Source organism: Stegodyphus dumicola, chromosome 1 (assembly GCF_044657685.1).
Source record: "Stegodyphus dumicola isolate Sdum_Otavi_A_Nest chromosome 1, ASM4465768v1".
In the NCBI taxonomy this organism is placed as follows: Eukaryota; Metazoa; Arthropoda; class Arachnida; order Araneae; family Eresidae; genus Stegodyphus; species Stegodyphus dumicola.
The window spans coordinates 108,907,267-108,970,809 of NC_140768.1; the positions used below are offsets into that span (position 1 = coordinate 108,907,267).

General features: G+C 32.1%; 1 protein-coding gene across 1 annotated transcript; it reads left to right on the top strand.

The window, feature by feature from the left end:
* Positions 1 to 8,668: 8,668 nt before the first annotated feature.
* Positions 8,669 to 54,545, top strand: LOC118202802 (uncharacterized). The gene is made up of 9 exons (XM_085819204.1): positions 8,669 to 8,973; positions 14,191 to 14,242; positions 14,370 to 14,479; positions 14,567 to 14,606; positions 32,993 to 34,524; positions 38,808 to 38,874; positions 44,475 to 44,580; positions 53,235 to 53,382; positions 54,308 to 54,545. The coding sequence occupies exons 1-9, from the start codon at positions 8,907 to 8,909 to the stop codon at positions 54,364 to 54,366; spliced, it is 2,181 nt and encodes a 726-aa protein (XP_085675330.1). The 5' UTR covers positions 8,669 to 8,906; the 3' UTR covers positions 54,367 to 54,545.
* Positions 54,546 to 63,543: the final 8,998 nt, after the last annotated feature.

Consider the following 63,543-nt stretch of genomic DNA (forward strand, 5'->3'; position numbering starts at 1 on the left):
AGTGATAGTAAAGTTCCAAATCATAAGAAACTAGTAGGTTAGTTAACATAAAATAGTACTCTGCAGTTGCTTTAACCAGAATTTAAACTATTCGAAAAGTGAAGGGCTTAATGACTTCTTAGAAGAAGTTTAATTCTAAAACTAAACTTTGAGCCATTAGCTTTATCTTTATAAATATCTACATGGCTCTTATTAAGCCAAATTACTGCGACAAATTACAAACGCACCGTACTATATTAGAAACAATGCAATTCATGCGGAACTAGGCATAATTCCACTGAGACGTTTTTATTACCACCTGGCCAGATAGTTTCACATTTCTTTACGTACTATTAATAATACTGAACTCAGAATTTATAATTGCGATTATAAGAACGATACTAATTAAAAAGACCAATGTCCATTCTCAGTCCAAATGTAATTATGGAAGACTGATTTTTACATTTAGTTTGTCATTATTCTTTTGTTTTTATTTATGTACATTTATATTTATATTTTGTATGTATTGTATGTATTTTTTCACCACTTGAGACCTATTGATTAAAAATTACCTTGATAACATAGATTCAGTTAGGCAGTTATGAGGCTTGAATTTATTATGCATGAATCTCTTCAAAATTTAAATTTAAAAATAAATTACTGTATCTCAAACAAGTTACTGTCTAAAATACTTCGAAACTTTCAACTACGTTCGATTTGGGGTAAGGCGTCAGGCACCTAGGTGTATCAAACACCGTTCCACAAAAAGTACTAAATACATTTTGAATTGGATATTGTTGGACACATTTGGCTTGGATATTATTCGGAGAAAGGGGGTTAGAATAGAAGGATGGAAGGTTCAACTGAAACCATGAATCTTAGCGTCCATGTTACTACTGTTGCTGTGACTTGTGCAAGGAAGACTGTCACTGCAACCTTTTTTTTTTCTTTGGGGAAGCATGCCATCTTGTATTGCATACGGATGCACAAATCGATTTTCACAAACGATTTCTGGGATTACTTTTCACTCGTAAGTACTGTTTTTTTTTTTTTTTTTTTTTTTTTTTAAATGTAACTTGATAAATATGTTGAAAAATATCACAGTATCATATTATTTTCTTTACAGATGTGAAAAAAAGGTTTTAATAATAATCAAAATATGTTTACTACATTTTAATTTTTCTCTTTATAGCGGGTATCTTCGTTCCTTAATATACAATGATATATGCTAAGATTTAAACTGAATAATTTGAACATATTAGGTAATTCGTTTTATAATTTTCATGAAAAGTAAGAAATCAATTGTTACTATTTTTATGAATTGTTATAAGGTAGTTCTCCCGCCTTCTTAGCATGCCTTCGTGGTGTAGCTGTTAGCACACTCGGCACGTATTTGAGAGGTTCGAGTCCCGGCGAGGGTATTGCTCAATTTTCATCTCTCCTGCTTTCAGAAACTACCTAATGTCTCTACAGTGGCTCCTGAACTAAAACACGTGGTGGATGAAGTATTTCTCCTGGTGGTTAGCTCACTCATTGCGTATTCGAGAGGTCCGTGGTTCGAGTCCCGGCTCATTTTTCGTCTCTCCTGCTTTCAAAAAATACCTAATATCTCTGCACTGTAAAGGTGTTGAATAAAGTGATGCTTTTCTCTATGTATTGATTATTATTCATTTTTAAGTTTTGTGAACTTTCATGAATATAATTTGTGCATTTGATCAAGATAAACTGTTCTGTTGTTAAAAATTGTTTGCACAAATTTCTGGGCAGTATAGCGATAAAAGTAAGTAAAATATGTACACATAGGAACATGTGCAAAGACGTAACCAAAAATTTATATAGGTATATTTCTGTAATTCAGCTTAATTCAAGGCGATTTCTTTGAGATTCATAAATATGAAACACTCATAAATTGAATCATTAAATTCACATAAATCTGTTTTATTTTATTAATATTTATTTTCTTGTTGTTATAAAGATGTTGGTTCTGAAAAGGATCTATTTAAAACTTTCATTAAAAAAAATGCAACCTGTGACTATTTTTTCAGATCATTATTTGCTTTTAAATATGTGAATTTCTGTTTTAGTGTATTACAACTTAAAGCTGAAGTATTTAGGCACGCTAAAATGAAATAACTTTCTTTCCTATCTCTTAAACTTTGTATATGAAATTATTCTTTAATAAATTATGATAATATTGTGTATAAATCAGAACTATCAATTCTTAAAGGAAAAATTAGAAAGTATACCCAGCAGGTTGCTAACAAAACCTAAACAAATCCTCGAAAATATACAGAAACATCATATTTTATGTTATACATCTACTTTAATGTTATACGCATGCATTTAAATTTCGAACTATTTCATACTAGTTTTCTGTACATAGTACATTATGGGTATCAATAGAGAAGCATTTCATTATATTCTTACTGGAAAATACATACACGGAATAACTTAGAAACACGTACGTTTCACTGCCGTAATGCAACGTATTGACAGAACAAACATGGACGCCGCTTGTTAAGTAGGGTTTCATTCTCGGATAGCTGAAGAAGCTGCAAACCCTCACTACTTCTCTTCCAACCTCCTTGGTTTTCCTTGGCCTTGGTGGACACATTTGCCTTCTTTAAGGATGTGAGCGACATTTTATCATCCTTGGCAGTCAATATCATACTTGGCAGTCAATATCAATTTTGTGAATATGTTCGTCGCTCAGCTACTGAGAAAATTCCTTAGAGAGGGGAAAAATATCGCAGCTGTCTTATTGGAGAAAGTACGTCATCCAATGATAAACACATAGTAGATTATTGCTCGTTTGGCGTCAAAGTCTATTTTCCAAACAATAACACTTGCTTCTTTCTAAGAACTTTTCGGAATTTATTAAATTGCAGGTGTTCGACCATTTATAACCTGTTATGATCTTTATTTTGATATTCTAGACCAGGCATGTCAAACTCAAGGATCTCAAGTGAGCTACTAAATTGTCATTATTGTGAAGTGTTGGGGAAAAAAGGGTAATACATAAAATCTGTCCTAATACTATAATTTTTTTAAAAAATAGAAGGCATATAAGAAAAATCCAATTAACAGAAATATACCTATTGTTTCTTTCCTCACTTACATCTTTCCTTACTTTCCATACTTTCCTTACTTTTTTTTTTTTTTTTAATCGGCTTTCGGGTTGAAACATGCCGCAGTAGCGGCTTTCAGAACATTAATTTTTTTCTCGGAGAAAAACGAGAGCTGTAGAAAAATGACTGAAAGCCGACACACTGTCCTAAGCCAAGGACTTCATGTTCTAGACCAGCTTAAATGCTTCATTGACTGACGTCGCCACCTCTCGGCCATTATGAAAACTGTTACATTAATGCAAGGCCAACTTATACTCAAGGCGTGCTAGACTGAACAAAATTCCGGTTCCCAGTTTTTAGTGGCTTTCGCGAAATTCATCACTAGGTGGCGCTGGCATTCTGCTACAATTTTGCTATACGTTCTCTATTTGTAATGTGGCTTGTTATTAACAAAAAGTGTATTTTATTAAAACGTGCTGCTGTAGCTAATAGTAACAATAGTAACATAGGATAGTATATTGTTGCGTGCTGTACCGCAAAGTTTTTTCCCTTTTAAAAAAATTTTTACGATTGCATTTAAATAATTATTGCCAACATATAACTGTTGGACGGATAGTCATTCCATTAGTTACATGTAATACAGATTTAATGCAAATACATAATACAAAATTTCTTAAACAAAAGACATCATCACGTAAAATTTTAAAGCTTTAAAATTCTTCTTCCCCCCCTCAGCTTTTGTACAAACAAGCCTCTGAATATGTGTGTGTACGTGTGTTCAGTTTTCGTCTTCCTGAAATAAAAATATCATAATTTTTTTATCATACTGGAGATAATCTCTTTCCTGCATAAATGATATTTCAACCTATCATGTATATATATGTCATAATAAAAGCACAAGGAAATGACGGAACACTGTAGATGCGTGCTTAGATCCATATTGAAGAATAATTTTGATTGCGTAGTATTTAAAGAAATTGGCAGTTTTAATTCCACTTTTATTTCCAATTGATATTTGTGGCCACAATCACTTGGCACTCTAGTCGTGCCTTTCCACAGAAGATTTACATTTTTGATATTGTTGAGATAGAAAGCAAGCCAGCGAAATTACATCTTAGCACAGTAGAGAGCAAAATCTGAAGTGCGTAGTTATGAAAGATGGAAGCACTCGAAGAGAAAAGTTTTGGTTTACAACGACAGTTTCAGTTCTTAATTATTACGTCATCAGAGTTGCGCGGGCCATAGAGTGATCTAGAAATGACGCAATGCAGAGAAGTTATTACGATTTTAGAATAGAGAGGAAGAATTAATGTTTATAGTTATATTATAATTCTGATTCATATATTTTTATCTTACATATATATATATATATTAGCATTTCGTATAAAATATATACATGGATGCATTTTTAAATTTTAATTGCATTAAATTCCTATATATCTATATACTTATGAATTTAAATGCCTTAAATATATATATTAAATGCATTAAATATACATATATGTATGAATATATATATATTATTACTGTTTAGCTCTCATATTTGTTATCTTTCTTCCAGAAACATTTGAATGCTGTCTGTACTAGCTTCAAAATTTTAAAGCGCATATCTCATTTTAATTAGTGTGATGTATCATTATGCTGTGCATGAATTGGTGTCTACCTGGTTGAGTGTTTTGTGGTTGCACTTGAAGTAATAGAGATTCATGTCGAATCCCTATATATATGATATATAGTTATTAGAGGAAAACTTTTTGTTTTAGGGAATATGGCTTTATTTTTTAAAATAGGCGGTCAATGATATTTAAATACTTGGTATTCAACACTAGCAGTCTCAAAATATTATATTCCCTCCTTCCCAAACTAGTTAGGTCGAAAGTTTTGTCCCAAATTATTTGCTACATTTCAAGTAGGTGGAGTCAAAATAACCTTCGATGCAGTTTAGTAGTTCAACATTGACAAGAAAATTGAAATATTTGACGAAGAAGTTCCGTTAGTTAAGAAGGCTACATATCTTGGGGTGGTTTTAAACCACAGATTCACCTGGAAAGATCATATTCACACTATTAAATGTAAGACCTCTTATACTGTCAAAAATCTCCTTCCACTAATAGGTAAATACTCCAGATTAGATCTAGGAAGAAAGAGACATATCTATACGGCAATAATCAGACCAATTTTCTACTACGCTTCTTCCGCTTGCGCTACCTACACTCAGAGCGACATGAAAAAATTACAAGTCAAGCAGAACAAGCTACTTAGAATCATTACAAATGCGCACTTCTACGTATCAAATGAGACCTTGCACAGGGACTTACATATCGACAGAGTAGAAGAATTCCTTCACAAGGCTAATAAAAGTTTTTTGAAAAGGCGAGAAAATGTTCTCATATGCAACATTTCAAAGTGTTTGACTATCAGATCTTTGCAAAGGACTCACGCATCAGACCACTCGCGGCCTCCCTCACCCGAGACTCAAACTTTCCTACGTAACTTTATCACGAGTGCAGCGTCACTGTATATATGTATATAAACCTTATTTAGTTGTATGTAATTTTATGTATTCATTTTCGATGCATAATCTCATGTATTTGTTCAAATCTAATAAATTGTAATGTAATTTGTGTAACTTTATTATGCCACACATTTATCACGAACAACTGAACACGTCAGATTTTCACCCTGCCATCGCCTCTCCTGGTCTTAGGCTGCGTCTGTATGTTTCTCTACACTTGTGACGTCTTGCAGTCACCCCCTCTTCTCACTACCAAGCCTCCTTTCACTTGTCATTGCCACCTACCGTCATGTGCCCTCCGGGCCAAGAGTCGGAAACGTTGCGTCAAAACAGCAATATCCCGGCAATATTAATGATGATGATGATGATAAAATTACACAATGTGCTACAAGGAATGTAACGCTGCATACTAGATTTTCATTCTCAATATTTACATTCCACAAATGTAGCACTTATTTTGGGACAATTTTATAGACGCAAATATAGAGGGTTCGCATGCCGTTAAGCCACGCCCCATTTTGTAAGGATTATACCCCCCTGATTTCAGAAAGATCGTGTTTATGTGATTAAGGCAAAGCCTCGAGGGCTGTCTGCCTAAGATGAAGGATGTCTTCGTGGAAAAATTACTGAGGTAAACTGGCTCATATAGACGAGGGAGATCATTGAATTTACATTTAATTAGCCCTGAAAATTTTAAGCGATTACTGATGGATGAGTCATTACAAAATGTAGTGTGGCTTAAGGATGTGCGAAAGCTGGATTTTTGAAACTAATTTGGTACATGCTTGGTAAGTAAAGTAGTTCTTGGTTGATAACGTAGCGCCCTGAAAAGTCTGGAAAATGTGCAAACAGAATCATAAAATCTTCAGCATCAATAATCAGCAAGGCATAAGCCCTATGGAAGACCATCAGCAAAAGGAACAAGAATAAATAAATAAAATGACTATTAAACTCATTAATAATTTAAAAATTAAACAGTTAATTATTATCAAATAAATTAATGTTTATAAATTGTTATTTAATCAATAACTATTATATAAATAATTAATTATAACTTAATTGATAATTATTATATAAATAATTAATTATAACTTAATTGATAATTATTAGATAATTAACTATTATTTATTGAAATAATTAAAAATTGAAGTAATTAAAAAATTTAAATTAAATAAAATGTAAAGAGATAAATTGAAATTTAATAAGCGATTTTTAATATAATTTTATTGTTAAAATAAAATTTTCGAGATAAAAATTTCTACTGAAATTGTTATTCAATTACATAAAAGAAGCGCAGCAGCCTTCTTATTCAGGACTCCGGTGCGTACCGACTAGAATTATGATTTATTACAGAAACTAAGAAGCACCGGAGCCGAAATCCTGTGGGTTCCGGCTCAATTTAAGCTCAGATCGTAGGGGGTGAAAAAGTTATTTTATCATCACAAAAATTAAATATACTTAAAATATAGCTGATGAAAATTCCAGGGCGAAGCAGAATGAGGGTATGAGTGGGTGAAAACAAAAAATGAGGGGAATCTTGGTGAGAGAGAAAGTTCTCTTTGACCGTGGCTCTCTTCTGATATAATTATTCCCATAAAGCAGATGTGTATCAGGGGTAAAATGAGTCCTGAATCTGACTCCTAATTATGAATGTAAAGCTGCTGTTTACGCTTTCCCCCACATTATTGAATACTGTGGGAAGACGATGTATCGGATGTGCTTGAGCAGTTTATCTCATTCTTTCACTCTTATTGCATTCGCTGTCACGTATAACGCACATTTAAGAACACAAATTTTCCTTTCTGCGAGGATAACTAACCATCGATAACAATACACTAGATTCGATGGCATGGCGAGAAATTTACGCTTTCCTAAACAAACTCCAGCAAATTTATTGCCCTTCTTAAAGGGAAAGGTTTCCGCATGTGAGTGAGGGGACTTTACTTGAACATCTCATGTTCTCATGAGTTCGTATTTCTAGGGAAATAGAGTATTGCAAGGTCTGCTTATTGTTAAACTAAAACGTTAGAAGTTCTAAATTTTTTATTCCCTTTAAATTGTGGTTCAGTTTTATAAAAAGAAGTACCGTAGCTCATCTTATTTAGGGCTCCGGTGCGCTCCGGCTAAAATTGTAATTTATCTTAAAAATTGAGAAGTACCGGAGCCGGGCTCCGGAGCAATTTAAGCACTGATAATCAGTACTCAAATGTAGCAACTAATTTGGGACAGAGGGAGTATATGATTCATTGTGATTAATGTGGCACATGTTATTATTATATGCTGTAGGTAATATTGAAATACTTGGTATTCATCACTAACAGGCTTAAAATTTTATATAAGATTCATCGTAATTAATGTCATGTAGGTGATATTGAAATACTTAACATTATTTTGAATATCTGTAGTGCTGTGTTTACTCTTCAGAGCTCTAAATCTGCATTATTTAAAATTTTACTTTTTTAATATTTCCTAAAAAAGTATTTTATATTAATTAATAAAGAGAAAAAAATCTTCAGTACCTAAAACCACATCTTTTTTAGAAATACTTTTTCTCTTATGTATTAACAAATGTTAGATCATCATTTATTAATTTCTTAATTACATATTTAATAGTGGCTCCAAATTATTTTGTTGCACAGGACAACTGATATAAATACGATGAAAATTTTGCGCTGAAATAGTTTATGTTCTGAAGCTACCTGTTAACTTCGTACTATATAAATAATTTAAAAGTAAAACATGTGCTCTAACTTACCCTTAAATTAGAATAGGTAACTCAAATAAGTACAATTAAAAATAGCGTATATCTAGATGAAAGCAGGAATTAAAATCAGAATCAAGTAGCTGAGGTTATAAACGAAAAAAAAAAAAAAAGGTAACTTGAAAATTCATGCTTTCTTTCTAAATAAAAATATTTTTATTAAAAAGAAATATATAATTTCTGACTACTACAGATTAATCGTTTCTAAATTTTGCATATAACAAGACAATTATTTCTCTCATTGTTAACTTCGCAAAGTGTAGCGGAATAGTAGCGCCCTCTTGCGGTCAGTAGAAGCTTCACGGAGGCCACCGAAAACACAAAAGAATATTTTCACATTGGCCACTTTGAGTATAAGTTGGCCTTGATTACGTAGCCTTTACGTAGCTAAGTATTAACTATAACCGATACGTATGGCGCAATGTTTTAAAACTCGATAGCAATGTTTTTCTCGATAAATTGAGAAAATAGAATAAATGTTTGTCCAGTTCTTTCGTGTATCATTTAGTTTGTTTTTGAATTTTTAGCTTCGATTTTTGTAATTTCTGTCTTTATTGGCTGTACATAAATATTGATAAAGCAGATGGAATGCACGTCCGTTAAAGCTTTATTAAAACAAGTTTATATTGCTCATATATCAAAAGTCAAAGGTTAGCAATCTTTAAGTTGTAATTTATTTTTTAAATAGTAATGCTAGCTTTAGTGTAGAATTGGATGCCCCTTCGATTGGCGACATTTTAAAAAAAATTTTGGCGATGAAACCTCACTTCTGAAGTTAAACGATAATTTTTAACTTAGTTTCAGCTTCTCGATTTTATTTAAATGAAAATAGATTGATGTGTACATGGACATATTTAAGGCAGTGCGCAATGCCTAGTTTGTGCAATTCTAGGATTTTTTTTAAGTAAAAACAGTTCGATGTGTATGGACACAGATCTTATGCAATTCTTCGACTTCTTATTTTGGTTTTGTGTAGCGGCCATCTTGAAATTGTGACTTCCTGGCCCCGATCTTGGCGTCAAAAAAGAATCGCCAATAAACAAGGGGCACCCAATTGTAAACTTTTACCAGTAATGATTAATCTAACAATGCAGTGTAACTGAAATCTTAACAGTGTATTTGCTACACTTAAAACTTTCAAATACAGTGTAACATAGTGTATTTGAAAAATCTTATTATTTTCTTATTGCATTTTAATCTAGCTACATATAGGTAGATTAATTATTATTATCGTATTGCATTTTAATCTAGCTACATGTAGGTAGATTAAAATGCAATTTAAGATAATAATAAAATATTTTCAACTACAAACATTTTCTTATTGTTATCTTGGTAAAATCCTGGTACACGGTGCAGCCTTGACGTGACTTTGAAAATCAACACCAAAAAGGAACATCTATATATGTATACTATACACTATATAATATGTGTGTATATACATAGTATATATACTATATACATAGAATATACTATGTTTAACTATATATTTTCTATGAATGACCCGTTAACTACTCATTGTATATGTCCCGTTTTTACTGCTCGTCATAAAATTGCCAAAAGTAGCCAAATCCTGTATGCACCGGACACTAGGATTAAACCCAATTTAAATGTAAAATGTCAAAATACACTTTTGACAATGCAGGAGAAACTTTCAAATACACTACGTAGCTAGATTTTGGTGTCGGCGATAATTTTCAAAGTCTCGTCAAGGCTGCACCGTGTACTAGGATTTTACCTTAAATTGTATCTTCGAATGCAAAAAAAAATGCTGAATTTTGTGCATAATTTCAAATAACTTGTTTTTATAATTAAAGAATATATAACTGTGATGCTCACCAATGATTTTTACATTAGTTGATATCCACTAAGAATTGCTTTTACACGCTCCAGTGGCGTAGCTTGGGTGGGGCAAGGGGGAAAATCTGTCTCCAGGCACAGTGTGTGAAATTGATGCTACAAATTTTAGAATGAAATGTTTTCCATTCTTGGAACACAGAAAGGGGCACAAAATCTTTAGTTGTCCCCGGGCATGGAAAACCTTAGCTACGCTTGTGACACGCTTACAGGTGATTTGAATTTTTTTTTATTATGACAAATACAATCTCGCTGTGTGCAACACAAATACAGAGTATGGCTAACAAAGATAGTTATATGTAAAAATAAATAATAAATTTAAATTACAGATATTTACAACATTAACAAAAGATAAAAAATACAAGCAATTCATAGGCAAATATTTAAAAAACTCCTCAAGTTGGTTGGAAGGTGTAACTTAAGTGAATCAAAAATGGCAGCAAAAAACCAAATGTTTCACATCTTGTGGCTGCTACTAACAGTCGCATAAATCATTTGGTTGAAATTTAAACCTGTGTAAATATTTAACAACATTTTCAGTGCTTAATAAAATAACTTTAATAAATTTTAGATATAAACTTGATGCAGTATTTTAAATAAGCTGTTGTACTATGTTATACTATTGAGAGTTTTACTATGTTCTGTTATGAAGTGGATGTACTAAAAGTGTATAAATCTAGCAACATTCTGGCAAAGTTCGTTCAAATTAAACTGTATTTTTTAAAACAGTGCTGCTTGTTTTATTCAAGTATATAGTAAATTATCTTTAAGGTAACCATGATTGCAATAATGATTCTTCTGTGGAAATGGTTGTCTTATAGTTGACATTATTATACTGACTACAACGTGATAACCATTATAGGTTTTTTTTCCCATTAAAGCCATACCATGCATTTTTAGCATGATATTGGCATATTTCGGCTTGTTTCTATGCTATGCTACACTTTAATCTCAAAAACTTGCTTTTTTTTTTTTTCAAGTTTTCTTTTTTTTTAGAGGTATTTTTATTTATTTATTTTTTATTTCATCTCTGAAGCTATTTTCCAGAATGGAGAAGCACTAAGAATTCTTTCATCAAAATGAATTTAGGAAAAAGTAGTTATATTTATGGCTTCTTAAATGACTTACTAAAATTTAAAAATAAGGAGTTAATAAACATAGATTAAGCAAAAAATTATCCTAAGCAGAAGTTACAAAATTAAACATGGCATTTAACATCATAGTTAAAAGATGCATACTTCTTTAGTGCACACAGTCTGAGTTTTGATGGTAGTGCCTCTTTGGCATTTATCAGCAGACTGAATATGACATTTAGAATCCTGATCAATGAAATAATAAGAATGATATACAGTACAAAGTCCGAGATTTGGAATTGTCGCAACTTTGATGATTTCAAATTTTGGATTTTACTGGATATTGAATCATCAGTTCAAACCTAGTACCGTCAAAAGTCTTTAATCCGGACTCGTCGGTGATTCCGGATTATAGATCATCAATTTAAATCTGGTAAGATGTCATGCAGAAATTATAAAATTAAAAATATGAAACCGTAATTTATGAAATAGAGCAATTGTGGTCTAAAGGGTATCAAAATTTACAAAAAAAAGCTTAATATTTATTTGTTTACTTATTATTTGTTTAAACATTTCTTTCAACGCACGCATGCTTAAAGCATACATTACGCATAGTCGAAATTAGAAAATTGCAACCAGAAAACTATTTGATGTATATTCGTGACATTTATAATGACGAGGAATTTGATTTAAATCATATGAAAGATGGAGTACATCGAGATGAAATACTACATTTGGTAAGGAATTATAAGCCAAATAAAATAAAAACATCTGCCCTGAAGATGAGGATGGTGCTGACCCCCCCCCCCCCCCCCCGCAGAGCAGCATGAAATTGATAAACAGATTTCGGAATGGTTAGAGAAACAAAGGATATACCTTTATCCATTTTTTTGCAGCAATTCCACTTTTTGTTTGAGGGACATCGAAACATGCTTTCGTTTTGTAGATCCTTTGACAGCTCCAGAATCGGAATTTCTTTTTGACATAATCGAAAGTTCAAGCTTACTTTTATAAAATTTCTCTAACAGTCTGCAAAAAAAATAATAAGCCGGATCCAATTAGAAGATTAAGGAACAACGCAATCTGCAACATTAACTGAAATAGATAATTTTAGCTTAGCTTATACCGTTCGTTATACATTAAATGCGCATGCGTAAACGTATTATGCGCATGCATACACGCATATGTGCATGTGTAAAGGTATTACGCGCATGCATAAACGCATAAGCGCATGTGTGAACACATTATGCTTTGACGCATGCGCAGAAAGTTTGTAGCTTTGAGGTCCGGATTATAGATCATTCCGGATTATGGACGTCTAGATTAAAGACTTGACTGTAACATGACATATAGAAATTAAAAATATGAAATAGTGGTTTATGAAATAATGAAGCATTTATGACCAAATTTGCAAAAAATTTAAATTTGCAAAAATCAAAATTTGCAAAAAAAGCCAAGTATTTGTTTGTTTATTTTATTAAACATTTCTGGTAAAAATATATTTACGGGTACCACTCGGTGAAAATTGGTGATTTTTGCCAGTAAATGGATACCAAGTTTGTGCAATTCTTTGACTTGTTAATTTGGCTTGTATAGCGCCGATTTTTGCGCCAAAGTTCACTTTCTAAACTGATTTTTGTAAAGTTATCCTTTGTTTGGACAACTACACCACAGACTATAAAGAGGTTATGACACATGGCTACAGTCCCTGCTAGACAGGACTTTTCTGAGAAACGCAATTCTGGTAGCACTGGTTTAAATGGGAGGATTCCTAGAAAAAGCCCCGTCTGAAGTGAAGTCCCGCCTAGCTATGGAAGTAATGTTGCGGCTACGCGAGATTCTTTCAAACCTCGCCGAAAATGTCCCGGATAAAGACAACGAATCAGACGAAAGTTCTGCTTCTGAAGGATTACGTGATCCCAATTTGACCGATAATCGATTACTGTTTGCCGTTCAAATCTTTGTAGTAAAGTGAGTATGGTAACCTAGCTACATGTGTTTCCTGGAATTGTGCGGGTGCTGAGAATTGTCCCTTTCGACGTCAAGTCCCACGTAGCCGAAACATAATGTGATTGGGACCTAAGTGTGGGTTGTTTTCTTAGTAAGCAGCCATGTGTGTTGGCAATGTACTACAGTACAAAGTCTGTAATCCGGATGTCCATTATCCAGAATGATCTATAATCTGGACGTCCATTATCCGGAATGGTCTATAATCCGGACCTCAAAGCCACAAACTTTTTTTGTATGCTTTACACTTGCGCGTTTAATGCTACACATGCACGTTTAATGTTTACGCATGTGCATTCAGCACAAAAAACAACTTACATTGAAAGAAATGTTTAATAAAGTAAACAAATAAATATTAAGCCCCCCTTTTTTTTTTTGTAAATTTTGATATCCTTTAGATCATAATTGCTCTTTATTTCATAAATAACGGTTTCATATTTTTAATTGTATAATTTCTGCATGACCAGACTTAAATTGATGATCTGTAACCCGGAAAAACCCTTAATCCGGAATTGCTGAAGTCCGTCGAGCCCAGATTATGGACTTCGTACTGTATAAGCATACCATTCATAGAGGAAGCTGTGCTATGGGAAACTGAGAAGAATCTGGGAGTTAGTATCACAGCAATCGAATTGAGAGTACTTGGGTTCCTGTCAAATTGCTGTAGCGTCTGCAGTTTATGGTAAATAAACATGGATACAGAGCACGACTGCGTACTTTTTAAACTTAACTCATCTGTTTTTAATAATGTATATATATATATATATATCAAATTCTCAATAAATAAAAGGAATTTCTTCTAATGTTTTTAAACTTATATTTTAACAGTTTGAGGTTAGTGTATATTTTTTTTAAATTTCAAGTTAGTGCATATTTTTTGTTTTAAAATAATTTTTAATGATAAATATGCATAAAGGTTTTTATTTATTTTAGCTCTTGAAGAAGAAAATAAAGAGTTGAAATTGAAATTACAGGAAACTAAAGAGTAATATACATTTGTTAATTATATTTGTTTAATTAAAAAAACTAAAATATTTTGTTATATTTTATTATTTATATTTTGTTATTTTTCTCATTTTACTGAGTTTGACAAGTATCTTATGTGATGGTAGGAAATTGCATGAAAATGTATCAAACTGCAAACGCTGTGTGGAGTTGGAAGAAGCATTTAAAAGCTGTAAAACAGCTCTGCATGAACAGACCAAGAGACTGGAAAATATTGGTAAAATATTTGCTTTTATTTAATATTAAAAATTCTATACATTAATGAGGTATTTTAAACATTCTTCCTACCCTTTTTTAATTTCAGGTCAAAAATTTTGTGTATTTAGTGGCCTAGAAAGCACAGGGTATGGTTTTTTCTCCTACTATTTTACATATAATAATGAATAATAATGTTTTCTGTATAATAATGAATAAAATATTAAAAGTACTATGTAAATTATCTAAATATTTGCATTATCTGTTACAAAAAAAAAAAAAAAAGACTTAAATTTCTGCTAGAAAAGCATAAAAACTATGTTAGGAATCTAGAATTAGGCTAATCTTACATTTCTAAATATTCAAAATAAATAAATAAATAAAAATAAAATAAAATGCATTTTTGTTTTTTTACAATTTGGAATTTTTTAAAAAGATTTCTTACATAGCATGCCAAAATGGATAATAGATTTTTGATTAGTTTAATTTTTCACATTTATTTCCTGGCAGGAAAACAAGCTTATAATCAAGCTTTAAATCTTAAGTGCTTTTGCAAATTACACCACATGAAATAAGATGTCTTCATAATAGTGCCTCATCATAAAGGTGCCCTTGTACTTATATTATAGATTGTTACTTTAACCTTCCAGCATGCGTGCTATGCACAAAATTTAAGACAAATTCGGTTTTTAATGCACACTTTTCACATATCACAGCTGAGACATCTGAATGTCATTTCTATTCCTCCTTTCAACCATTCCCCACATTATGGAATGTGCCAAAAGGAAGTCATATGACATTTTTTTGTTTTTTTACTGAGCTTTTGCGCTACCTGGCAGCTTCTTCACAAAAGTTACGACACGAGTGTGGTCGTCGGGGAAAATTCGGAAAATACGTTTTCTCAAATATTTTGGCATTTTGCGTTATTAATTGATGTGTATTATTTTAATTTGTTTAAATTCAAGTCTATAATTTTTATATTGGTTTTCATGGTAAAAAAATATGTACAATCAGCTGAGTTTGCTCGCATTCTTCAAGAATTATCTGATGAAAAAGAAGGCAAGGAAACACTTTTGGATGTGAGAATAATAGCACTGTTACCTGAGTAGCCTAATTGTGGAAATAATGTGAGTGGCACAAGTGATGGCACCGGAATTGAAATAACAAGAGCTGTGATGATCTACAAGAGATTTTTATTTCTGACAAGTTGTCTTCGATTCGATGACAAATCAACAGCACAGGACAGATGAATATTAAAACTAGCTTGGATTTTAAGATATAGTTATTAAATAATAATTTTTTAAAATTTTTATAATGAAATATATCATTGCTTTTCCACCTGACTGGTTTAAAAGTTTAAAAATAATTTACTATCATTTAAATGTGACATCATTTGTATTTTGCAGTAATAAGGTTAATATTTTATGTTTAAACAAATTTATTATCAGTATTCACTCATTTCTGTCATTTTTCGTGCCAAAAACGGTAAAATAACAGATGTCGTAAAAAATACGACGCGCGCATGCTCATGTAAAATTCCCAAACGCGCATACTGGAAGGTTAAAATAGGCACTTCAAGGCAATTGCTATGCCTTTCCCATTAGCGGTTATAACTCATGTCATCATATTGGCATAGCATTTATTTTCTTCATGTCGCTTGATACTGTAATTCAAATCAGCTCTCATTTGCATTCTATCTGGGAAGCAAAACACGTTAAATGGAAATGAAGTGGAAAAAAAAATAATTGTCGCACTTTTTTCTGCAGCTTGCTGTTCTTATGGTTGTGAGTCAAATCGAGCTGTGAAATAATCTTAGTTCCTATTTTAAACTAACAGTCAGCCACTGTTCAAAAAGAGAGAAACCTTCATAAAGATACATCAATGTAAAGGAGCCCACAGCCTTATGGAGATAATTTTTAACTTGAAAAAAAAAAAAAAAAAAAAGCTATTTTGGTAAGGGTGCTGGCACTTTTATACCAGGGCATCCTTAAGAAAGCCAGGTTTTCATTCGCATTACTAATTAATTACAGAATGGATGCATTAAATCTCTACTTCCACAACACTTTTATGAATAATGGGGACTTTTTATAAAGTGTCAAAAATTTATTTTATCCCCTGCTTAACTAATTAATCAATAATACACAGAAAATCAGACTTGCATAGTGGTTCCCCAGCATGAAGGTGCCTGCAGCCTTATGAAGGTTGCTTATTCAAGTTAGGAACTCATCCTCATAAGGATGTAGACCTGCATAAGGATAGGGGAACCCTTATGAAGCAGTTCATATGAAACATTAGTACAGTCAAAAGTCTTAAATCCGGACTCATCGGGACTTTGGCGATTACGGATTATCGATTTTTCCGGATTCTAGATCATCAGTTTAAATCTGGTAAGATGGCATGCAGAAATTATACAATTAAAAATATGAAATTGTAATTTATGAAATAAAGAGCAATTGTGATCTAAAGGATATCAAAATTTACAAAAAAAAAAAGCTTAATATTTATTTGTTTACTTTATTAAACATTTCTTTCAACACGCGCATGCGTAAAGCATAAATTACGCATAGTCAAAATTTGAAATTTGCAACCAGAAAACTATTTTATGCGTATTCGTGATATTTATAATGACGCGGAAATTGATTTAAATCATATCGGAGTACATCGAGATGAAACACTACATTTAGTAAGGAATTATAAGCCGAATAAAATAAAAACATCTGCCCTGAAGAGGAGGATAGTGTTGACAGATCAACTTCCAGTTCATTGCGCGCTGTGATGTCCCCCCCCCCTCCCCCGCAGAGCAGTGTGAAATTGATAAACAGATTTCGGAATGGTTAGAGAAACAAATCACCTCTCTGTCACTTTCTTCATGCCTTTACCCATTTTTTGCAGCAATTCCACTTTTTGTTTAATGGACATCGAAACATGCTTTCACCTTGTAGATCCTTTGGCAGCTTCAGAATCAGAAACTCTTTTTGACATAATTGAAAGTTCAAGCTTACTTTTCATGAAATTGCTCTAACAGTCTGCAAAATATAATAAGCCAGATCCAATTAGAAAATTAAGGAACAACGCTATCTGCAACATTAACTGAAATAGATAATTAGATAATTTTAGCTTAGCTTATAATGTTCATTATACATTAAACGCGCATGCGTAAACGAATTATGCGCAAGCGTACACGCATATGCGCATTCGTAAAGTTATTACGCACATGCATAAACGCATATGCACATGCATGAACGCATTATGCTTTGACGCATGCACAGAAAGTTTGTAGCTTTGAGGTCTGGATTATAGATCATTTCGGACTATGGGCGTCCAGATTAACGACTTTTGACTGTATATCATTTGCATGGCTTCCAACTCTCCTAGTTTTTTCTGTGAAATTACCAATTTTCCATAATATTTTCTGGTAGATGACCATACCTCTGTTTTTAAATTTTAGCCTTCACTAAGGAAAATGTTTTCAAGCAGTAAATAAAATTTATTGAATTTATGAAACCTTTGTTGAATTCTTCCATACTTAGTGATTTTCAGCATAATTTTGTCTTACTAATTTCATTTGACCTAGCAAGTTTATTCACACAATAGGATGTGCATTGATTGTTAATTTCAGTTTCGTTGTATCTAAAAGTACTCTAATAGATAGATATTGACCTTCCTTATTGAGGATTTTCGTAGGATAAATGTGCAAGAAAATTGCAAAAGGAATTTAGCGGAAGGATGTAAAATTTAAGATATCTAATTAAACATTAATATATTTTACATAAGAGTTATATTATAAATGCAGTAAAAGTCCAATTATTCAGCATTCAAATAACCAGAAAGCTCAAGTAACCAGAATATTTTAGAAAATTCCCCTCCCCCAAAAAAACTTAAATAAAGTAGAGAATGATAACACTATTATAGAGGTCCTTATATTATTAGCACATTGTCACCAAATAACGTAATTGAACACCCAAAATGGATAAGCATGATCATAAGAAGCACATTCATAAGACTTTTGCCTTGTTTATAAAGCCAATTATTTCTCGATAAGCCTGTTTCATTTTTGTAAAGAAGGGTACAAGTTCTGTTTTTTCATCACATTTTGGGAAAAAAAAAAGTGATTAATATTTGGGACCTGCCTTTTGTGGGATATTTGAGTAGTTTCTAAGTTACAGGATCTTAGCATCAAGAAAGACACAATGTGCAACTTCATTTCAAAATGGATAAATATTGGTGTTACAACATGAAAGACTGCAATAAATGGTTTAAGTTTTTATATGCTATGTAAAATTTGTATCTATATATGTAAAGAATGATCTATTCCATTAAACATCTGCAAGAATGATTGGTACAAGTTTGGCAACATCTCTGCCAACTTTCATGTTTGGCAGGATTTCATAATAGAATAAGATATTTTACTTTCACATTTAAGGCTTATGACATACATTGGCTTTTACGTCTGAAATACATCTTCTCTCCCCCAAATCTCATGTAATTTTAAATGTAGGATTTTGATATTCAAGTTGGTAATAATAAAAATAAGACTTTTTATAATTTTAGACCAGAAATTTCTTTCATTCATTTGTCTTTTCTACTGTGAATTTCAATTTTTATATACACAGCTACTCTGAATTCAGCATTTTACAAATTTTTCTTGTTTATTTATGGGAATCATGCAATCCCGAGTAGTTCAATTATGTGAATCATGCATTATGCATTATTAAAGTGAATTTAATTCAGTTTTGGAGTTCTTTTGAAATGACATTGTTATGCAGTCCAAAAACCTCCCAGGAACTCCTGGTGTTTTTTATTTCATTGTTGGCAGCTGTGGATATGCAAATGCATGTAAAAATATAAAAAAAGACATTATATTATAAAATAAGCAAATTTTGCCTTCAAATATATGGAGTATGAAGAAATTAGTAAAAGGAGAAAGTTGTCATTCTAATACAAAGGAGTGTTAAATTATGCAAATATTTATGCTTTGGCTTTTTACTTTCTTGTAAGAAGTAAAGGAAGTATTGTAATCACGAAAAATTCCGGGTATCATATTTCGACGAAAATATCCATTTTGACCACTATTGTATGCAATTTAATGGTGTTTTTGCGTGACATCTGTACGTAAGGACAGAATAAAGGACTCTTTCCCCCAAAAAAAATTATAAAACTGATTTAAATGTGAATTCTGAAGAGATTTATTTTGTGGCATCTGTACATACGTATGTATCTGGCATAACTCAGAACGTTGAAATATTGTATATAGAACTGCAATAATATGTAGTTGCGCACCTCCCTTTTTGGTTGCAATCGGACGCACAAAAAAGTGTGTATATAATTTGTTTGAAAGAATTTGTTTGAAAACAAAACACGAACATGCCTAGTTATTTTCCCGCATTAAGCTGCAGAAAAATTACCATTAAAGACATAAAGTAAGAAATTTAAAACTAATATTTCACAAAGACCAGAAATTGAAATTCATAATTAATAAATTTCAAACAATCATAGAAATGCAACAATAAATTAAAAAATTTTAAAACCGAAACATTTCAAACAAGCGAAAAACCCCTCTTCAAAAATTATGAAATTTAAAGAAAAATAAATAAAAACAGAAGAGGAATTCAATCATTCTCAATGTCACTTCATCAGGGGGAAGGAACTGTGAAGTTAATTGAAATCTCTCTTATACAAAAATCCTTGCTTTTCTGTATCCAGAATTAGCCGATGAACCAATGTATTTAAATTATAATTATAATAGTTCATCCGAAAATTCTGGCCCTTGCCCATAGCAAGTGGGAAAAAAAAAAAAAAAAAAAAAAAAAGAGTTATAAACATTAGAATAATCTTAAATAAAGAGAATTCTATCCCTTTAAAAGAATTGAAAACAAAAGTGAAAAAACAAAATACTTCAGTGAAAAAGTTTTTTAAAGTTAAATGTGAATCTTTAAACAGAAAATCCAATGAACTAAGATGTAGTTAAAAAAATCTATTTAGGCCATACAAAACAAAATTAAGAACTCCCTTCACTTTTAATACATTCTAGTTTAAATTTGCAAGGCGATACGGAATGATACGTACATTTTTGCCATCTTGGTTTCATTGGCGAAACTAAAAAACTTTGGCAAGAAACAAGTCACTCAGAAGGCTAAAATCTTGTACATAAATGTAATTTTGAAACTAAAAGGAAAACGTTAAAATATTTCAAAGAAAATTTAAAAAAAAAATTTTTAAGTCAAAGAAACAGAAGCCATACTAATTGAATGAAATTAAAGTAAAATTTTTACTCTTGCAAAACACAAAGAGAAATAAATAAAATTATTTAGTGTAAAACCTAATAAAATTTAGAAAATCTTAGAAAAGAATTCTATTTTCTTAAAAGTATAGAAAGTGAAAAAACACAAGTGAAAAACAAAATACTTCAGGGAATAATTTCTTAATCAAAATGTTTACCTTTAAACAAATAATCCAATGAATTAAGATGTAGTTGAAAAAACTAAATTCATTGTTGCATTTCTATGATTATTTGAAATTTATTAATTATGAATTTCAATTTCTGGTCTTTGTGAAATATTAGTTCTGAATATTTACTTTATATATATATAAAAATATTTACTTTATATATATATATATATATATAGATATATAGATATAGATATAGATATATATTTATATATATATAGACATATACCCACTATGTTACTTGGTTCCCTGATCTCAGTTTTTTAATTCTTATATGTTGGTAAATTGCACATTTTTTCCTTTAAAAAAGTTTGAATTATGTTCTTATTTTCTGGTTAAGGTTTTTATGCTTTTAATTGATCTGCATGCAAATAGTGTGGCGTTTTTGTATGGGTTCATGGATTTGGAGTGATTAACTACAATACTTGATGAAGAATGAAAACACGATTTATTAGCAGGTATTACTCAGGACAACTCCAAAAACACATTTACAGTCGTTGAAAAACTACGACAAGCACGCTGAAACAATCAACAACACAGCCATTAGTCTATAACGTTGAACACAGCTTCACGGCAAAGCACTGGATTACAGCTCCTGACTCGGTTCGGTCATTCTCAGAACTCTACATACTCTTGAGTCTCTCTACACTGCAACTCACAATGCACTCGATGATACACTCGTGATACTCCAACGGCCAACTTGACACTAGACTGATGATCAACTCGATGGACTAGGCACTGACTGCTACTCCACGTGCAAAGGCAGGGTTTATATAGCTTTTAGGCTGCATTAGAGAACATTCTGAGCCAAACTGGTAAGAATTCGTTCTAGAAGGTTCTCCATCCATCTATGTCATATCACCAATTTTATTGCCAAATGGGCAATTTCATGCCATTTTTTTGGCAACCCTAAACCCGCTTTGTGGGGAAGCTTTCTTACCGCGGCTGGGCTTTTTGTAACAATAGTTATAGAATTGTCAACAATTTAAAAGTTTTTAAATGTGGCTAAGCCTAATTTTTGTGTACTTACAGCCATATTTGTTTACTTTTGAAACTTAGCAGAATGGTGATTTCAATTTCTGAACCTTTAGTGTCTTTTTACCAAGACCTTTAGTGTCTTTTTACCTTTTTTTTTTTTTAATTAAACTTTCATTTTTGTGCACAGAAAAATCTGCCTTGTTGCCTGCTGACCAAATTGCATGTTTTTGCATAGAAGCTGTAATTTTAATTGTAAAAAAAAATATGTACATTGTTTTAACTGTATTTGGTGTTTTATTTTTTTCTATATTTTTCAATTTTTAATGAAAATATTTTGACGTTTTATTTATTTTTACCTTGTTGTGAACTGAGAATAGAATTAATTGAATGAGAAATCTATCTCTAATGAAATTCGAGGATATAAGTGTTTCGTATTAGCAGCAAATATTGTTGCCAGTCTGTTTCTGTTTAGGTTTATGAGTAGTGCATGTGCATTAGGTAAGCGGTGCTGAATCGTCTGTGAAAAACTGTTTCTTTTTTTATTTGTTTAATTTTTTTAGATCATTTTAGATTTATTATAGTATTTGAATAGAACATGTGGCAGTGATTAGATAATTTTTCAGGGTTCGTACGATCCTTAAGAGTCCTTAAAAGTCCTTAAGTTTTTTGGATTCGATTTTTGGTCCTTAAAAGTCCTTAATTTTGGCCAAAACCGGTAGAAGGTCCTTAATTTTAATTCTGTGAAATTTCTGTCTGTTTTTACGACTGCGATTTTGAGTGTGAATTAGCAGTTTGGAGGTATATTTTTGGCGATTCACTAATAATGAAGTAATAACTAAAAGTTATTTGAATGGGTTATGATTTCCTATTTCTAATATAAATGGTGGGATACTCGAGTTTCTGAGCAAGAAGCGAAACAAGTATCTCGAAATTATTTCACTTTTTCTACTGAAGAGCTCTTAAACAACTTTTTGCTTTTGGGGATGTGAATTCTTTTATCGAACAGCTCTAAATTTGGCGATTTTTAAGATCAGTTTCTATAGAAAATTTTAGTTTCCATGATTTGGGAATTTTTCGACGATTTTTTTAAACATTCTAACATTGATAACTATCATTAAAATAATGGTAATATATTGAAATTGTATTTAAAAAATAACATATTAATTAAAAATATCTTCTTTTTAATTTTTTCATGATAAGAGTTTTTTCATGTAATTTTCTCAGAGTGTTCAGAATTCTCAGAATATGCATAAGTTTTCTCTCTAAAATTAATTTCACACTTTTTCCATCTGATTTTTTTAAAAAATATTTCTGGCTGTTTGCTGTTACAAAATTGGTAGGCGTAATTTTTCTTCCGGACATTAGACATTAAAACTTGGAAAGTTTAGAAGGATTTGAAAGCAAGATTTATAGACCCATCATTCCAGAATATTTTAGAAAATTGTGACAAAATGAAAAATTTCTCTATGGTATTAACACGTAATGGATGTATTTTGCAGAAAGTTTGCAATGAATTTCTTACTTTTTGGAGAACATGTGGAAGAACAATGAAAACATAATATTTGAATGCTTTACTTCTGATACTAGAATCTTTTTCTTAACATGCTTTTTCTTCCCTTTAATTTCTCTACTTTTCACTAGACACAAGTATGAAAAATATTAAAAATGCTTCTAATCTTATGACATGGACAGGCATTATAGAAAGGAATTTTTTATTAATAAAGAAATTGAAAACTGGCAATTTAAAAGATTCATCTAATATGACTTAACCACTTAACAGATTCTTTTTTCCGTCATATTATGACAAAAAATAAGCATATTTTTGATAAACATTTTTATGAAAAAAGTCATTATATAAACCCAAATCAGCAGTCAGAACTATTACAAGTATTGAATTTATTGATTTATGCTAATTTTTATCTCATCGTAAAATATTTCCTTAAAGTTGGCTTTTTTCGAACAAGTAAGCGAACTGGAAAACACACTTTACAAAAATAGATGTCAGAATTTAAAATGTTTTATTGTTATTACATATCTGTTCGATTCCAAAGAAGAATTATTAATATCAAGTTCATAAAAGTTCCAAATTTGCATTAGATTATCTATACTTTCCGTTTCTTCATCACTAGAGAAGTCAGACAACAAACTGTCATTACTTCCAGAATCATTTAGTGAAATTTCAGATTCACTATCTGAGTCAATATCAGAGTTATATCTTCAGTTATAAGCTTCTCATTATCATTCATTTCTTCTTTTATTTTAGCTCCAAATTTAAAACAAATAGTATTCGCAGTAGCCGGAACACCGGAGCTAGTGAAAAGAAATTTCGCGCCTTTATTTGCGTAAAAGAATTCAGTAAAACCTAACCTTGAAACCAGTTGTTTTGCAATTCTAACTTTACTGGACTACTAGCGCCATCTGTTAGAAACATTACACACTAAACAAGCAAAAAATTCGGGCAAATCAGTGTATTAGACTAGAAAAAAGTTTTGCCCGAGCGCTGCTCGGGAAAATCAAAAAAGTGCCATTTACGAGTACCCGAACGGCGTTCGGGCAAAACTGGGAAGTGGTTAATGCATCATACACAGGTCTGACGCTAGGCATTTTCTCACCTGGTGCAATCACATGGAATATTAAACTTATCTCTGTAGATCCTAAATTTTGCTGACTAGTGCCTTTCTAAATTCTGCTTCCAGTGCCTGCTCTAAATTCTAAAAGTTTTGCCATTTCTACATTTTGTTGCTCGGTGTGTCACTAACTTCTAAAAATTCTGCCACATTAGCTCTGTAACCGGCCCTTTCCACATATAGTATTTCCTATTTTTCCTGAATGTTCATATTACTAAAGAAATAAAATTAGCAGCTTTTTCTATGCATTCTAAATGCATGTAATTTTTTTTGAATAACAGAAATCTTTAATTAAGTCCAAAAATTCTAAAATGAAAAGGAAGCACGTTGAAGAAAGAAACTGAGAACATACAGAGAAAGAAAATTATTCTTCAAATATATATACAAGTATTAGTATGTAAATTACCCAGTTGTTTATATTTTCAGCCTTTACTATAATTTCCCATTTCTATTTCCTCCCCAGAATGCAAATCGCTTAAACAGTTTTTAAACTGAGGTTTTTGGCGTGTAAGATAGAATGTGTTTTTAATCTCCGCTTGCTCGTTGCATTAGTTCCTGCCAGCTCTGATAATTTGCAACTTTTTGTCTTTGCATTATCGCTGCTGACATTTGAATTTGTTATGACGATAGAGTTACTGAGCCAGCTTAAATTAAAATTAAATTGTATAGTCTTTGACCACTAGTCCACATTTTTTTTGTTTGAATTTGATTGTTCTTGTTTAATTACATCACCATAAATTGCATTTGAATTGGTTAGCATAAGAACGTGCCTTTAAGTTCTTTTTAAATAAGAGGCTTATTTAAACGTTTGTCTGACTTTGTAGTTACTTTGAGATATAGCGATAACTTGCTTCACGTCTGTCGGGAGTTTTTGGACTATTTAACTTTTACCAGATCAATTAAACCCTCATAGGTACATTGTGGAGAGGTTGACAACTTAGGAGATAAAGTACGCAGAAACTAGTCAGAACATTGGTTTGTGTATTCAAACAGATTTTTAATTGTTAGGAAAGATGTTTAAAGAGAAGAAAATTGATATAAATTAAGCCAAAATGTCTTTGAAGGCTTCAAATTAAAAAGATGCATAAATATTTTGTTGAGTGTTGTTGCTACAAAACATAAATGTTTTGTAGCTACAAAAGGCATTAAAAGCTACAAAACTACAAAACATAAATGTTTTGTAGCTTTTAATGTATAATTATCCTAATATCGTTTAAGAATCAATGACATAAATTGCATGTATTTTAAAGTGTGAAATTTTATTAGATTGTGATTTTAATAGGGACTTTTAACAATATTGTTAAAAAATAAGTAAAATTTAATAGTAATCATGTAAATCCATACTGACTAAGGTTTTCTAACTACCTAATTTAATTTATAACTAACTGCTTACTCTTAAAAATTATCTCTGCATAATGAAGTGAGTTATTGCCTTTCATTATTCCTTAGCGTGGCACAAGATTTAAACACAAAAATGTAAAAATTCATGTGAAACTTATTCTTAGTATCTAGTGAGACCTAAAATAATACAGAGCAACTTAGTGTCACCTCTGGTGCTTTAGTGGCTTATTGGAACCTTAAAGTATATTAACTTGGTTACAACCCCTGGAACTCTACACGAAGCTACGACACTAACCGCAACAGACAGAGCCCAACTAACTTTCAAAACTAGCTAACCGTGCCCACATCAGGCCTCTCTTTTGTTCTGATCAGCAGGTCTCTCTCTACGTAAGGAGCAGCGGTGACAACAGCCAGTCTTTTGTTATAAATTATTCTGATTATGATTTTACTTCTCATTTTAAACTATGACGCTTGACACAAAATCTACCTGCTATTTAATAAACCTCTAGATTGAGCAAGTAATGAGACAAAAAAAAAAAAAATCAACATGAAACTAACTATTAGTAAAATGTGAATAAAATGTTACTTATGTTCTTTCAAATATACTGAACTATTGTAAGTCTAAAATATTTAATGCTGTTTGATAAATTTCATAAAGTATATTTTATGCTCAAACTAATTTAATTATGTTAATTAAGCTATGTTTAATTATACTGCATCCCACTTACGGATCTATATGTTTTTTGCGTGGTATTACAAAAGTGAAGTTCAGGCACAGATAATATTTTAAGTGAATTTATTAATTTGCTATTTGCTCATAGGTCCTTAATTTTTTCAGTAATGATCTTTAAAAGTCCTTAATTTCCATGTGCAGAAATGTGTACGAACCCTGTTTTTCAGATGATGTAATTTTCGTGCATGCTGAGTGATAAAATGAATGAGATGTAACACTGTTAAGTGAATCTAGCATCAGAATGTCGCTATGGTAAATAAATATAGTGAATTTTAAAGAGTGTGTTTATTCTATTATGGTTTATGCATTATCGATGAAGTAGATTAAATTCAGTTGAATAAGTTTAAAGGAAGAGTGTATAATTTAATATTCCATGCAAGGAAGTTGTGGTGTACACATCAGATTTTTTTTAATTTAAAAAGCCTATTTTGTAAAAATTACAAAATCTAACTTTTTACAATTTTCCCTTGTCTTTACATTTATATTTAGAATAATATTATACTCGTTATAAAACATAAAATACCAAGAGTTAACTTGTATAAAACAAAAATTGAGTGAGATATTTAATTTTAAAATTCATGATTTTTAAGAATTTTTCAGTGTTAGGAAACAGAATTTAGCCTTAGATTAAAAAAAAAAAAAAAAAAAAAAAAAAAGAATAAATCGAGATTTTTTTATTTCCATTAAAGGTTGTTGAGTAATATTTCTCTATGGTTCCCTAATATGTAACATTTCTCAATTTGTAATCTTTATAATTAATAACTGTTTGATGTGGATTATGAAATGAAATGCTGATTGGGTCATTCACTTTTTATGGTATTTTAACTATGTCTTCCTGAAAGAAAGATTTCTCTGCTATGAGGTTTTAGTGTGATCATGGTCTACCACAGAAATCTGTAAGGCCCTGGATTTTTTGTAGAAATAAATTCAAAATTTATTCGATGTGAGAGACCAATGAAATGGCTACCATTATCACCTAACTTAAACCCTCTAGATCTGTTTTCTCCTCTTTTTTTTTTTTTTTTTTTTTTTTTATTATTATTATTATTATTTAAAAGGGGCTTTATCCATGAAGGACTATTGTTTCTTTTTGCAATTTTGCATTGGTTCACTATTAAATGTCCATTTAACTTTTCAAACTGTTGCCACCAAATGTTAGAGTCCTGCATTATATTTGAAGAAATTAAATAATGTAAAATCTGCATAAATGACAGGGATAAATAGAAGGGCTAGGTCATTTCTTTGTTCGACTCCTTGCCGATGCGAGCCTCATGGAGGGGGTGAATTCGAAGTAATCTGACGTGTCTGTGTTGCACCTGCTCTGATTTCGCACGTTTAAAACTAGTTTCATTCAGTTACGAAAGGATTTTCTGGAGGTCGCATATCCCAAATTAATTTTAATCATACATATTTGTTTTCTATATATATTATATATAAATAATTATACAATACTTATATAAATAATTTTATATATAGTTTTAGTCAGTTTTCTTTTTAAATTCTATATTAAAAGTATTCGTTATGTAATATGGCCTTCTTGTGCTGTAGCAACATGCCATAACACTTATAGAAATACGAAAGGAAGAGATATTGTATTTCATGCTTTCCCAAAGGACAATTTGCTTTTGACGAAAGAATGGATACATGAATGTCGAAGACAGGATTCTATTAATGTGAAAAACGAAAGAATTTGTGGCGAACATTTTCTGTGCAGTGATTATGAAGATGACATAAGAAATCGCTTGCTTGGATTGCCACAAAAGAAACTGTTGAAATGCAATACTGTGCCGAAAGTAAATTTATCGCGTGCAGTAAACGAAATAACGCCAAGAAATCGGAGACATTTGAAAAGAAAACTAATGCAGATTGGTTTTGGAAAACTACACGAATTAAGCCCAAAGAAAATTTATTTTGAGGACGAGAACGAAATTGAAGCTGAAAATAATAAATCAAATGTGAAAGATTTTGAAATAAAATTCACAAGTGACAATGTCCTAAGTGACAATATTCCTGAATGCTTTAAGTGTAAAGATAAATAAGAATGTATTGATAATTTGAAGAACAAAATACTATCCTTAGGAAATTGTAATGAAATAGTGAAAAATAGAGAAAAAAATTTTAGAATGTTTGCTCAGTGACAAAGATGGTGGACGACATCTAGAAAGAAATTTGTATCGGAAATTCAGAAATTAAAATCCCAAACAGCAAAATTTAGGAAAAAACAGCACGGATCGGAGAATTTGGAAAAACGGTCTAAAGCTTACTTTTACAAAGACGCAGATTAACGCATTGCTAGAAAAGAAGGAAAAAAATCAGGTGGACTAGTGAAGATATTTCGCGTTGCATTGTCATTAGAGCTCTGTCATCTAAAAGCTACGATTTTTGGATAGAAAAAATAGGAATTCCTTTACCTAGCACTAACACATTAAGGACATGGTGCGCTAAATTTTCATGTAGTCCAGGAATTCAGAGTGATGTTTTTGCTGTAATGAAAGAACGATGCGAATATTTTAATTCTGTAGAAAAAATATGCGTTCTCGGTTTCAACGAAATGCATATAGATTCTAAACTCTGCTATGACTCTAAACTGGACCAAATTCTCGGTTCTTTTCAAAAGATGCAGTTTGTTTTAATCAGAGGTCTCATTTCGCAGTGGAAACAAACAATATTTTTTTTGATTTTAACACACCAATGAAGAAACAACTTTTTTCATCCATAAGACATATTCAATCATCTGGAGTAGAAGTGAAAGCAATAGTGTCTGATTTAGGAGGATCTAGTACTTTGTGTTACAAATTTCGATTAATAGTTCTCAGTTTCCAAATACAGTATTGCAAACGAAAAAAAAAAAAAATATGGGTTTTTGCAGATTTAGCGCACTGCTTCAAATTACCGAGAAACCACACGTTTTAGGTAAAGGATTTGTTTTAGAAGATGGAACTGTTTTAAACGTTGATATTATCAAAGAGGTTTTAAATAGAGATTCAGAAGAAATTAAATTGTGTCACAAAGTAAAACCAAATTATTTAATGGTCAAGGGAAACAAGAGACAAAAAGTCGTTCCAGCGAAAACGTTATTTTCAGAAACTACCGCAAAAGGTATACTCCACCTAACAGGAAATCAAAAAGCATCTGACTACTTTGAGTTAATCGACAATTTTTTTTATGTTATGCATTGTACCAAGCCATACTCTCCTTTAGATAAAATACTTAAAGCAGCCTTTGGATTAAATGAACATCATGAAAAACAAATTCAAGTTTTGGAATTAATGAACAAAGTCATTGGTGGATTAAGAGTTCAGGGAAAATCCAACATACTGCCTTTCCAAAAAAGAATAATAATTTCAATAAATTCTCTTTTTGGCCTACACCAGGATTTGAAATCAATGCATGATGCTAAATATATTTTAACCTCTAGATTAACTCAGGATACACTTGAAAGTCTCTTTAGTCAGATTCGAGGGCTTGGTAGGTTTAATGACCATCCATCACCTAGTGAAGTTATACGCCGCTTAAAGCAATTAATACTCACTAATAAGCTGCCAAATTTATCTTTAAAAGTGTGCATGACTAAAGAAAGCAGAAATATTGATTCATATGTAACATCAGAAATACTTGAAAGGGCTTTGAAAACTAAGGAGGAAGGTGCTTTTCCATTAAATACTATTGATGATTTGATTTTGGATATTATAGAGGAACCTTCTCTTATGGCTTGGGAATTAGAATTGAATTCCGCCAGACAATTTTCGACCACCGAAAAAGAAGCATTAACATATGTTGCAGGTTATATTGCCTACCGTGTGCGAGACAAAGGCCCATCAGTTTGAACAATATCTAAAAATATTGCTGATGAACCAATACTTTAATTCAGAATGGATTAAATTATTGTCCTTAGGAGGTTTGACTACACCTTTCCATTCATGGATGAATACAGTTTACGAGCTCGAAAACATATTTTGTGCAGTTCATGGTACAACTTACTATAAATAGAAGCATGTAATTGGCTCTTTAATTAATAAACTGAAGAAACATTATCCTGAAGTTAACAGAGAAGCAATTCGTTTATTTTGCAGAGTGCGAACTTTTATTAGAATACCTTTCTTAAATAGAAATGCATATGTTTTTTCCCCAAAGAAAAGCAACCCAAAAGGCAAAAAAGTGGATTGCTACGAATGTGGCAGACAGTAAATAATATTTCAACAATTTGTAGTTGCACTGCGACTGTACAAGTAAGTATATATAATGTGTTTTGATTTAAAATATTTCTAGATGACATTTTAGAAGTTAATAGCGTAAAGAATATTTCAAATGAGAACTAATTTTGTTAAGTTATTGTTATTGTACCCTGTGTTATAATTGATTCGATTTTGTGCTAGCTTAACATTCTAAATAAAATATAATAATATAACATTAAAGTAATTGGCATAAGAAGACCTGCATCCTTAACCTCCCCTTTTGAAAATTAAATAATTTTTTTTAGGTACTGTGAGTAAAGTTGTTTTGTCTAAATTAAGATCTTACATGTATTTATTTCAATATAATATTAATGTAAGCCTAAGTTACAAAGTTATTAAAAAATATATGTTATTATATTGAATCGGTAAATATACCAATGTAAAATTTACAATTAGGCTGAAACTCAAACTTAGATTAGCAGAAATTTTGAAAAATATGCCAATTTAAGGTTGCTTTTTGATTAATTTTAAATAGCTGTTATTATAGTTATTTTAGAAGCAGTATTAGAGTTCTCTTAGTTAAATCGCAGATAAAGAAATGATTAGAAATAAACAGGTATTTAAAGAAAAAAAATCCCTGCAAATTAAAAAAAAGGAGCTTTATGTTAAGAGTAGCGTATTTTATCTGTTTTTATAAGTACTATTAAATTTTTTAATGTTCAGTGTAAATCGCATACTGCAGTAACATTGTCTCTTCTAAATTATAACTATCTTTCACACACAGCTAATTTTAAACGCTGGTTCTTCAAATTTAAAACACTAATTTCTATGCTGTCAATTGCATCTCCGCGCTCAGTGTCATCATGGCTACGTCATCACTCCCCACTGCCTGTTTCGGGGGAAAAAGCTCTATGAGCTAGCCCTTCTCTTTTAAGTCCTGATAAATGTATGTGTATTTCTCGCATTGTGATAAAACAATGGTACATAGAGCCATTGCATTTTGAATGACGTAATCCTACTGCGAACATGGGCATGTGGAAGCCCAAATTTGAAATTTGGAATTTGTTTTATGATTGATTTCATATTTTGTAAAACTTTAATGAATTTTTGATTAACAAACTCAAGGATTTCAAAGCGAGCAATGGCAACATTGTACAGAAAAAACATTTATGTCTCCAGTGCATGAGACTCTGTATTGGAAATTCTAAAGATATGCTCAATTTAAAACTATTTAGCGATATTGCTCTTGAACTGAATTTTATGGTTTAAGTGCAAAGAACATGATATTTAATAAATAAGGGTAACAGACAAAATGTTTAAAAAATGCCCATTTGGACGTAATTTAAAATCTGAAACTGTTCAGGTTTTTTTTTTTAATATTATTATTATTATTAAAATTTTTTAACAAAATTTATAAAAGGGAATCAACTTGTAATCCAGACCTTCTCAATAGTACATAGCTGCAATACCAAATATATAAGAGTTCAAGGGCAGTTTATTTTATGGACACATGTATGTGTAGTAAAAATTTGCTATGCACATAAATGTGTGGCAAATATGAATTTACTGTGAAATTTTGAACAAATATCACATTAAAATCATCCAGTTAATGGAATCTTGTTCTGGCTTAGAATTTCTCATTTTATGATCTTATTTTGAATTCATGAGCATGCATGCTTTTCTTAATGTTAAGATAAACTGTGTTTTCCCAGTTTCATTTTGAATTACCATATTTCCTCACATATCCTCCTCCCCCCAACGTTTCGGAACCAGATTCTGAAAATTTAGAAAATATTCACACAATCTTCCTCTTCCTCATTGCATTCAGAAAACAAGTTCTTCTAAATTTTAAAATTCATCCAAGACATAAACAGTCACCAGATAGATTCATTTACATAGTGATTTTTTTGTCGTATTCAAAGATCGAGTATCGCAAACTAGCTTGCCAAATCCTTTCCTTCTAACTTCTGAACTTTATGTCAGCCTAATATAAGCACAACCAATCACAGCAAAGCAATCATGAACTAACATTCAATCAATATTTACTGTGAAAAAAGAAGACATTTAAGATAAATTTTGCCTCTTGTTATTAAAATTATATCATTTTCTCATCTAATACATTATAATAATAATGACACAAAATTTTTCATTCATATAAATACTCAAAATTTCAGGATAAGAATCAAAATATGATTTTAAAATATTTAAATTTTATCATTACTTTTTTATTTCAGAAAATCAACTGAATTATCTAATGCAAGCAATGATGAAAGCAAAACTGAACATGATCCAACTAAATGCAGGGTTTTAGATGTTGTGCAGGATCTTGAGGATTCTAAAACAGATAATGAGGATATCATTACTCCATCTCCACTGAAGTTTGATAAATCCATTGTCACTTCTTCAAAAGCAAAGCAAAATCTCCTGAAGAATATTATAAATGATCAAGGACAAGGCTCTCTTGGTTTGAGCTGTACTTATTTTCCAGTCAATTTAGGACAAAATTCATGTATGCCTACTGATTCATTAATCTTAGCACCAGATACTTTAGATATTGCTAAAGATGCTAATAAGAACTTGTGTGCCAATTCTGTGCCAAAAATTAATGTTCAATCAGTTGGTCTCTCTAATATATCAAATATTGGTAATGAAGAATTATGTGGGGCTGTAGAAATTTGCAAAGATATCAGAGATAATCAGCAAGAATTGAAGGTTGCCAAAAAAAGGCCTTGTAATGATTCTTCATTCGGTGGTCAAAGTTTTAAGAAAAATAATGTAATAGTTTTGAAAGAGAAACTACAAACTGAAGTTGAGAATAAAGAGAAAAATACAATTTTGATTCCTAAAAAAACTGTATCTGATAATTTTAAAACTGCTGTTAGATGTTCTGAAAATACATCTTTTGTAACTTCTTTAAAGTCTGCAAAAGAAAATGAAGGGGAAATAAAAAATAATAATTCATTTGTGGACAAAATGAATAAAAGTGAGAGTTTAATAAATGATAAGAAAGATAAAAATGTTTTGAAAAGTGAAAAATCTGGCAAGTATTATATTAATAGAGATGAGTTGAGTAAAGACAAAGATAATTTCTGTCATATATCACCATCTTTGATTCCTGAGAGTAAAAAGGAAGTAAAATCTGTCTTAAATAATGTAGCAAATGTGTCAAATGATGAAGATTTTCAGATATCTATAAATAAAAAGAAAGAACAGGAAAATGAAAGCTCTTGGAAAGCATGTGATAAAAAAAAGTTACTGAAGAAAGTTTGCCCTGTTAAACCTATAAAGACCACTTCGAAATACAAATTAACATTAGATGCACCTCCTTCGAATTACAAAAAACCCACGTATCGGCAAACTAAATTATCAAAAAGCGTTTTCCTTCCAAAGAATTCACCAAATATTTCCAATGAAGAATTTATTGTATGTGATGAAAATGAAAAAGAAAATTCTAGTAATCACCAGAGTAACTCCACATCATTACGTGCTGATGTTCAAACACCTAGTGTAACAGATAAATTCATTAACGCTATTGAACTTGATGCGACTTGTATACCAGATAATTATCAGTATGAAGTAATAGCATCTGGTAAAGCTAAGAATAAAGAAACGGAGGAAAATAAGAAAAATTTTGATGAAAGTGTATTAGTCTTAAATGTTAATTTCTCAGATGACAGTTCTGATGTGATAATTGGAGAAAACAGATCAAATCATGAACAAGTTACCACAAATTCAACAAATTTAAAAAGCTGTATAAAAGATAAAGGTAATTATTAATTTTTGATTATTTTATGGTAAAGGCTCTAATAATGGCATTTATATATTAGTTTTATTTTACATTTTAAATAAAATTTTAGTTTTTCTGACTATCCACACGAAGCTGGAAAAAAATTCATGAGGCAAAACAGTAGTAAAATAATAATGTGGCAACTCATGATGTCACCAACAAGTATTTATGTGGGAACCCAGGTATGAGCTTAGCACATGTCTGTTTTGACAGTGCGCAATGCAGAATTTGGCAATTCTTTGATGATTTTTTTCGCGGAATTGGACCGCTATGCACATTTAGAGAACAAAAGTGGGGGGAGGGGGAAGGATTTCTCTAAAAAATAAGCATTTTATTACTGATATTGCTAGCTTTTCTTAATTTTATTGATTAATTGCTGTTATATGGAATTCTTAGTGCACTGCCGTTCTAAAAATCACTGTTGCCTTTCGTGATTTAGATTAGTGAAAAATTAGTTGGCAATGAATTTGCAAATGCTCTCTAAAGTTGCCAATGAATTTGCAACTTTTTGGTGGAAGGGTGGGTAATCAAAAAGATAAAAAATTTTCCTTAAAACTAAACAATAAACTAATTGTATTATTTTCAATCATTTAAAAATTAGCGCGATGAACAATTTAAAGCGTTTAAAATTTTATGTATTATATATATATAAGGTGTACCAGAAAGTTCTGTCTGATCATGTTATTTCAAGTTTCAGCACATGTGCGTGTGCTCATTTGAGACATATAAGTATGTCTCTCTTTATCATTGCATTTATGTGCATGTGCTCTTTTTAAATTAACTGAAATGCAATCGTGTAAATATGGCTACTGATAAAGCACATTTACAATACTATATTTTGTATGAATTCCAACAAGAAAGAAATGCAACAGAAGCATGTCAAAATTTATTGAAAATTTTCAGTGGAAATGCAGTTTTAGGTAGAATGTCTTGGAGATGGTTCGAAAATTTTGAAGCTGGTGATTTCAACCGTAATGATAAGCCAAGCTCTGTGCGGCCATCTTTAATTGATGATGATATTTTTAAGACCACGATAGAGCAAAATGCTTTTTTGACAACATTGGTGATTGTGGAAAAGCTTAACTCAGCTCAACAAATTGTTTTGGACCATATTATTACTAGGATTCTTTATAACTTTTATAACTATCCAAATGAGTACCTCATGAGTCAATGAGAAAAATTTGCATGTTCACATCTTTACTTGCTGGAACAAAAAACAAACCCTACTTAGACTGTATGATAACTGGGGATGAAAAGTGGATTACCTATGAAAATATTGTTAGGAAAAAAGCATACTGTTTGGCTGAACAATCTGCCAGCTCCATCTCTAAACTGTGCTTGAGACTGAATAAGAGAATGCTGTGTATACAATAGAACATTCAAGTTTAGGTAAGGTTATATAATTATGGCAAAGCTTATCTGCCTAAGGGGAGGGATGCCTTCGTGGAGGACTTTCTAAAGAACATTCAAGGACCAATGTAATATGTACTTCTGAAACCTAACAAAAAGCTCAATTCAGAAAGATACTGTTAATAAATGGATAATTTAAACAAAGTAGTCAAGGAAAAAAGGCTGGAGATGTTCAATAGAAAGCACATCATACTGCATCATAGTAATGCCAGACCACATGCTGCTTTGGCAACTTACCAGAACATTTTATAGCTAGGTTGAGAAATTCTGCCTTAGCCACCATAGTCTTCAGACCTAAAAAACCTCTGATTATCACATGGTTCTCTCCTTCCAAAATATTTTGAAGGGAGAAAATTCAATAATGCCAGACCACATGCTGCTTTGGCAACTTGCCAGAACATTTTATATTTAGGTTGAGAAATTCTGCTTTAGCCACCACAGTCCTCAGATCTAAAAACCTCTGATTATCACATGGTTCTCTCCTTTCAAAAATTTTCGAAGGGAGAAAATTAAAAACTGAAGCAAATACCAATCAAGTACTACTTGAGTTCTTTGCCTTTAAGACAAGACAGTTTTCAAAAAATGGTATTTACAAATTACCATCATGCTAGCAAGAAGTCTTAAATAATGGCAGAAATTATGCTGTACAGTAAATATTATTAAAATATGAAAAATAGATTATTTTCTTTTGCTTGTGATACATTTCTGGTTTTGAACAACAAAATGAATGTTCAAGAAGGTAGCATGTGAAATTAGTAATTTTGTTTTTATTACATAATTTAATAATTAGCTACTTTTCCTATAAAACACTCGTGTTAATTTTTCATTCCGAAAGATGTAGAATTATAAACTCTATTTTAATAGGAATTTTATGGATGCTATCATGGGCTTCAAAACCATTATTCTGTTGGAATTGATATGCCATCCAACACATTCGCTCTAAATGAAAAAAATATTTAAAGAAATGAATTCACTTTTGAAATTTTTCTGAAATTTTCATTCATTATATTCGATACATAGTATTTGATATATGTATTTATACCGAATATAATGATTAAGGGAAGCTTTCCGTAGTTGTAAGTAGAATGAAAGTAATTGAAAACACTTCATTTAAAGTAATAGATAGTAAAGGATAAACAATCAGAAAAGTGCTTTAGTACTTTCATTAATAATGCTAAAAAAAAGATTTAACTTTATTACTGTTTTTGCATGTGTACGAATTTTCTTTAGAAGAGGGAAAAAGAGAATTTAAAGATTAAATTTTTTGAATTTTCCCATCATTAGGGTATTAGTTATTTTTAGTAGATATGAGAATATGTGGATATGTGATTTGAGAAAGTTATTTGGAGAAATCAGTATATGTATTGGTAAAAACTAATATGTTTCAGATATCGATAATTTTGCTAATATTTTTACTTGAATGAATAGCAATGTTTCCTTAGAAATTCTTAAACATTTACTAGCTCCTAACTTTGATCTGTTATCATATTTATTTTCTATTGTCCTATTTAGCCAATTGCAAAACTTTTTATCAAGAATACTGCTTCCAATATAACTTCACTTTTCTCTAAGCACACATTTTCTTTTAATTTATGAAATTAGGTACCAAATATATTCACTCTGAAAGAAATTCATTAAGAAGTAATATATTTTGAATTGTTTCCCCTCTCCCACTGGATTTTCCAAATCTTTGGATTTAGATTTACTTAGAAAGCTATAGTATTCATGGCAAAAATATTTAAGTTCCCTTCTTCAGTCATAATGCGTTTCTCAGAGAATTGCTTAATTATATAGTCTTTTTTTTTAAAAAAAATTTCTAGCAAGATTAACACTTTAGCTTTGATCATTTCTGCAGCTAGTGTATGGGTTTTAGACTTGGATACATTTAAAGCAGGCAATTCAGTTTTTGCTACTTTAAAAATTTACTGTATTTAGTCCAATTTTTTTATGCAGCAGTGATACTAGTACCTTCTGGGTATGCAACAAAAGTTGCCATTGTGAATCTGTACAGAGGTTATGCTATCACTAGAAGGTCAAGGCACAGTTTCATTTTTAAGCTGTTGAAAGATGTTCTTTGAAGAGAACTCGGTTTACTGTGGCTTGCCCTTAAAGTAGTAGTATGCCTTTACATTCACGTTTCTCAAAGACTGAGCTAATAAGGAAATTTAATAAAATTAACTTGAAGATGCCATCAGTGCCACCAATTTAGTCTCCAACGACAGTCCTACCAACAACAAGCATCTCAAAATAGATCATATAGATATTTTTATCTTACCACTTGCTGTCATTGATTACTTTTTTTCTTCCCTTTTTATTTTAATAAATTTGCTGCTGACGTGGCAGAATGAATCTTTTAGATACTTACAGCTTTGAGACTAAATGTCACAAAAACTGCTTCATTTCTGTTATAAGCCAGTTATTAAACCAATTATCCTATAATCAGCATGTGTAGTTGATCATACGTAGTAATACACAGTTACATTTTTTCATTCATTTGGAGAAATTGCCAGGTACTTGTTTTTATTGTAATAAAATATTGCAATGGAGGAATTAAAAAAAAAAAAAAATACTGTATTGATCACTAATGCAAAATTTAAAAGTGCAACTGACTTTTTTCATCTTTAAGCTGTTGAAAGATGATACTTATGAGTAAAAACAAAAAACTATATTACATAATAGATCATTTATCATTATCTTGAATTATCGAGTTAAATAATACAACTTGAAATGTCTAAATATAGTAACTCTTCTTTTTTAATGTAATTTATTTGCATATGACTAGAATATCAGATATGAGTGCATTTTATTTAGCACAGTCTATTAACTCCTAATTTTTTATGTTCTGTATTTAGTTGAAGCTGAAAATTCATCTTGTTCTGGCAATGAAGAAAATGTAGACCTTCTGAATAGCTTTGACAGGTATACAAATATTAAAAAATGTTTTACAATTAACAGTGCGTTTTTATCTGTTACTTTATTGTTCCAAAATTAAATATGGGATGAATAAGTTTATTTAAACTTTGAAAAGAATTAGCTTAGACAAACAAATAAGTTTATTTGTCTAAGCTAATTCTTTTCAAAGTTTTATTGCAATAGAGTAATTTTTAACTATTATTATAACTATTATTTGAAATAACTTTTTTCTGACAAAGGAAGTTAATTATTCATAGCAAGGCTCTAAACCAAGTGGGAATTCCTCCCTAAGGGGAAATTTCATAATTTCAGAAGGATGCAGTCAGCCTGTTATTTAGCTGTTAAGTATTTAGTTTTAGTTTATGAATACAAAAAACAATTTTTACTCAAGTTTTGGTATTTACCAAAAATTTCTATACTTTTTCTTGTTAAAGTTATTGAACATGTTAAAAAATAGTCTAAATCTAAATAAATATATATGCATTTTTCAAGTTTTGTAAAGGAAAGGGGATTGACGATCTTCTAACATTGTTAAAAGGGATGCATAGAGGAAAAAAAGTTGAGAAACACTGAATTATAGTAAATAAATATTTCAGTGAGGTTCACTATCTTTGCAAAAAAATTTAAAATATTTGTTTATAATTTATGAAAACTGTCCTGCATAAAAGGATGTTCTTTTTAGTGCTGTTTTGTAATTATTTTTTTAAAAAATATTTCGGATTATTGCAACTGAGTGTAATAAAATATTGCATAAAACATAATTGGGAAAATATGTGTGTTAGCAATGACTAATGTTGAAGTCTAGTTATACTATGATGCATTTGATACATGATATAGCATAACGTTTGATACGTGGTATTCGTAAATGATAATAAATTTTTGATTGTATTAGCATCCTTAATATATATATTTTTTTTTTTCATGTCCACTCAAATTTTGTGCTTGCATGTGCTTTATTAACTTGCTTTATATAATATGTACTTCAATAAAATGTGGGCCTAAGTGTCATTTTGAAATCATTAAAGACAATAAGATAATAAACTGGATACTTTTTGGTTTAATGCATTGCCAAAAATATCACCCATGATTCTGAGTCTTATGAGTCTTTTGATTCTTTACCAACTTTAGAAGTTATTTTGGAGTCTTCTACAAATATGGAATTTCCTCCTGTTCTTTTTAAAGTTCTTTTTTTGGGGAGAAGAAGGGCTAACTGAAGGGGAGGATTGTGTTTTACTGTTATTATTGTTTTTCATTTCAGTGTCAGCTTTAATCTTAAGACTGGTGCCCATGTGTAAAACAACAGAACACATGTAGAGATAAGCAAAATTGAAGACTAAATGGCAATGTAATACAACTCATTATTCACTAGTTTCTCATTTTTCAGAGTTCATATGCATGTAAAGACAAACTGGAAAGAATAACAATCTGTTTGATATCCTCCAAAAATTAATCTATTCTACACATTTATAGCCTATCCATTCATTTTTTCTATAAAATCATCTTGTGGAATTTTAAGAGTCTGTTGTTAAGAGCCTAACCTCTCAGCTCAAAGCTTTCTGTATTTATTTTTCTCATGATTCAGCTGAATAGTAGAATTAATAGAATTTAAATAAAATTTGTGAATCAAGCAATTTTCAAGAAATAAGTTCAGTTTTGTCTTTTTTAAAGTGTAATACCTTTTTTTTCTGTTGTTTTTGCCAGATAAATATATCTATCTGTGGATGATATCAAATGAGAAAGAAGAGATTTTAAGAGGCAGTATTATAGATCCTGTACTGTAAATTCAGTTGTTAGACAAAAGTATCGGGGAGGGGGAAGCAATATTATCCAAATAATCTCAGTGTATTTCTGGAGTTAAGCAAATGCTAACAAGCAGGAGGTGGAACCTTCCCCTTAATAATTTCATATGTCATGCCAATTTAATAAGCACCTACTTGGTATATTTAATACTCCTGTTAATTCTGAAGCTATAATTTATATTTCTTTAAATCTTCATTTATTTTTTATTTCAAAGAGTTGGACAAACCCTTTAGCAATTTTGTTTTTGATGTTTTGAATAACACATAAAAGTTATAATTGTTCATTCTTTTCTTCACAACTTTTTAAATCCAAAGCCGCCAGCCTTGAAATATAGAAAACTGGAAGATTCTTGTGCTTGGCAACACCATTTCAAAAGAGCTTCAACTTGATTTAAATTCACTTAATAATGCAGGATTCATGTTACTGAACTATTTATGATTTGATTCTTGTATTCTTGTGTAAAATAATGAATACTTTATTAAAACAAAAACATTTTTAAAGCAAAATTTTATTGGGAGATTTAGGGATTTTACTGGTTTTAAATTTCCATATATGCCTTTCTGATGTAAACTGGTTAGTATTCACAATACACATGAAAAAAATTATGAAACCATATATGCAGTTAGTCCATTCGCAGTGATTTCTCCGATCAAAATGAGCCAATAAATGCTGTGATTAAAATTTCCTGATTTTTATCCAGGATTGTGAATGAACTCAGTATTTATAATTTACCATATTTGTTATAATGTAAATATTTTGTGGCAATAATTTTGTGATTCATTTGATTTTTGAATTTCTAGCTCTTAAGAAAGACGATGATTGTAAAAAAGGTCTTCCAGCCATTGTTAATTAAAACGATTTTAGAACCAAAAGTTTCTTTCAAGTATTTTATCTTTAATATTTCATTATAATTTTTATTTGAGGCGTGTTTCTCTTCTGTCTTGATTTTTGCTACCAACCGGTATTTTCGAGAAAATTTCGTTCAGCTTTGATAGTTTACCGGCTTGCACCTTTTTTTTTTTTTTTTTTTTTGCTTCGTTTTTCACGTAGTTGCTGTATATCTTCATTCTCTGGAGTTGGTGAGTCCATCTTTTTATTTCGTTTTGAACATTTTAACATATTCTCTGAGCAAATTACTTTGTATATTATTTATTTACTTATTTAAAATTTTATCAGTAGTGTTTCATTTTTGTATTGTTTTGCTTTCTTCAGTTATTTCGTTTGTAACTTTGTTCTTTAGATATTTTTATCGTTTTGGCTTATTTATGGCTTTTCATAATTTTTATGTTCACCACTTTTTCGTGCTTGTTTTGCCTAGAATACGTCAGCAGACAGGAACCGATTTTATAAATTACGTCTTAAGCGTATGAAATTCTTGAACCATCTCCATTTTTTTTGCTTAAATGCAAACATCATAATGTCATTCTAAATTTATACAAATAAATACAAATAATCTCAGTGGGTTTTTGACACATGAATTTGTATAATTCTCAATTTATACAAGTTCATGTGTCGAAAATTATTCATAAATTCAAATTGACACTTCTTCGTCACATTATAAGAAACACATGCAAAGCTTTGTCTAAAATTGAATATGAATTATATTACCTTCATTTAAAAGTTGCTAATTCTACTTTAAATGTTTCCTCTTTTGACCATAACTCTTGGTCTAGAACTGAAGTCACCTGTGTAAGCTATAAAAATGTCTTAGATTCTGAATTCCTAAAGCTCACACCCCATTCGGCTAACCCTGCCCATCTTGGTTATCTTCCCACGGTTAATACTAATCCCATTGTGAATATCTTGAATGTTAATCTTTTAGAAAATCAGATGAAAGTATTAAAATATAACTTCAATTTTTCGAAGACATCTAAACCTTCAATTCCTCAAATCATCGCCCCTATCAAAAAAGCATTAAAATTTTCCAATATTTCAGAAACCCAGAAAGATAAAATTTGCCACTGAATTACGTATAATGTAAATTTTAATAACAAATCATTTGTTCCAAATTTTAACCAAAAGGAAAGGCAGGCCTTATGTGAAATTCAATCTAATGTTAACATTATAATTTCCAAAGCTGATATGGATGGACAGATCATTGTTATAGACAAACATATATTGATGGAGTCATGAAACTGATAAGTGAAGCCTATATTGCTCGATCCCTAAAGATCCTCTAACTTCTGACCTCACGAAAGTTAAAACAGCTGTTAAATTGTCTTGTATACTGTCCAATCAGTGTAAGAAATCACTCATTTCACCCATTGCTAACTGTGCTGGGTTTTATGCCCTCCCCAAAATTTACAAAACTGGAATTCCTTTGTGACCTATAGTTTCGAACTTAGAATCGGCATCTTATCCTTTGGCCAAATATTTTGTTTCTGTATTTTCTCCTTTACTTTCTATTAATATTTACACTATAAAAAATTCTTTTGAAGTGTTGATTAACTTAAAGATCTGAAACTCTCTGTTTTCCAAAATAAATGATATTGCCAAATTGAAGGAATTAGCTATGGGTAATCCCCCTCAGTCCTATATTTGCTGACATTGATATGCACTATTTTGAAGTCAAATTATCTGAGAAACTATGTTTTCATCTCTGGATTCACTACGTTGAGGACACTTCTGCACATTTTGATGTAACAAAGAAGACTTATTGAATATTTTATCTATTATTAATTCAATTGATCCATCCATCCAGTTCACATTTGAATCTGAATCTGACAGTACACTTCCTCCTTAATAGTCTTATAATCCATGATGAATCTGATTTTAACACTTCCATTTGCCGTAAACCCTTTTCTGTTTATTTGCCTCTCCTTGTTAAGTCATGTCAATTTTCTAAAAAAATGGCTTCTTTTTACTATTATGTTTTTCGTGCTCTCAAAGCTTATTCCTGTGAATCTCTGCATGATAATGAACTTAATTACTTGAGAGCAGTTACCACTGACAGGGGATTTTCTTTCATGAGTTTTCCTCTTTCCATCGAAGAAAAAATTCCGCTGTTAGAAATAACATTAATTACCTAATTGTGCTTCCCTTTGCTCCTTCTGTCAGTTACAAAATTGCAAAAATTCTGCAGAAGTTCAATTTTCAAGTCATTTTCTCGCCTATTAATAAAATCCATGGTTCAGTTCTTAACGATACTATTTCTGACTTCAATTCTTAAGGAATTTATAGCATATCTTCTCAGTGTGGTTCGAGAAGATATATCAGCAATGCCAAAAGAGCATTAAAATTTCACGTTAAGGAACATGAATCTTATGTTCAAAAAAGTGAACTTTACATGTCTTTGATTGCTAATCATAGCTGGAAGTTTAATCATAACTTCGACTTTGGGTCTGCAAACATTATCCAGAAAGCTTCTTCCACTGGAGAATAGATTTTCTTGAAGCTTTTCACATTCACAAAAATTTATCATGTGTAGTTGATGATTTTAATGCCGTCCTACCTAACACTTTTAAATCGCTTATTATCCTAATTTTTCAATTTTCGTTATTTCCACTAACAGATGGCGCTACTCTCTCGACTTCTTTAGGGTGTTAACTATGTATGTAACTTGGTTTTACAGTTGCAGATTTCATTGCTCCTGATCGTTCGCCCTTGAAATTGATAGAGTTTCTATACTAAAGATCTATGCCTAGCATGGGTTGTTGTTTCATTTTTATAAATATTATTCTATTCAAAAATTTATTACCATTTGTAAAAAAGTACACTGTTTACTGATAATTACAGTTATGCAGGCTTTAAACTATTTTCATATTTTATTAGCATTTTAATTTATATAATTTATTTTTACTCTTAAGGTTACCTGCAGCACCTGAACCTAATTATAAGTATAAAGAAGCAACTATTCGTGAAAAAGCAAAAAGAAAACGGCTGAATGGATTTGATTGCAAAATGTGTGAAAAGGTATTTCAGTTCCTGGAAGCTGTATTTACTACACTTTTCCTGAATTCTGTATTTATTGCACCAGTTCAGATGCATTTTAAACAAAAAATATTTATTTATTTATTGTCTTATTTAGATATAGATGTTAGTGCTAAACATGATGCCTTATTGATTAAACTGAAATTTATTATTAAATTTTTTCTCTTTAAATGTTTGTATGTGTAGTACTTTTTTATCCAAAGAAGTAGCTGTCATAATTTTTATATTTGAAGAAATTTTAATTTTTAAAATTATAATGAAATGACTAGTGGTATAGGAGAGGAATTATAGTGAAAGTTCAAGGAAGTTCTCTTTATTCATAAATGAACTGTATATCTAAAAATTTTAGTAGAAATACACTCTTTTGCAAAAAATATCGAAGCATCAAGAAGGACTTTTGTGGTCATGACGAAATTTGGTATGCAAAAACATCTTGATAGAACATGCAAATGATCAAAGTTTCAAGGCAAATGAACAGAAATTGCGATCATAACGTGCATTTCTAGTGCACAATTTGCAAAGTATAAAACCAATAACAGAGGCGGAAAATTTATCTTTTTGTTATTGTTGCTGCTGCTATTGTAATTCTGTAAAGAAGCAGCTAAAGATGCCATTATGACGATATTGAAGACTTTACAGACAACTAAACAACTTCCAACATGGTCGCATTGTGGGGTTGCATGAAGCTGGGTGGTCATACCGAGCAATAGGCCACCACCTGCAGCGTACAGACACTGATGTGTAAAGATGTTGGCAGCAATGGTTGCTACAAGGAAATTGCCGACGAAAAAGCGGCTCTGGAAGGCCAAGGAGCACAAGTGCGAGGCAAGATAGGATGATTATTCTCTAGGCCCTAACCGTCCCAACGGTATCATTGTCGACTATTTGATGCATTATAGCCACATCTATATCTCCCGTGGTACCGTCCACCATCTCACGGTGCTTGTCTGTGGCGGAGTTACACTCATAAAGGCCTTTAAGACGTTTGCCTTTGACCCCACAACATCGGCAGAGTCGTCTGGAGTGGTGTAGCAGATCATCCCGGCTGTCATCATATAGTGTTCAGCGATGAATCCCGCTTCATTCTTGAAGCAAATGACCACCGTGTTCATGTCTGGAGAGGATGGGGCCAGCGGTCCCAATCAGCCTTTGCTTTACAAAAGCATACAGCTCTATCGCCTAGTGTGATGGTGTGGGGTGCTATTTCTTATGACAGCAGGTCATCTTTAGCCATCCTCCATACATCTTTAACAGGTCAACGATATGTTGATACCATCCTGCGGCCGGTTGCATTACCCTTCATTGCACGTCATCCTGGGGCCATTTTCCAACAAGATGATGCCAGGCCACATACCGCTCGCATATCTCTGGACTGTCTCCGTGCTGTTGATACTCTTCCTTGGCCAGCAAAGTCACGAGACCTTTCACCAATCGAGCATGTTTAGGACATAGTAGGCCCCCAGATTTGGGCACCACAAAATATCGCAGATCTGGAGCGACAACTGATGAATGCCTTGCAGAATGTGTCGCAGGATGACATTAGGAACCTCTACCACTCCTTGCCTCGATGAATTCAAACATGTGTTGCCGCCAGGGGAGGTTCGACCAACTACTAATTTAAACACTCAATGGGTGATTGTGAGCCGTGAACAGATACTACGACCTTGATTTTTTAATCATTATATTATCTGTGTATGAGCTATTCAGTTTCATCAAAAACAAATTCTTCCTTCATGGTGCTTCGATTTTTTTGCAAAAGAGTGTATTTTTTCCGGAAGGCTGCATGCTCTTTAACTGAAATAATGAATATATAAATCAAGAATTTTCAAGAGTTTTACCATGAAATTTTAATAAATCATTTCAGAAGATATTGTAAATTGTGTATAAACATTTTTACAGCTATATAGTTTAATTTCGTTAAAGAACTATGTTTTATCACTGCTAATTGAAGAGAAATATGCACTAATATGAGATTGCAGTTATGTCTTTACATACATTTACATAACTGCACTACTAACTCTCCCATTTTTTTAATTTTTAGCATTAACTAAGGAAAAGAACAGCCAAGGAAAATGTTTCCCATCAATAAATTCAATTTATGGAACTAATGAAACTTAAAGTGTGCAAATTCCATTCCTCTACTTTTAGTAATTTTCAGTAAAATTTTTATTATTAAATTTTATTTGATGTGAATTGTTTTAATTTACTGTAGACGTTTGTAGAACTTCTAGAATAGAGATTCAACCAATGTTTTTTATTAGTTAATATTTTCATTTAATTTTTTTTTACATCAATAGGTTGTACATTACTAAGCTTATCTACAAAATATGTTTATTAATTTTATTTTCATCATATATAAAGTATTTGATAAATTAAATCTTTCCTTCCCTACTCAGAATTTTCTCAATAAAAAAGAAAAATTATAACACAAAATTAGCCATGGAACATAAAATTTAAAACCAAAACGACATAAAAGAAATGAAATTTAAAACCAGTTAAATCCCTAAATCTGAAAGAAATATTAATATATTTTAAGTCAGAAACATATCATATCATAAGTAATTCAATAACATAAATCCTGCATTATGAAGTCAATTAAAATTAATGTGAAGTTAATTCAGAAGTCAAACAACAAAAATCAGCGTTATATTTTCGAAATTTTCACAGGACTAGTTTCGATGGTTTTACCGAACCACCATCCTCAGCTGTAAAACCGCGAATGAACAAGATAGGAAATAATGATTAGATAAGATAAGAAAGCCTGGAAAAGCATAATCAAGTGGTGCCATCTATTGATGAAACCAGAACTAAAACATTATTTCTTTAAAAGCCGAAGGCAAAGTTGGATTGGAATTAGGATCGTTAACTAGACCAGAAAGACTTTTTTTGAATGTGAAATGCCTCTAGAAAATCCAGTTCTCTAATGGAAGATGTTTTTTGAATAATTTTGGCAGCAGAAAAATTTAAAGTGTGATTTTCGGACCAACAATGTTGAGCAACAGAAGACTTCTGTGTTTCCTTTTTTCTAGCATATGCCTCATGTTCCTTGACGCGAAATTTTAAGGCTCTCTTAGTTTCGCCAATGTAAATTAAACCGCACTCGCAAAGAATCCTATAAATACCCCAGGAATTCATATCCAGAACGGGGTCCTTGAGTATGGGTTTCGGAATTTTATTGATGGGAGAATAAACGACCCGAAAGTTAAATTTCTGCAAAATATGTGCAACTTTATAGCTAATTATGGAAAGAAGGAAATGACAACATAATTTTTATAATCTAAAGCAAGAGTGTGCCTTTTAGTGTGTTGAGCTGAGAATTTTTTAACTGCTTGATTAATAATGTTGGGTGAAAAGCCCTTGTCAATAGCTATTGCTTTTAAATAATTTAGTTCTTCATCAAGGGATAGTTTGGAGGAGCAAACTTTAAGAGCACGGAAAACATATGAATAAAATGAAGCTAACTTTTGTTTAGTCGGATGACATGATTTAAAGTGTGGTAGAAGGCAAACCGATGAAGGTTTACGGCAAACAGTAGTAAACAGTAGTAGAAGTTGGGTGTGTTACGTGTGACCAGAATGTTGAGAAACAGAAGAGAATTGCAAGTTTCAAGTTCAAAAGTGAACTGAAAAGCAGGATCAATAGAATTCATTGTTGAAAGAACCTTATTTAAATCATCTTTATTACCTTTAAACAGGGTAAAAGTATCGTCTATGTAGCGCAACCATACCGGGAAGTTTAAAGTTTCAAACAATTTTGATTCATAATAATGCTTGTAGATATCAGCCAGGATGGGACTTAGGGGGCTTCCCATGACTAATCCCTCAGTTTGCTTGTAATATTTATTTTGGAAAACAAAATGTGTTTGTTTCAAACAGAGTGCGAAAAATTAGCTCATCAATTTCGATGCAAGAGAAATGAAATTTGCGAGGTCTGGTTTCTAGACATCTTAATGCACCCTCCACTTGAACATTGGTAAATAATGATTTTACATCAAAAGAAACCATGAGTAAATTTCTAGGGGAAATGTTTTTAACCTTTTTTACAAACTCTATTGAATTTTTTATGGTGTAAATGTTATTGTCTGATAGAGTTGAAAATCTAGAAACTAAATATTTAGCTAATAAGTACCAGGCAGTACCTAAATTTGATACAATAGGGAGGAAAGGAATACCACTTTTATGAAATTTGGGAAGAGCAGATAATCTGGCACAATTCGCAACAGATGGGATAAGCGAATGTTTCAAGTTGCTTGAAATGATTTGTGATGATTTAATCGCAGTTTTTATTTTTGACAGGTCCGAAGGGGAAGGATCTTTAGAGATAGGATTATATGGTCCTTCGTTTTAGTGACAGTTTTGATGTAAGTGTTTTTATCCATGACGACCGACTAGCTGGCCACCTTTGTCGGCCTTTGAAATCATAATATCCGGGTTAGAATAAATTTCACGCAATGTAGCTCTTTCTCTCACAGTTAGATTTGGTTTCAAAGGTTTATTATTGAATTTCACATTATGAGCGATAAGATGCCTAATAATTTCTTTCTGTGAATCTGAAACTTTACTGAACTTGAAAGCGTTTTCAATAGGAGCCAAAATCTTTGGAATTGAGGGTTTACAGGTTTGTGAGAAGTTAAAATTATATTTGAGAATTCTCTTTTGTTCTTCTGATAAACTAACATTAGAAATATTAACTATTGGTTTAATGTTTACAATGGGAAGATTTTTTGAACTGCTTGAACCTGGAATACTGTAAAAGAAGCTTTTCGAATTTAACTGCAAGGGTGTTTTTATGACGGTTAACTGCATTCTCTGTTTCAGACCAAGTCTTTTGTTCAAGAGCAGTGAATTTTGGATGTGAATTAGCGAGTTCCAGATGAAGCTTATAGAGCTCATATTCAATTTTGGACAATTGTTGACGTGTATCCCTTATGATGGATGGAGTAAGGCAAGTTTGCAATTTAACAGAATTCTTGAAGTGCGACTGGAAGGTTTTTGATTAGATTTGGTTTGAAGGAAATTGGGGATCAATTTTTTACATTTACACTTAAGTAAAAAATCAAGATGATTCAGGAATTTTTGCCGTTTTAGGCATAATTTAGTAAAACAATTAACGGATGAAGGCATGATAAACAATGCACAAAATCACTCTAAATTAACTAACCAATAATAAAGTACGCACAAAACAGCAGAAAAATCCCTCACTGAAACGAATAGAAAACAAAACGTTTGCAACCAAAATGCATGAAATCACGTAAGTAAAGCACAATAGCAAAATATGCGAAACACAAACAGAACTTCAAAATTGCAAAAAAGTACTTACCAAAACCCATGCAATCACAAAATGGCGCCCACACCATGTGCAAAAAAGTAAGCCGTTTTCGGCTCCGAAAGACGTACAAACGCAAGAACACGAAAACCACATGGAAAAAAGAATGCAAAAAATAAGCCTGTTTGGGGCTTCTATAATTAAGACACAATAACACGCCGAACAAATACTAATTCAGAAGTCAAAGAACAAAAATCAGCGTTATATTTTCGAAATTCCTGAATCATCTTGACTTTTTACTTAAGTGTAAATGTAAAAAATTGATCCCCAATTTCATTCAAATCGCATCTAATCAAAAACCTTCCAGTCGCACTTCAAGAATTTTGTTAAATTGCAAGCTTGCCTTACTTCGGTCCATCATAAGGGATACACGTCAACAATTGTCCAAAATTGAATATGAGCTCTATAAGCTTCATCTGGAACTCACTAATTCATATCCAAAATTCACTGCCCTTGAACAAAAGTCTTGGTCTAGAACGAAGAATGCAGTTAACCGTCATAAAAACACCCTTGCAGTTAAATTCGAAAAGCTTCTTTTACAGTCTTCCAGTTCAAGCAGTTCAAATAATCTTCCCATTGTAAACATTAAGCCAATAGTTAATATTTCTAATGTTAGTTTATCAGAAGAACAAGAGAGAATTGTAAAATATAATTTTAACTTCTCACAAACCTGTAAACCCTCGATTCCAAAGATGTGGCTCCTATCGAAAAAGCTTTAAGTTTCAGATTCACAGAAAGAAATTATTAGGCATCTTATTGCTCATAATGTGAAATTCAATAATAAACCTTTGAAACCAAATCTAACTGTGAGAGAAAGAGCTACAATGTGCAAAATTCATTCTAACCCGGATATTATGATTTCAAAGGCCGACAAAGGTGGCCAGATAGTCGGTCGTCATGGATAAAAACACTTACATCGAAACTGTCACTAAAACGAAGGACCATATAATCCGATCTCTAAAGGTCCTTTCCCTTCGGACCTGTCAAAAATAAAAACTGCATTCAAATCTTCACAAATCATTTCAAGCAACCTAAAACATTCGCTTATCCCATCTGTTGCAAATTGTGCTAGATCATATGCTCTTCCCAAAATTCACAAAAGTGGTATTCCTTTCCTCCCTATTGTATCAAATTTAGGTACTGCCTGGTACTTATTAGCTAAATATTTAGTTTCTAGATTTTCAACTCTATCAGACAATAACATTTACACCATAAAAAAATTCAATAGAGTTTGTAAAAAAGGTTAAAAACATTTCCCATAGAAATTTACTCATGGTTTCTTTTGATGTAAAATCATTATTTACCAATGTTCAAGTGGAGGTGCATTAAGATGTCTAGAAACCAGACTTCGCAAATTTCATTTCTCTTGCATCGAAATTGATAAGCTAATTTCTCTCACTCAACTCTGTGTGAAACAAATACATTTTGTTTTCCAAAATAAATATTACAAGCAAACTGAGGAATTAGTAATGGGAAGCCCCCTCAGTCCCATCCTGGCTGATATCTACATGCATTATTATGAATCAAAATGGTTTGAAACTTTAAACTTCCCAGTATGGTTCCGCTACGTACACGATACTTTTACTCTGTTTGTAGGTAATAAAGATGATTTAAATAAAGTTCTTTCAACAATGAATTCTATTGATCCTGCTATTAATTTCACTTTTGAACTTGAGACTTGCAATAATTCTCTTCTGTTTCTCGACATTCTAGTCACACATAACACATCCAACTTCAGTACTACAGTTTACCGTAAACCTTCATCGGTTTGCCTTCCACCACACTTTAAATCATGTCATCCGACTAAACAAAAGTTAGCTTCATTTTATTTCTATGTTTTCCGTGCTCTTAAAGTTTGCTCCTCCAAACTATCCCTTGATGAAGAATTAAATTATTTAAAAGCAATAGCTATTGACAGGGGCTTTTCACCCAACATTATTAATCAAGCAGTTAAAAAATTCTCAGCTCAACACACTAAACGGCACACTCTTAGATTATAAAAATTCTTTTGTCAATCCCTTCTTTCAATCAATTAGCTATAAAGTTTCACATATTTTGCAGAAATTTAACTTTCGGGTCGTTTATTCTCCCATGAATAAAATTCCGAAATCCATACTCAAGGACCCCATTCTGGATATGAATTCCTGGGGTATTTATAGGATTATTTGCCAGTGTGGTTTAATTTACATTGGCCAAACTAAGAGAGCCTTAAAATTTCGCTTCAAGGAACATGAAGCATATGCTAGAAAAAAGGAAACACAGAAATCTTCTGTTGCTCAACATTGTCGGTCCGAAAATCACACTTTCAATTTTTCTGCTGCCAAAATTATTCAAAAAACATCTTCCATTGGAGAACTGGATTTTCTAGAGGCATTTCACATTCAAAAAAAGCCTTTCTGGTCTAGTTAACGATCCTAATTCCAATCCAACTTTGCCTTCGGCTGTTAAAGAAATAATGTTTTAGTTCTGGTTTCATCAACAGATGGCGCCACTTGATTATTCTTGTCCAGGCTTTCTTATCTTATCTAATCAGTATTTCCTATCTTGTTCATTTGCGGTTTTACAGCTGAGGATGGTGGTTCGGTAAAACCATCAAAAGTAGTCCTGTGAAAATTTCGAAAATATAATGCTGGTTTTTGTTGTTTGACTTTTGAATTAGTATTTGTTTGGCATGTTATTGTGTCTTAATTAATTTGAAGTCCTTGAAATGGTGTTGCCGTGTATGAGAATCTCTGGTAATATTTCAAGGTTAGCAACTTTGGATTTAAAAAGTTGTGAATGAGCAACAGAAATACAAATTTTTCAGAGGTTGGTGCAGAGGTAAGATTTTTTTTTTTTTTTTTTTTTTTTTTTTTTTTAAATTCACATTACAAAACTATGCATCACTCAAAACATATCTCAAACTCAGTTTTTTATTAGTTAATAGTAATAATAAAATTATTACTAAAGGATCATCTTTTTTTTTTTTTTTTTCTTATTATTAAAAGTTTTTAAAAATTCTGATGTAATGGGATTTTTTTATAAATACCTGTGCATGCTGATTTATTTAAAATATATTTGTTATTGAATTCATAAAGAGCACACTGTCCTGGTTATTGTGATGGTTAATAATAGCTGATTAGCCCCCTGATTTTTAATGCTTAATGTACCTTTAATCCTAGGCTGTTTAAGTATTTTTCTGGTATTTTAAATGCTAGTAATAGTTTTCTGTTTAGGTTTAAAAAGGAAGAAACAAATACTGTAAATATGTTTTAATGCAAGACATGATGGTTTTATAAATTTTCTTATCTTTTTTAAATTTATATCTTTAGTATTATACTGATCTTGGCCTGTCTGATAAAGAAAAGAAGGAAAGGTTGAAAAAGTGTTCTCGTCATCGAGGCAAATTTGAACCGCCTTCTACTCCAGAACATTTCTGGGAGTTAGATTTTCCTGATACTCAAGAATGTAAAGCCAGAGGTAATACAAATTGATTCTAAATTTTGTTCATACAACTTTCTTTGAGGTACAAGTATGATTATGTAATTAATGATATAATTAACTGCTTCTTTATATTATTTTCTTTGGTTGGAGGCCCAGATATTGAACTTTGTACTATATATGCTGCAAATGGTGTTTATTTATTTATCATTATTTCATTTTTCTAACCTTTAATCACACATAAAATTAGGATGATCAGAATTTTTTCCTTGATGAGAGTAAAATTTAATGTCCTGTTTTCCAAATATCTATTGCTCAATACTATTGGTCTGCAAATCACAAATTCGGCTTTACTTCTGTGAAAATGATCCAAAAGAAATTTCTGAATTGATTATTAGATTTCTGTAAGACTTTTCATGTCTACAAAAGTCTCTCTACGTTAGTCAATGAATGAAATTTTAACCCGTATTTCTCACCCATCTATAAACATAACAGCTCTTAATCTGATTCTATTATTTAACATTAGATGGTGCCACTTTCTCTTTCTTCCCTTTTATTTATTTATTTATTTTTTGTTTTGTTCCATTCATCTTAGAACTACTAGTAAGTTCTTGAGAATTCCTTGATTTATTTTTCTGATATTTGTCTTTCATTTAGTTGAAGTAAATGATTGTGTGTGGTTGCTGAAAGTGTGTCTATTAAAATAAAACTGATGCTGAATAACGTTTTTCTTTTCATTCAGTTTTACTTGGCATATCATTCTTTCCTATTTTATTACATTTAGGGTTTCCCATATCTTGATCAATTTGTTTCCTGCTTTTATCAAAATTCTCACTTTTTAATTCTCTGAGAAACAAAAACAAAAAAAAAAAAAAAAAAAAAAAAAAAATCAGGAGATTTGAATGCAGAAAAAAAAATTAATGTTCATGTCATTAATTTTACATTATTGACTATTTCTTTTCAGGATACTTAAATGAAACTCAGAAGGTAACATTGAAATCTCATAGGCGTCGGCCTTTGTGATGTTGTCCTGAATAATACTTGGACTGAGGATTTTATTTTCCTTTTTTTGTTATTGATAAATTATAAATTTATGAAAGAGTTTGGATCATTGTAAATGTTCAGTCATAAATTGTAAATTTGTTATTTGTATTGCAATTATCTCCCAGATTATATAATAAAAGTCTATTTTCTAATTTTCATACATATTTTTATTAGTCCAAAGGGGTTTGTCCCTGAAGAATTATTGTTTTCGTTTTGCGATTTTGCATTGAATCACTATAAATGTCCGTTTCACTTTTCAAACTGTTGCCACCAAATTTTAGAGTCCTGCATTATATTTGAAGAAATTAAGTAATGAAAAATCTGCATAAATGTATGTATATTTCTCGCATTGGGATAAGACAACGGTACACGGAGACATCAAATTTTGATTGACGTAATCCTACTGCGAATATGGGCATGTGGAAGTCCAAATTTGAAATTTGGAATTTGTTTTATTATCGATTTCATATTTTGTAAAATTTTAACGAATTTTTTTTAGTAACGAACTCAACAATTTGAAAGCGAGCAATGGCAACAATCTACGGAGGGGGAAAACCTTTTTATCTCCAGCGTGCGGAACTGTGTATCGGAAATTCTAAAGACTAAAATTTATGGTTTAAGTGCGAAGAACATGATATTTAATAAGTAAAGGTAACACACAAAATGTTAAAAAAACACCCCTTTGGATGTAATTTTAAATCTGAAACTTTTCAGTTTTTTTTTTCCCCCCCCCTCTAATCTGAATATAACCACGTGTTATGTTTGCTTTTAATGATTAAAGTGATGAATTTTTATGCTTCAATGAAATGATTTTGAACTATAACATTGGTGGTTTGATGTGTTTCTATTTGGAATCATTTCTGCTGGCCTGAAAAAAAAAAAAAAAAAAAAAAAAAAAAAAAAATTAACTAAATATGATTTGCATAGTTTTCTCTGCATAAAATGTAAATAAATAAAAACCAGTTTCTTTTAACAAGTACTAAATGAAAATACTCACTCGCAAAACAGAGATAATAAGGGAAGGTGTTTTAAAGTGATAATGCATGGTTGGGCTTTGCAATTAGCTAGAAGAAATATGTTGTAAGAACTCAGCAAGTAGGGACTTCAAATTTAGTTTTCATTTATTGAAATTTCAGATGACTGAGATTATTATATTTGTTTATGAATTGGCTTAACATCTCGAGCAGAAAGGCTGTTGTATTCTAGATGACTTACAATGCATTATAGATAAAGTTATTTAATTTGTCAGTTATGTTATTCTGACAGCACTTTTCCATAAATAGACTTAAATGCCAATTCCTCCTTCATGTTGAAAGCATTCAATGAAAAAGTAATGCACTAATTATTTTAGTCATTATAACAAGATTGGTAACAGTAGGATATTATGCTATTGCAGAATATTTCAGAATTATTGATTATTTAGAGATGTTCAGTTTTTGAATAGAAAAAAGATTGTGTTAAAGGTTCCGTTTCTTCAAAACTTTGAATAGTTTTTGATTTAATTCAAATTATATGCTGTGTTATGCATAAAAGTATGTAAATATTTATTGGATAGAATGTCACTAGACACATAAATTTTAGTGATAATTATTTTTAATTACATGTTAAATATTTCAAACTATATCTTGAATGTCAATATTTAGTTTCAGATATTTGCTTTCCCCCTCCATACTAATGACTTTATAATTACTTTTCTAAATGTTTACCACATATTACCCTACAAATCAGGAAAAATTTCTCTTGATTTTGCTAAACTTACATGGGACTTTGTTTAGTATTTTAAACCCTTATGGCATCATGTGATTTCAAGCAGACTACAGGAAGTTTTTTTTTTTTTTTCCTTCTTTTTTTGTTGGGGAGTGTCTTTACAGTTTTGAGTTTATCAATGTCAGTTAACTGGCAAGAAAGTTAGCAAGTTATATATATATATATATATATATATATATATATAAAACCATCATAATGAGATTTAGAGATACACTTATTGAGGTGAGCACACCAGTCAAGCCAGTTTTCCTTAACAAAACCACAATCATTGGTCCGTTTACAAAATTTAATGGGAGAGAAGCAAAACTTTAAAGAATGAAAAAGAGATGCCTCAAAAGCACAATTGCCAATTCTTCTGATGGTGTGAAAATTTTCATTTCCGACCATTCTCCTGCCAGCCCAGTTTATAGCATATTTCTCCCGACTTTCTCTTATTCTTAAAATTTCTCATTTTTATGTAGTGTTGCTTGTTGTTGTCTTGTTTATGTAATCCATGGAAGAAATGGTTGCGAGAGCAGCAAGGAGGTCAAACGTCTACATCCACACCAATTTTGAGGGAAAGCACACAGAGGGGAGGGGTTCTATGGGTCTCCCTATGCTCTGTCCTACCACCAAACCACATGAGAGGACTTTTGGCTCGCCATATATTTAGATTGCCCCTATGCCACAAAGACAATATGCATTTACAAACGTCCCTGACTTGAACCTGGCCTTTCAGGCTCCCCTGATCATTATACCATCTGGCCAGCGTAGCTTTGCTTAATTCTTTGTTATTTGCACCCTCCCCCCCAAAAAATGTAATTTGGGGCATCTGAGAGCACTTGGTTTTCCTCTAGATTACATATAAAAGAAAATTAAAATCGTTTCATGAGAAATTATGGCATGCTTTGTGAGTGAGAAGCTAATGAGTACAAAGCAAGATCAATGCTATTAATCTGTTCATCTCGCTGTTGAGTGCTGCGTCACGTGCTTTTAAGAAATAGTTGAAGAAATTACTATCTTAGTTATGTGCAAAAAAGATGAAAAATACTCATTTGCTTTTCAAAATTCGTACACAGATGACTTCTATTATTTCATCAAGGAAATGTAATACATTTATGATGTGTACTTGCTGTCATTGCGATTTTTGTATTTTTACACGGTGGAAGGGCCAATGTTCTCAAACATGGTTCTATGCAAAAACGCAAGGACAAAGTGAGCTGTATTGAAAAAAAATGGAAACTTAAATTTTTCCATGGAAACAAAGAACCAAAAAGTTAGCAATACAGAATGCCTTTTCTGTTCTTTTTACTGGAGCACAACCTGCCATTGATCCTGCCATGTATGAGACCATGCTGTACCTTTATTTAGAAAGATATTTCCTGACAGCGAAGTCGCTACAAAATGCTCAAATGCAAGGATAACAATGGTGCAATTATTAAAAAAATTGATATGAAAAATAAATCTTCAGTTATGGAGTGCATTAAAACAGTTCCATTCTGCCTTTCTACGGATTGGAGCAAATAATACCTATTCAAAAAATGTATCCAATTCTTTCCTTTTTTAATCCAATGTCTTCAGAAACTGAGTGTAGTTTACTTTCTGTCTTCAATTTAGAAGGATAACCAACCAGAACTAGAACTACGGGGTGTAGTTCTAGTTCTGGTTGGTTACTGTGTAATGGGGGTCACTGTGCAAAATAACTTGTATATTAGGGGAAAATGGTGTAGTTTAGAAGAAAATACTACATACCGTCGCGAGTGCGCAGCCGAAAGGCCGGGGACTCGGAAGACACCTTCAGAACCAACGAAAGTCTGAAGACTGGCCAAGAGGACACCTTACGGTAATCCTTTCAGAAGCTACACGTTCTAACGCGCCCAGTAGGGTAGCTCTGGCGAGATGGGTTATAGACCCTAAAAAACTTACAACTGTTCAAAGAGCTCTCCAACCTCTTTTGCAATCTATTCAAATATGTGGGGAGATTTGAACTAACAAGAAGAGTACTTAAATTAGTCTGATCAAAAGACAACTTTTGTCGGGTACTCTTGAGTGTAGTTGCATACTGTCAAGTAGTGGAGTGCATCTCCTGTGCTCTGTCCGCAACTACAACTACTGGACGAACTCGGGCCAAACCTCTCGTAGTCCTGCAGGAATCTCCCGTGCCCAGTGATAAGCTGATTGATATAGTGGTTGCCGTAAAGCGCTCCAGTATCAACCTTGGTGATACACTGGAACGTTAAACGTCCTGTACTGGCCAACTCCCATCGAATTTGCCACTGGCGCATGACTGAATCATTCAGACAGCGTCTGAATCTCGAGAGTGGGATGTGAAGGACAACTTCGATCTCGTCCCTGTAGGTGGCGCGTTTGGCACGATCATCGGCTAATTCGTTTCCGAAGTAACCTATGTGTGCTTTGATCCACTTAAGTTCAACCGTTTTAGTAAGGCGAACACTACGGTATAGGTCCTTGACCAAGTTCACGATTGGGTGACGATGGTTTGGGTTAGAAAGAGTCGACAGAGTATCCATGTGGATAGTTGTGGTGGATCTTCTTCGGAACCTTGTACACCAATCCAAAACCCTCCTGATCACAAGCAATTCGGCTTGGGAAACCAAATTAAGGTCACCTAATCTAAAAGCTTCATGATGAATCTCCACACGGTACTAGAGGACTACGAAAGCAGCGCCAACTCTGCCATCGAGCCCCAAACCGTTGGTGTAGATCTCCATCTCGCCCCCGCGGGGCAGGTTACAGTTGAAAGGGACAATGAATCTTGTGGATGGATGCTCAACCAGAAGGAGGTCCATGCGAGAGGTCCACGTTTGACTCGTAGTCCCGTGAATCATGAGCAAAGTCATCCACCATGATGAAATTCTCTCCAATGCGCAATTGGAATTTGGCATATTCTTTAGTCGCCATTAATGCTAGTGGGACTACTCACGCTAAGACTTAAGCGCTGAATGTTGGAACGCTCTTGTATGACTTGCTTATGAGGAGTGCATAAGTTCTTTGAATGCTGTCTAGGCAATCACTGATCTTACAGTTTGAGAGGCGGGGTCCCCACGCCCCAACATACCTCTCATAGTGCGTAATCAACAAGTGCATACCTCTCAACGGCCCCTAAATATATCATTTTCAGCAAACCTGGGTGGTTGGAATACTACTGTCTAGTAGTGTGAAAGAACTGTTGGCTCATCTGCATAGTTGTCCTCCTGACTTCTTTAAAGTGGGGTAAGAAGCTCAACTTGGAATCCGACACCACCCCGAGATAATGGAAAGAGCTGATACTTGGAATGGGAACAATTTGACAATGGGAGCTGTGCTCCCTTTGAGTTTGCTATCTCTTGTTATAGTCATGGCACTCATCTTGCTTGGGTTAAACCTAAACTTAAATCTTACACTCCGGTGTACTAGCCTTTGGATTACGAGTCTAGCACTACACTCGAGGATCACTCTTCTGCAACCAGAGATGATCTGCGAAAGATCATCTGCATGTGCCTGCACGGACATACCTTCAGACATATCGAGTTTTAAGCAAATGTAAGCAATTATATTCCAAAGCAGAGGACCACTGCAAGAACCTTGCGGGCAGTCTCTTGTGATTTGGAATTCTTTATAGCAAATATTGCTGTCATACTCTGTCACTAAAGTAGCTACTAACCAAGTTGTAAACTTTGAGTGGACATTCAGCCTCTGTCAGAAGCTGAAGGACGGTAGGCCACCAGATGCTGTCAAAGGCTCCAGCAACATCTAGTGAGACAATACACGTGTAAAGGTTGTAAGATTTGTTCCTAACGATCTTGTCATACAGTGCGTGGTGCGCTGTGTCACACGACTTCCCTGTCCTAAACCCATGTTGGTTTAAACTGACCATACCTTTACTTACCAGCCTATAGTAAACTTGACCAGTTATCAACTTGCCAAGTATCTTGCTCACTGAAAACAAAAGGATCATCTAAACTCTTCTCTTTTTTTGTTTAAAAGGATCAACTTGGCCTTCTTCCAAGTTATGGGACATTGAACACCAAGATTGAAGCATCCATTCCCTGGCCTGCTTCTTTGAGCCACCTTACATGTTAAGCTCTCCACACTCGGAGACTGTACGGAGGGGCGCCACACCCACCGATCAGCCTGCGGGGACTTCTCACGTTCATAGCCACCATCTATCGCTGAGAACTGAGCGGGGATCCAGCCCCCCCCCCCCCCGTACAGCCCTTAATATCTACATGAGAGTGCCCCCACATCGAAGGCAACGGACACGACAGCACCAGTATGGTGGGCCAAGTCGAGCCCACCACCGCATGAACGATGGTTCTAATCACGGTGAAGACTGATTATTTATCCAAGGAACCGAAGCTCTCAGGACACAAGTCCAGCCAGCGGTCTGGAAGAACCCCGGCTCTCCTCACAAGAATGGTCGGTTCTGGAAATTCCTACCATTCGATCTCAAGGGATAAAAGAAAATTTGCATAAGTGACCAAGTTATGGGAAAGTGACTGTGATATGGCAAGTCATCAACTGATGTATCTTAAGGAAAAAGTGATTCGATAATTTGGTCAATTAATCCCTTCATGAGTTAGATTAGATCCGTGCTGCACCCCTCCGACACTGCCAAACATTGCTGGTTTTCTGACTTTGTCTGCCACCAGTTTGCATGGAAGCTGCTAGGCGTTGATGCTCGCCGTTTTTTCACGGAACTTTAGCCAACTCCCTTTCTTTTTCCTGCCTATCATGTTGCGATAAACTGCACGCTCATGTTTATGTTGTATAAGGCAACCTGCCTAGTGTATCTTCTTCTCAAGGCATGACACTTACTTCTCTGTGTCTTAAGTTCTGAATCCCACAACGGAACTTTACCATCTTTTAATTAATTTTCCTCTTCAAGTATTTGTCACATCGTTGTTTGAGGCTAGACATAACGCCGTCGACTGCTGAGTCGAGTTCGTTTGAGATAGTAGCTGATTGGATTTTGTCAATCAGAGCGTTCAAGTGTTTTTCAAAAATATCGAATCGCTTTCCTAAGATGAACTCAAGCGCCTAAGAGCCTCATTCATCTGAAAAGGCTGAGCCTCAAACTTCGTGCTTGACATTCTAGTCTCCAGCTATCAAGACTTTGGTGCTCCTAAGTCTTGAAAGAATGGGGTCCAATTCCTCAAGGAAAGGATCCAGCTCCTGTGATGGGGGAAAGTAGACAGAAATCACGGTCATCAGTTTTCTTCTCAATGTGCCTAGTTCGATAGCCACAATATTAGACGTTATGTGCTTAATCACAATTTAGAAGGACACTCGACAGGCTTTAATACAGCACTGCTAATTATTAAAACTTTAGAAGAAAATATAATTCCTCTGGATAATTGCTTAGAAATTGATGCCAATAATGCACCAGTAATGGTAGGCTTGAAAACTGGTATTGCAAGCATCTTAAATAAAGGAAAATTAAGATTTGCAAGTGATGAATGCATCTGTCACATCATAAATTCAGCAGCTGAAAAAGTGGCAGATTTTTTACCAATAACTGTTGATATTTATTTTTATCTTGAAAGGAGTTCTAAAAGGAAGGAAAAATTGCTGCATAACACTAGAAAAATTTTTGACACATGTATGTACATGTTGGCTATCTTTAAAGCAATGGTTATCTAGAATCCTCGACTGATGGAATCCACTTCTTGCATTTTTTTAAGGAACTAAATGCGTCTAGAATCAAGATAAAAGGCTCTATTCAAAGTTATAAAATACTTAAAGTAAATGAAGATTTAGTTATGACTTCCACTGTTAAAAATAGATTTGAGAAAAATTATCAAATTTCTCTGGGGGGGGATGCTCATTAAAAGAAACATTTTCAGATTAGTGTAAATTTTTCTTGTGAAGAACGAATATTTATGTTTGGTCTTCGGACCTTAACAAAGCTTTTTGTTTTTTTGTACAATTCATTTTACTATTATTCGATGTTCTTAACACAGTTCTACAAAGAAGAATTCCATTAATTAATGTTTTGCAATCAGTGATTTATGATCTGTTTTAAAGACAGCATCTGCTCTTAGTTGTTATTGTTAACTGTTAGCTTAGCGTGGGTTCCGAGTATAGTTTTGCTCTTTGACTGCGCTTTCCATTCCTTGTATTTAATATTCATAGTAATTTCAAGTGTAACAATTGATTGTATGTACTCTGTGATATTGTGAAGAGTTGTACTGCTATTGTGGAAAGTTTCAGATCTCTGAAGTATTTATTTTGTTAAAATAAATTTTATCAATCTATTATCGGAGCTGTGTACATTCAATCTATTACGAATCCATACACACGCAAAAATAATATTATACGGGGACTTCCGATTTTCAAGCTGATAACAATTTTTTTAGAATATCCGCTTTGTTCTTAAAATTTCGAAATAGCTCTTCAGATACATTTATACTTTTCTTATTATTATGATGACCTTATAGTGTTTTCAACTGTGTTTAATGTAAATGTGTCTTTCTGAATGTAGAAAATATGTAACTTTGTAAAATTAGATGCAAAACTATGCAGAAATTGAAATTTAAAATTTAGCGAAAGAAAAATTTAAAAGCTAGTTTAGGTATTTTAAATGTTAATTAGGCTGTCCGGCTGAACACAAAGTTAATGCATATTGAATAAGTACACTAGGATGAGTTTGAAAATATGGAGTCTGTTGAAGTCTGAGATTATTAACTTGTAGGTTGTTCGGTTAGAGGCAGAAGTTGTGATTTAAACACACCACTTGCATATGAAGATCTCAGTACATGCATATGCTGACGAGCTAGGGCTGAAAAAAAAAAAAAAATGAACTTGTGAAAGTGAAAATTTAAGTTTCTGAATTGCCTATTCAAATGCATGTATTATCTAAATTTTCCACTAATATTAGTTTCCTTCCAGATGCACTGGAAGGAAATGAGACTCAAAGAAAAATGCTAACCAAGATGACAATTTATATTCCTCAAATTTCTATTGTTAAATTGCAAATTAAAGTATTTTAGTAGTATTATATTGTAAGGCTCTTCAAGTTTAAGTTATTTAAATTTTTCGAACAGGTCATTTAAAGCTCTTCTTTTCAAATATTTAAATTCTGGCAAGAAATATTGTAAGGATTTATTTTAATCTAACCAATTATTTTTAGTTTTCCTTTCCTTTCCCACCTGATTTTAGTTTCCAGGCAGAATGTAAATTTTATATGATGCAGTATTCAAATTTAAACGTATTTCAGAAGCAGAATTTAAGTTGTGTGTCAAGAGTTCAAGGAGTGGTAGCGATCTTAATTCTGAGTTTATGCTGCATGTTTTAATTTAGCTCTCTAGTCGGTGTTAAACACCTTTCAGTTTATACTGACATTCATCCACTCGGCTTTGCTGTGTGCAGCCGATTTAGCGTTAGTTAAGCTAAGGAGCCAGTCATTGG

Bases quoted from the DNA above. Each gene is read 5' to 3' on its own strand.
- LOC118202802 (XM_085819204.1), top strand. From the start codon at position 8,907: ATGGAATGCACGTCCGTTAAAGCTTTATTAAAACAAGTTTATATTGCT. The intron at 14,243-14,369 runs GTAATATACATT...ATGTGATGGTAG, and splicing joins AAATTACAGGAAACTAAAGA to GAAATTGCATGAAAATGTAT. The intron at 44,581-53,234 runs GTATTTCAGTTC...TTATATCTTTAG, and splicing joins ATTGCAAAATGTGTGAAAAG to TATTATACTGATCTTGGCCT.